Below are 72089 nucleotides of genomic sequence, written 5' to 3' on the forward strand. Positions count from 1 at the left end.
ATAATTTGGCTTCAACTTCAATGATATCCAATATTAAACTCCCTTTTCATGAAACCAATTAATTCCTTTTCTTTTTTTCCAAACGGTTTCGAACCCTTTTTTCTCCTTTCTCCTTCGCAATCTAAACCCAAAAGTCTGCGGTTTTCAACCATTTCTTCCCTCTTTTTCCTATGACATGTCTTGTAAAATGAAAATGTAGGTGACCTTATAGGCTTATATGGTTGAATCACTTGATATGTTTCTCATACTAACTTTATACAGTAACTTTTTTCCTTTGATGTGTAGTTTGAACTATTTAACTAGCTCATTGTTTAAATTTTGCTCATTGTTTAGATTTTGTATGATGAGTTCCAACTTTGGTGCATTTTATTCATTGTAGTCTTTATTGAAATGTTATACATAATATATTTAAACATGTCGACAACTAATAATATAATCAACCTGATGCTTATATATGAAAATCGAAACAAACCTGTGCATTGCACGGGTTAGGGTCTAGTTCTTTCAAACATGTGTTAAACATTGGCTAGAGATAAAGATGATGACAATGCCCTAATTTTTGTCTTGATGAGCAACCAAAAAAAAAGCATAAATCAACATGACTTGGTGACCAAGTATGCAAAAATAATTAACTAATAATGTCTTGGAGACAAGCAATGCAAGGTCAATGATAATAATGCATCTTTGAGTACAAGTAAGAAAAAAGTGGTAAAAAGAAAAGACATTTGTACTGTTCATGTACTTTTTACCGTTCATGTACGTTTTTGTAAAAAGACACGCTCAAGCTGTTAGTTATAAAGTTGAGGTCGAGGTTGACAAGCTCAAGTTCAGCATACAAAAGAATGAGAAAATGACAATTTTGCAATTCCTATCAAACAACAAGGGTGTTTATACAAGAATGAACATATGCAAGATATTTAAGGATAAAAGTTGGCTATAAATAGAAGTTTTCTCTCAACAAAGAAAACATGAATTTTACAAACGATCACAAGCCTACAACCAAGTGAATAATTCATCAATCAATCTCAATATCAAATACTCTTACAATGATAGTGGTAAGGGGGATAGAACTCTTTCATCAAATAAACTATAATCTCATTTTTTTTTTACTTTTGGATCATAAGTGCTTTTGTGTGAATTATGATTTTGATGATTTTAAATGCTAATTTCGTACTCATATACTTGAATGATGATTTTGGAAAGGAAAGATGAGATTGTTTCTAATATCTCAAGACAATTATATGTGGCCAGTCATTGAAGTGGAAACTTTGTTCCAATGACAACGAGTACATCAACCGCACCCTTAGTGGTAAAACCACAAGCAGAATGGTCAAAAGAAGAAAACTAAAAGGTATTTCTAAACTCTAAAGCTTAATTATTTCTAACATGTACTTTAAGCAGGGGAAGAGTATGATAGAGTATAGAAAACTAAGTCAAGACCCAATTGAACAAATATTACAGATAATTTTTTTTGATAGACCAAGTGATAGGTTAGACATCAAGGGTAAGAAGATACATCCAATTAGGTTGGGATCTGACTGATTCTCCCATCCTCTACCGTCTATTCAATATATATTATTAAAAAAGGAAAAATAAATACAAGAGGGAGGACTAGGCCAAAACTCTTCAAAAGAATAAAACAAGCCAAGGGAAACAATAATTAGGCAAAGAAATAAAACCCGATGAAAACATAAAAACTAAGTTGTTGAAAATCTTACCATAAAAACTTAGTGGGATAAGATGAAGAAATAAAAGCATAAAAATACAATTAAGTTATAAACCCAAAGAAATATAAATTAAATTTTTAAGTAAATTATTATAAAAGTACAAACATAGTGACGTACACATAATATTATCTACTTAGAGATAACCAAGTTATTTTTTTAACTTTTTTTTCCACCACAAAAAGTAGTTACAGTAATTCTTTCAAAAATAAAAGTAGTTACAATATTTGTTTCCTAACGAAAAAGTAATGACAAAATTTTCCAGTACACATCATAACTACAGGTTTTGTCACCTTTGGACAATCATCGACAGTAGCGCAACGAATATCAACTGCATCGTGAAATAAGAAAATATGTCACTAAAAGTTTGTAAATATTGTGTAAAAGAGAAAACTATAGAGAAATTAAAAATGTTGTAAAAAGTGTCATACGCTTTTCCGATTCAACAAGAAATAGAGAAAGAAAGATCATTAAAACATAAATAAAGAAGATAAATTGAGTCATATTTGTCTTCCTTTGCATGTAATAAAGAATATTCTTGGATCGTTTTATAAGTAAAAAATCAATGCTCCCTCAGCTTTAATTAAATGAATTTAGCACTTAGGAATTACAAGAAGCCATTTATAAAACTTTAATTAATTAATATTGAACACATCTAACCCATATGTTGCGTGTTTTCTTTTACCACATTAAATTTTTATTGAACTTGATTATATTTTAGCCTTTAGTAAAAGATAGTAATGAATGAATAAACAAATATGTGCATCGAATAGGTGATTGATTATTAGTCTATATGGCTAATTAGTTTTCAAGCTAGAGATGGGGTGAATAACTTTTTGAAAAGTTTTTCAGGAGTTTTAATAAAAACCAATTTTAACGTAATCGATTATTGTAATCGTTCTCGAACAATCACAACAATGTACAAAAAAATAAATATATGTGCAATAAGATTTAATCTTAGAATTGAGAGATTCACGATACAAATCTTATTATATACTCAAACTTTAATTAACCTTGAGCAATGTACAAAGCTTTTAGACAATTTCAAACCAAACCTATATGAACAAAATTACTAAGCTATCAAATCAAAACACAATACATGTGAAATTAAAGAGTTGAATAGATTTTGCAATCAATTGATCTAAGCAAATTATTTGAAACCTAATTCAATCAATTAGATTATTTTTCAATGAAAAATAACTTAGATCAACACTAGCAATTGTCTTAACAATTATTCAATTAATCACATGCAATAGTAAAAAGTAAAGAGGATAGGGAATAGAGATAACACCGATATTTTTATAGTAGTTCGCTCTTTCTCGTCATCGCTAGAGCTACGTCTACTCTTCTTGATGAAGTACACCTTCACCAAGGTCATCCACTAAGTAACAAATGTTGATTATAATGTGTTTACAAGAGTTTCTTGAAATTAAACTTAATTCTTCAACTTCTATGCAAACACTCCCCCAAACTCCAAGTAGCCCTTGAATTTGGTGCTCCTTGAATCTTGAAATCCTTGATTACCCGTGCACCCCTTCGAACTCTTCACTAAAGCCTTCAATGCTACGTCCGGTAAACGAATCCCCTTCGACTTCAAGAACGGTTAGAAAGACCTCCAAGACCTTTGGAGGTTGAATGAGATTATTCACTTCACTTTGAAGCCTTGATTAAGCCCAATCAATCTTCTTGAGAGAACCAACTTACAATCCGTACTAGCACCCTACCAAATCAATGTGACTCAATGTACAAAGTGATTCTAAGAAAAAGTGTTTAATCTTGAAGAATTTATGAACAATGAGTTTTTGAGACCTAGAGAGAATAGTTGCAAATGATTTAATGAATTTAGGGTTGTGAGGAGGAGACTATATATAGTGAGGGGTGATAAGACTGAAATTTCGCACAAAAACACCTTGGTGAATCGATTCACTGAATGAGTGAATCGATTCAGACAACAAAAGACAACTTAAGAATGCATGAAGGATGAAACGATTCAGTGTACAAGTGAATCGATTCAAGTGAGCCTAGGATGAAGAATGATATGATTCATCCTTCAGATGAATCGATTCAGTGCAAAATCAGAGAGTTTTATGAGACGATTCAAACATAAATGAGTCGATTCAAAAGATTGTGAATCGATTCATATGTAGTTAGAGACTTAGATGAATCGATTCAGTGTATGATGAGTCAATTCACTATGCTAAAAGATGAACAATGACACTTTTTCACAAGACTCAAGTGAAACCTAGACCAAGACATATAAATGTTGGGTGCTTTTACATGCTAATCATAAGACAACTATTAAAACAATAAATTAAACTAAATAACATCATCAAAAACATAAAAAGTAAATGTGGAGGCTTGAATCTCCCCCTTTTTGATGATGTCAAATAGTTGATGATAGCTCCCCCCGACATATAACACAAAAAAAATGGCAAAACAACAAAAAGAAGAAGAAGAAGGATAAAGGTAAAAAGAAACATCAACATGGAACATCAACATTTCTTTCCCTTTGAAAACGTCAAAAAGAATTATAGCAAAAGTAAGAAAATGAAACAACACAAGTGACACTCGCAATTGAACACAAGTGCAACATGCAAAAGAAGGCACAAAAAGATAATATGCATGTGAAAGACAAGTAACACAATTATTAAATTAAGAAGAAGCTCTTGCTTATTTAAGGCAAGAGGTATCCAAGATACCTAGTTCCCTACAGATCTTGAGAAAAGACTCGGATGGTAGGGGTTTTGTAAAAATATCAGCAAGTTGATTTTGAATCGATTCAAACATAAATGAGTCGATTCAAAAGATTGTGAATCGATTCATATGTAGTTAGAGACTTAGATGAATCGATTCAGTGTACGATGAGTCAATTCACTATGCTAAAAGATGAACAATGACACTTTTTCACAAGACTCAAGTGAAACCTAGACCAAGACATATAAATGTTGGGTGCTTTTACATGCTAATCATAAGGCAACTATTAAAACAATAAATTAAGCTAAATAACATCATCAAAAACATAAAAAGTAAATGTGGAGGCTTGAATCTCCCCCTTTTTGATGATGTCAAATAGTTGATGATAGCTCCCCCCGACATATAACACAAAAAAAATGGCAAAACAACAAAAAGAAGAAGAAGAAGGATAAAGGTAAAAAGAAACATCAACATGGAACATCAACATTTCTTCCCCTTTGAAAACGTCAAAAAGAATTATAGCAAAAGTAAGAAAATGAAACAACACAAGTGACACTCGCAATTGAACACAAGTGCAACATGCAAAAGAAGGCACAAAAAGATAATATGCATGTGAAAGACAAGTAACACAATTATTAAATTAAGAAGAAGCTCTTGCTTATTTAAGGCAAGAGGTATCCAAGATACCTAGTTCCCTACAGATCTTGAGAAAAGACTCGGATGGTAGGAGTTTTGTAAAAATATCAGCAAGTTGATTTTGAATCGATTCAAACATAAATGAGTCGATTCAAAAGATTGTGAATCGATTCATATGTAGTTAGAGACTTAGATGAATCGATTCAGTGTATGATGAGTCAATTCACTATGCTAAAAGATGAACAATGACACTTTTTCACAAGACTCAAGTGAAACCTAGACCAAGACATATAAATGTTGGGTGCTTTTACATGCTAATCATAAGGCAACTATTAAAACAATAAATTAAGCTAAATAACATCATCAAAAACATAAAAAGTAAATGTGGAGGCTTGAATCTCCCCCTTTTTGATGATGTCAAATAGTTGATGATAGCTCCCCCCGACATATAACACAAAAAAAATGGTAAAACAACAAAAAGAAGAAGAAGAAGGATAAAGGTAAAAAGAAACATCAACATGGAACATCAACATTTCTTCCCCTTTGAAAACGTCAAAAAGAATTATAGCAAAAGTAAGAAAATGAAACAACACAAGTGACACTCGCAATTGAACACAAGTGCAACATGCAAAAGAAGGCACAAAAAGATAATATGCATGTGAAAGACAAGTAACACAATTATTAAATTAAGAAGAAGCACTTGCTTATTTAAGGCAAGAGGTATCCAAGATACCTAGTTCCCTACAGATCTTGAGAAAAGACTCGGATGGTAGGGGTTTTGTAAAAATATCAGCAAGTTGATTTTGAATCGATTCAAACATAAATGAGTCGATTCAAAAGATTGTGAATCGATTCATATGTATTTAGAGACTTAGATGAATCGATTCAGTGTATGATGAGTCAATTCACTACGCTAAAAGATGAACAATGACACTTTTTCGATTGCGCCGTATCGGATGTCTGCATCGGAGTTGGGTGAATTGAAGAATCAGTTGGAAGAGTTGCTTGAGAAGCAGTTTATTAGACCGAGTGTTTCACCGTGGGGTGCTCCAGTGTTGTTGGTTAAGAAGAAAGATGGAAGCATGAGGTTGTGTATGGATTATCGGCAGTTGAACAAGGTGACGATTAAGAATCGGTATCCACTTCCAAGGATTGATGATTTGATGGATCAGCTAGTGGGTGCAGAGGTGTTTAGCAAGATTGATTTGAGATCAGGATATCATCAGATTAGAGTAAAGGCGGAAGATATATCCAAAACTGCGTTCCGAACGAGGTATGGACACTATGAGTATTCTGTGATGCCATTTGGAGTATCTAATGCGCCAGGTGTCTTTATGGAATACATGAATAGAATATTTCATCCTTATCTGGACCGTTTTGTGGTGGTGTTCATAGATGATATTTTGGTGTATTGAAAGTCCGAGGAAGAGCATGCTGAACATTTGAGGATTGTGTTGTAAGTCTTGAAAGAGAACCAGTTATGTGCCAAGTTGTCTAAGTGTGAGTTTTGGTTGGAGGAAGTGAGTTTCCTTGGTCATGTGATTTCTAAGGGTGGTATTTCTGTAGATCCTTCCAAGGTTGATGCAGTGTTACAGTGGGAGTCTCCTAAGTCTGTTTTTGAGATTAGAAGCTTTCTTGGTTTGGCCGGTTACTATCGGAGGTTCATTGAGGGATTCTCTAAGTTGGCGTTGCCATTGACGCAGTTGACTCGGAAAGGACAAGCTTATGTTTGGGATGCCAAGTGTGAGAAGAGTTTCCAAGAGTTGAAGAAGAGGTTGACTTCAGCTCCGGTGTTGATTTTGCCAAATCCGAAGGAATCGTTTGTTGTGTATTGTGATGCTTCTAAGATGGATCTTGGTGGTGTGCTTATGCAGAATCGTCAGGTTGTAGCTTATGCTTCAAGGCAGTTGAAAGTGCACGAGAAGAATTATCCGACTCATGATTTGGAATTGGCAGCCGTTGTGTATACATTGAAGATTTGAAGGCATTATCTGTATGGTTCTAAGTTTGAGGTGTTCAGTGACCACAAGAGTTTGAAGTATCTGTTTGATCAGAAAGAGTTGAATATGAGGCAGAGGAGATGGTTGGAATATCTTACGGATTTTGATTTTCAGTTGAGTTATCATCCCGGAAAGGCTAATGTTGTTGCGGATGCTTTGAGTAGAAAGACTTTGCATATGTCTGCTTTGATGGTTAAAGAGTTGGAATTGATTGAGCAATTTCGAGACTTGAGTTTGGTTAGTGAGTTGACACCTGATGGTGTGAGGTTGGGTATGTTGAAGTTGACAAGCAATATTTTGGAAGAGATCAAGAAGGGTCAGAAGGAAGATTTGGAACTCGTGGACCGAGTGACGTTGGTTAATCAAGGTAAAGGTGGAGACTTTAGATTGGATGAGAATGGTGTTTTGATGTTTCGTAATCGAGTTTGTGTGCCGAATGTGTTTGAGCTCAAGAGGCAAATTTTGGACGAAGGTCATAGAAGTAGTTTGAGTATTCATCCAGGAGCAACTAAGATGTATCAAGATTTTAAAAGGTTGTTTTGGTGGCCTGGAATGAAGAAGGAGATTGCTGAGTTTGTTTATGCTTGTTTGGTTTGTCAGAAATCGAAGATTGAACATCAGAGACCGTCGGGTTTGATGCAACCATTGTTTGTGCCAGAGTGGAAATGGGATAGCATTTCTATGGATTTCGTTGGAGCGTTGCCTAAGACTAGTAAGGGTTTTGATTCGATTTGGGTGATTGTTGACCGGTTGACGAAGTCATCGCATTTTGTTCCTATCAAGACTGGTATGTCGGTAGCGAAGTTGGTTGAGATCTACATTGAGCAGATTGTTAGATTGCATGGTATTCCTTCTAGTATTGTGTCAGATCGGGATCTGAGGTTTACTTCTAAGTTTTGGGAAGGTTTGCAAGCTGCTTTGGGAACTAAGTTGAGATTGAGTTCTGCTTACCATCCTCAGACCGATGGGCAGATGGAGAGGACTATTCAGAGTTTGGAGGATTTGTTGAGAGCTTGTGTGTTAGAGCAAGGTGTTGGTTGAGACGAATGTTTACCGTTGATTGAGTTTACTTACAACAACAGTTTTCATGCTAGTATCGGAATGGCACTGTTTGAGGCCTTGTATGGTCGGAGGTGTAGGACACCGTTGTGTTGGTTTGAGTCCGGAGAGAGTGCTTTGTTAGGACCGGAAGTTGTGCAAGAAACTACGGAAAAGGTTAAGATGATTCAGGAGAAGATGAAGGCGTCTCAGAGTAGACAGAAGAGTTATCATGATAAGAGGAGGAAGGATATTGAGTTTCAAGTTGGTGATCACGTGTTTTTAAGGGTGAATCCTATGACCGGAGTTGGTCGTGCTTTGAAGTGTAGGAAGTTGACTCCTCGTTTTGTTGGACCGTTTGATGTCATTGAGAAGGTTGGGGTTGTAGCGTATCGGATTGCGTTACCACCGTCTTTGTCGAATCTTCATAATGTGTTTCATGTGTCTCAGTTGAGGAAGTATGTGCATGATGCGTCTCATATGATTCAAGTGGATGAATTGGAAGTAAGGGATAATTTGACGGTTGAGACTTTGCCGGTTAGGATTGAGGATCGTGAGTTGAAGCGTTTGCGTGGCAAATAGATTGTTTTGGTCAAAGTGATTTGGGTTGGACCAACGGGTGAGAGTGCCACTTGGGAGCCGGAGAGTAGGATGAGGGTTTCGTATCCGGAGTTGTTTCCTTCAGGTAATTTTCGAGGGCGAAAATTCTTTTTAGGGGGGGAGAGTTGTAAGAGCCCGATTTTTAGCTAGATTTATTTTAATTACTTTTATTATGTGTTTGTGTGTGATTATTTGTGCTTGTGTGTATTTAATTGTCGTCGGGTGCATTTACGTGGATTACCGTATTAGAAGGGTATTTTAGTCATTTGACGGGTAAGGGTAAAATGGTAATTTTGGTGAGAATTATTTTAATAATTAGTGAGAACCCTTATTTTACTAAGTTACTAAGGTAGTGATTAGATTTTACCGTTGGTGACATTTTACCGTTATTAATTGAAATATCGTTTGGAGTGTAGTAATATTTTTGGTTTGAATAGAAATGGGTTAAGCCCACTAGAAACTAAATTAAGCCCATTAGTGGAGATAACACTAGGGTTGTGTTAGAAGAACCAATTCATTCATTTCACAAACATTTCTAGAGAGAGGTAGAGAGAGAAAGAGGTGAAGAGAAGAGCAAAAGGGTTTTGGAGAGAAGAGCTTGAGGAATCAAGATTGGGTGAGCTTAGGAGCTAAAGTGAAGCCTAAGTTGGGATTAATCTTTATCTAAGGTAAGGGGGTTAGTCTTTATCATAATCATTTGGTTAATTCTTTTTCTCTTGATTCTATGCATAATTGATTATGAGAATAAGTGATTATCATGAACCCAATATTTGGAATTCGTGCTTATGTTGTAGAGATATGTTTGGATATGTTAATTTGATGTTAAATGAATGGTTGATGATGAAATTGCAAGTTCATGATGTATGAAAATGGGTAGTTTGTAAATTATGCTCAATTGGTGAATTATGCATGGTTGTTGATGAATTGTGATATGTTTCATGATCAATAGATGTTGTTGTTGTTAAGTGATGTTATGAATGCTAATTCATGGCTTGGGTATGCATGATTCATAATTTTGTTGTTGTGAAATAAGTTGTTGTTGTTAGTTTGGTGAAAATGGATAATTATGTGTTTTGCTCAATTGTTGGATTGGGATATTGTGTTGTTGAATTATGGTTGAATTCATGTCTAAATGAAGTGTTGTTGAAGTAGATATGTTGTTGTCCTTGAATGATATCATGAGTATTCCATTTTATGAAATAAGTTGTTTGTATTGGTGAAGTTGTGCTAGATGTTCAAGTGAAGAACCCAAAGTGAAATTTGATATACAAAGTTGTTGACTGAGTTGTCTATGTGATTGGATGAGTTAAACTTGGTGGAATTTATGTTTTTATGTTATGGTTACGTTAGTCGAGTCGTTTTGGAAGAAAACGGGAGTTTCGTTTGAAAATTCAATTGTTAACCGTTTTGGAAAGTGAGTGTTTGTGTGAGGTTTGTAAAATGAATTTGAGGTTGTTAAAACTGGGATTTTTCTGTGCATTATGATAGTGCTAAGTGTTAGGAGCATGTAGGCGAAAACGGCATCGAAAACGGATTAACAGTTTGATTTTTATGCGCGAAAACGTAGAAGTTGAAAATCTGATGTTGTCTGTCAAACCACAATCGTGCCACGATTCGGGGCCAACGTGCCACGATTTTGACCAGGTTTTCAGCCTGTCTGATTCTGGAAAAATCGTGCCACGATGGGAAACCAATGTGCCACGATGCTGTTTGACCAAAAACCTTAAAAATGCAATTTTCTTCGCTCCAATTGGTTCCAAACTTTTTCCTAAGTGTAGGGACTTTATCCAAATCATCTAGGGGTGTTTTTATGAAAGAATTAACCTTGTGAAAAGGTGGTCTAGTGAATCTTTATGTCGTATTGTCTTATGAATTGTTGTGACCATTCTTGTACGACTAAGTGGAATTGTGTGAATGATATTGTTGATTGTTGATAATCAAGTTGTTGTGTGATGATGAATACTATGATTTAATTGTGTGTGGGCATGTTTTCTTGGTAATGCAATGTTGTGGAGATAATCAATATAATTGGGTGTTGTCCTATATATTGAGTTGAGATTGAGAATTGTTGTCGCATTATCGAGTCATTACACATGTCCATGCATCATAGTCGTTGTTGCTGTAAAAGGGATGACTCTTTTACTTTGAAATTATTGTAAGGCAGGTGTGAGCCCTTACAATCGATGTGCAAGTGGCATCGAAAGGTGACGACCTTGTTGAGATTTGGTACCGCATGCATTTATGTGTCCATAAGTGCATATCATAGCATGAGTCCTATGTGAATTATGTGATTGGTGATGTAACGCCCTCTTTGAAATATTTGATTTATTTGATTGTTTTAATAAGTTTAGAATATATTTATATGATTATGTGATTTATTAAGTGACTTATTTTATTATTTAATGAAATAGGATTTGAAAATAAAATAAGATTAAAGTTGTGGGGGCTGTTTTGGAAATTAGATGAGTAATATTTTGTTATGTTATATGTTGGTATTTATTAGTACAATATATATGTTATTTGGTTTAGAAATATATATGTTATTTGTTATAGAAATATATTTGTTATAGAGATATATTTGTTATTTCTTATAGAAATATTTTATATTATATATATATATATATATATATATATATATATATATATATATATATATATATTAGAATAGAATATTGAGACTTGTAGGGCATATTTGGAATTAAGAGAAAATAAGCAGGTTAAGGATTTAAATAAAAGAAGAGAGTTAGAATTAGAAAATAAGGATTACGTGCAAACTGCTTTTGGGAGAAAGTGAGAAACTAAGAGAAGTGAGAAGTTAGAGAAAAACAAGAGAAGAGAAGAACCAAGAGGAAAGGCTGCCGATCGTTAATCTTAAGGTAAGGGTGGGACTAACATTCAATAATCTTGAGTCTATAATTCTGAAAATTGTATTTAACATGTTGTAGGTTTAGTTTTTGAGAATTTGAGAATTAGGGTTAAGAGTGATGATTGTGATGATTTTGAATGAAAGTGAAGTTGAATAGTATAGGTTGCTTTTTCTGATTTTTCTTTTCATCTCTGCCCCGAATTTGAAATGAAATCCGGTATTGATAGGTCCAGAATTGGTCTTAGGTGTAAACACGAAAGTTGTAGGTATGGATGTCAGCTTTCTAATGTTGTTGGTCTGACGTCAAAACGATTTATAGAACTTGAGTTATGGTCAATTTACTGCACGTAGGTCACAATGAATAATTGAATATGATTGATGAATTAGTATATGTATGTATATGTTGTGAATACGATATTGTCCATGATTGATGAAGTGTTATATGTATATATGATGATGTTTTAAGATGTTGATGATTGAATAAGATGTGATACATTGTTTATGTGCATTACTTGAGATATTATTGAATATTTAAGATGTTGAATTGCAATTGATATTTTTATGTCTTGCTGTTGATGTAATCTGCCTATGCTGCTATTGTTATTTAGCTAAGTTGCATGAGTCAGTCTAAGTTGATTAAGATGTTGATAATGATGTTCCAAATTATTGGACTATTTAAGCGGTCGTTGTATTAAGATGTTTAAGAGGTCGAGTCCATGCATTAGCATTCAGCGATTGGGGCTTGATGCTCCGGAAGTATAATAATACTCAAATAGCGATTGGGGCTTGATGCTTCGGAAGTATAATAATACTCAAATAGTGATTGGGACTTGATGCCCCGTATTGGTACCACATGCATATAAGAGGTCTAAGTTGCATAGTCGAGTTGAAGTTGCATTGTCGATTCAAAGTCGTTGTTGATGAATTATCATCCATGAGTTGTTAAGTTGTTGTTGAGTTGTCTTCTATCCATGTGTAGTTAATGAAGTACTTATGAATAATTATGATTATGACATTGTTATGTTGTTTGTGATATTGATTATGATGATGTTATGATATTGTTATATGTGATGAATATGATGTTTATGTTGTTATAAAATGATGTTTATGATGTGATGATTATGTTGTTATATATGATGAATATGATGTTAATGATGATTAGAAGTTGATTGATGATTTAATGAAGTATTACATGAAGTATTATTATTACTAAGTGATGAAGTTTAAGTTGTTAAATGTAATTGATGAATTATATGCTTAATATTATTATTTGTGAAATCTCACCCCTTCTATGTTGCCCACCATGGGTAACTTGCAGGTAACCAAAAATAGTTGATGTCGTGTGAGGTTTCTCCCTCGTGTGTCTTAGGTGCTCTGATACGTAACGGGATGGGAATTTTGTTGTTGCTTTCTATTCCTTACGTATTGCTTAATGAAGTTTATGACTATGTTTTTAGATTGGATTTTTATGTGACATTTACAAAGAGGCCTTCGTGCCAAAGACTATCTATGTTAATGAATTTAATCCGCTGCAAAGTTTGAAATAATATGTTGATGATTTTTGGAAGGATGATTAGTTAATTATCTCATTTATTATATTTTAGAAGTGTTGTAACGCCCTCTCTAATTATTTGATTATTTTAAATGAGTTTAGAATATACTTATATGATTTGTGTGATTTATATGATTTATTTTGATGAGTGATATTTTGTTATGATATATGTTATATATGTTATTTGATTTAGAAATATATATGTTATTTGATTTAGAAATATATATATGCTATTTGATTTAAAAATATAATATATGTTATTTGGTTTAGAAATGTATATATGTCATTTGTTATAGAAATATATACACGATTTGTTGCAGAAATAAATGTGATTTGTTATAGAAATAAATGTTATTTATTGTAGAAATATGTATGATTTGTTGTAGAAATATATGTCATTTGCTATGGAAATATAAATGATTGTTATGGAAATATATATATATATATATATATATATATATATGTTATAGAGATATAATTGTTATTTATTATTGTTATAGAAATATTTTATATATATATATATATATATGTATATATTAGAATAGAATATTAATATTTGGATTTAAGAGAAAAATAAGTAGGTTAAAGATTTATATAAATAGGAGAGACCTAGTTTAGAAAAACATAACGTACGTACGACCAGTTTTGGAAAAAGGGAGAAAAGCCAAGAGAAGAGGGAGAGACCTAGAGGGGCTGCGATTTCTTGATTATAAGGTAAGGGTGAGACTAACTTTGCAATTCTATTAAGTATGTGAATCAATGGTTAAGTTTAACATGAATTAGGATGAGTTTAAGAAGAATCGGAAATTAGGTCAAATTGATAGAATTGATGATTAAACGGTGGAAACTTGTTAAAAAGATGTAGAAACTGTCCTTAGACCTTAGATAATGATTTAGATGAATTCTGGAATTGAAATTAGGCTTAGAACCTTGTTAGATGATGATTTTCGTGTAGAAAGTGCATCATGTCCGAGCCTAGATTCATCGCTCGCCACGGCGAGCTATGATCCTCGCCTCGCGAGCGATGATCTTCATCGCTCGCCACGCGAGCCTTCCCCTTCGCCTCGCGAGTGTTTTGGTATTGCTCGCCATTGCGAGCAACCTTACTCGCCATAGCGAGCTTAGGCAGAGAGCATGTTAGATTTTGTGTTTCGACCTTTTGAGTTGAACCTTAGATGCCTTTGAGTACCTTTAGGTGCCTACTATTGATTAGAGAATGATTTAGAACGAGATTGAACCTAGAACAACCTTAGTTGGAAAGTTGGCTTGTACTCGCCACGACGAGCAGATGCTCTCGCCTCGCGAGCACTTCCAGAATTGAGTGTTTTTAGTGCATTGTGAGACTTGAGTTGCTTGGATTGGTTAGAAATGAACTTTAGGTACATAGTGTGACCTATTAAAGATAATGATTGTGAATTGTGAAGCTATATTGAAATGCTAAGTGTTTATAATGTGATTTATTGATTGATTGCATTACTTGAATTATTATTGAATGATCAGGAAGTTGTTGAAAATGAATTGGTAATAAGCTGTTGATATAATCTGATTATGCTGCTATTGTTATTTAACTAAGTTACATGAGTTGTTGTTGATTATCATTTGATATTGTTATATCCTGAGATGTTTATGTGTCGCCTATGTTGCTGTTGTTGGTTAGGTGAAATATTTATATGCCTTATGTGGAAGATGTTTGATGTTTAAGTTGTTGATGCTTCACATTAATATTGTTATGTTGTGAATTGCAATTGATATATTGATATCTCTCTATTGTTGTGTGATTTGACTGTGCTACTGCTGTTATTTAACTAAGTGCATGATGTCTATATATATATTATGAAATGATGACGTTTAGCTCCAAATTATTGGATGCATGATGATATGTTGATTACGATGATTACGGTGGTTTGTTGTTAAGAGTCCATGCATAGCATTTCATTGAGCTTTGTCCTCACCACGATTAGGAGCTTTGTCCTCCGCACGTTTTAGGAGCTTTGTCCTCCGCACGATAAAAGTATATTAATACTTATGATGACGATTGGTACCACATGCATATAAGTGTCTAAGTTGCATTGTCGCATATGTCGAGTCAAGGTCGTTGTTGATGAATTATCATCCATGAGTTGTTAAGTTGTCGATGAATTATCATCCATGAGTTTGTCGAGTTGTGTTCTACCCATGTGTTGTTAAAGAAGTACCTGCGAAGATTATACGATGTGAATTATATGATGTTGACTAAAATATTGCTATGTTGTTTAACATGTTGATTATGATATTGTTATGTTGCTATGTTGTTTAACATGTTGATTATGATACTGTTATGTTGCTACGTTGTTTAAGATATTGATTATGATATTGTTACGTTGCTATGTTGTTTAAGATAATGATTATGATATTGTTAAGTTGTTATGATGTTGTGTATAATTGTTACTATTAAGTGATGAATATGTTGTTCAATATATGATTAATATTATTAAGTGAATATTATGTTATGTTATTGATGATGATCGAATGTTGTGATTACTTGGTAATTGTTTATCAAAGATGCTATGATGTTTAAGATGATATTGTTTAAGATGTTTATGTTTAAGATTTATGATGTTGATTTTGGTGTTAGTATGTGTTGATTATATTTTCATAAGATGATGAATACGTTGTTGTTATATTAATACAAGAAGATGAATATGTTGTTGTTATATTATTATATTATGAAGAGATGATGTATATATAATTATTATTATTATTAAGTGAATATCATGCTATGTTGTTGTTATATTATTATATTATGTTGAGATGATGTATATATAATTATTATTATTATTAAGTGAATATCATGCTATGTTGTTGTTATATTATTATATTATGAAGAGATGGTGTATATATAATTATTATTATTATTAAGTGAATATCATGCTATGTTGTTGTTATATTATTATATTATGACGAGATGATGTATATATAATTATTATTATTATTAAGTGAATATCATGTTATGTTGTTGTTATATTATTATATTATGACGAGATGATGTATATATAATTATTATTATTATTATAAGAAGATGTTTATGTTATGATGTAGATAATTATTACTATTAATAAGAGATGATTATATTGTGTTGTTTTAAAGTTATTAGTGATGATGATTACATGATGATATCTATGAGTTGTTAAGTGTACTTGATGATGTTTATATTAAATTGATAAGTTGTCTTTTATTAATGAATTGATAATGAAATGTTTGATGAATAATTATTATTATGAATTAATGATGTTGTTATGTTGTATATGAATTAGGATTAAGATGTTGTTATGCTATATATGAACTATGACTATGATGTGATGATCTATGTTTGTTACGATTTGGTTAATATGTGTTAAATGATAATTAGAAGTTGGTTGAGTTATTAAGAATTATTACATGAAGAATTATTATTACTAATAGATGAAGTTATTTGTGTTGTTAAATATAATTATTGAATTATATGCTTGATATTATTGTTTTGTGAAATCTCACCCCTTCTGCTTGAAAATGTTGCTCTTCGTATGAGTAACTTGCAGGTATTAATGATTAGTAGGAGTGGTGGCTCAAGTGTCTTTAGGTGCTCTGATACGTAACGGGATGGGAATTTGTTATTGCTTTCTATTCCTTACGTATTGTTTCTGAAGAGTTATGACTATGTTTTTAGAATGGATTTTTATGACATAATTGTAAAGAGGCTTTAGTGTCAAAGACTGTTTTGATTATTGAATAATTTCCGCTGCGAAGTATTAAAGACTTTTTAGTTATTGAATTTTAAAGGATAAATAGTTATTTATACAGTTTATGATTTTAAGAAAAGAATGTGACATTCCGTTTAGGTGAATTACTCTGATTAAATAAATGAAATTTTCACGTTGGGAAAACGGGGTGTTACAAGTGTAGCATTCCGTTATATGTTGTTTACTCTAATAAATATTTATGAAATTTTTAAGTTGGGAAAACGGGGTGTTACAGGTGATGAATTGAGATGAATGAATGTTGCTAATGATTGTCTATGAATGATGTTGTGAATGAATATTTATGATTGGATAATTATTCATGTGATTGATATATGTGGATATGAACTATCAAGTTGTGATATAAGTACTTATGCATGACTATTATTATTCAAGTACATGATATTATTTGTTTTGATTATTATCTGGATTATGATAATGTAATGCTTACCCCTAGTGGTTTTAACCGCCTACTTGCCTGTATGGGTGAGTAGACGTTGTGCAGGAGTAGTGCTCGGTGAGTCTTTGCGTGGGATATCGGGAGCTTTCTCCAATATCGGGTCGTGTCGGCTCTGATCTAGGCTTGTCGTGTCGGTCTAGATTAGGTTGTTTGTATCTTCCGTTGGATTATGATTTTGTTGATGACTACCCGTATGTTTGGGTTTTGAGATTTACCTTTGAGACATGATTTATTTGCTCATGGCATGTATATATTTGATCACTCTGATTTGTATTCCGCTGTAACTGTTGAGGTTTACATACATGTCTATCAGTTTTTGAATTTTGAATAAGACGTAATCTCTATTTCTTGAATAAATGTATTATTCGCATGTTTAATTGCTTTAATAGAAATAGGAGCGTTACACCCGACATATAACACAAAAAAATGGCAAAACAACAAAAAGAAGAAGAAGAAGGATAAAGGTAAAAAGAAACATCAACATGGAACATCAACATTTCTTCCCCTTTGAAAACGTCAAAAAGAATTATAGCAAAAGTAAGAAAATGACACAACACAAGTGACACTCGCAATTGAACACAAGTGCAACATGCAAAAGAAGGCACAAAAAGATAATATGCATGTGAAAGACAAGTAACACAATTATTAAATTAAGAAGAAGCTCTTGCTTATTTAAGGCAAGAGGTATCCAAGATACCTAGTTCCCTACAGATCTTGAGAAAAGACTCGGATGGTAGGGGTTTTGTAAAAATATCAGTAATACCTAAGGCTGACGAGGGCGGGGAGTGGTCGTCGGTGCACAAGGCATGACAATGAGCGGCTCCCGACAGCTTCTAGAGGAACCGAATCACATCGGAATGAGAGGGATCCGGAGGCCGTGTAGGTATGGGACTACATGGTTGAAGGTAGGCTTATAAGAATTGTTTGGTACTACCTATATGAACAAGATGCATCTTCTTTTCGGTAGCTCAAACCATAAGAACTTCACAGTTAAGTGTGCTTGACTTGGAGCAATTTTGGGATGGGTGACCTTCTGGGAAGTTTCACGGAAAGCGTGCGAGTGAGGAGAAGACACGCTGAAAAGACTTGTGTTGGTTTGTGGGGTCAGTCGGCAATTCTGAAAGCAGTATGGGATGTTACAGAATCTCAATATGTTTAGTCCTTGAATGTAAAACAGGGTTTTTGGTGAGATTAATAGCACTAGTGTTATCATAAGGCTGAGACACACAAGTAAAATACGTTTTTGCCCCCTTGGCAGTTAACTGCCGAGAAATTCAAAAACCGGTTGCAGTTAACTGCCATGAAATATGTTTCATCAGATGAAACAGTCACCTGCTCCCCCTACACACCATTTCATCATCAACTTCCATTCCACTTTCATCCAATCCCCAAATCCAATATTTTTTTCATCAAATCTTGCTTCAAAATCATTCAAGCATCAAGCATAGGAGCTATTAGCACACTTTTGGCGTAAAAAAAAAATCAGGTATTGAGTATTTTAATCCGTTTATTTTTAGCATTTGTTATGGGTTTCAACGTCAGTTACGTAGAACCCTGTCCATGTTGAAGCTTCTAAATATGTTGACTCCGGTGTTGATGGAGATTCCGTCCATGTTGAAGCTTCTAAATATGTTGACTCTGGTGTCCTCCCACATCAAGCCACCGAAGTTGACACGGCTAGGTTTTTTTTTCAAACGACGTTAAGTCGAAAGATAGAGAAGAATTGCTTGAGTGGGCACGTCATCAAGCAAAAAAGGCGGGATTTACAATTGTTACACAAAGATCAAGCTTGATCAATCCAATTTTCCGCCTAGTGTGTGAAAGGAGTGGTGCTCACAAAGTGCCGGAAAAAAAAAAAAAACCAAAGCATGCGACAACGGGCTCAAGAAAATGTGGGTGCTTGTTCATGGTTAGTGGATATCAAAGTAGGCAAACAAAAGAATGGTGTCATACCCCAAATTTGATCCGTTTGAAATCTTTTATCCGTTTCTTTTACCATTTAAAACTCGTTTTTGTGTCGTCTTTAATTATTAAAAAAAAACTGTCATCTTGCATTTAAGTCTCTGCTTGCTTTTTACAACAGTTAAAATCACTTCATCTGTTTTTTTTTTTTTTTATAACTTTTAGACGCATTTTATATTTAAAAGTTTTAGTCATAACAGTCAAGTCATTTTAAAAGGTCTAATTGTATTTTAAAAGTCGCGTTTTTTTTAATCATTTCAGACAAAATTTCGGCAGGGAGGATACTTTGAAGTACCTCATGTCAGATTTCGAAGGGACTTTTTTTTTTTTTTATTATTAATTAATATTTTTTTTTATTTTATTTGTTATTTTTTATTTGTTATTTTTTTTGTTTATTATTATTTTATTTTACTAATTTTTTAAAAAAAAAAAACAAAGAAAGGAAAGTCACTCACGTAACTTTCTTTCTTCTTTCCTCTTTTCTTTTTTTTTCTTATTATTTTTATTTGTTAAGTCTTTATCCCCAAGTCTCCAACAGGGGTATTTTGGTCTTTGATATGTACCGGAGCCAACCCTATTTGGTCACTATAAATACACTGTCCAATCATTGGGAAGAGGGTCTGAAAATTCACTGTAGCCGCGTCAGAATCGGAGTCAAATCAGTCCCTCAAATCAATACAAACACTTTCCCATTTCTCTCTCATTCCAAATACGAATCAAATACCAAAAATCACAAAAAATATGAACATCACCAACAACACTCATGAATATTCATGAATAGTCCTCATAACTTTTTTTTTTCTTCCAGAAATCAACATAAACACCACAAATCCACAAAACCAACTCAAATCAACACATAACACAAACAAATCGAAACCGAACTGGAAGAGAAGAAGAACGCATCTGTTCCTCATATCAACAACAACTCGGATCGAGCAAGATCAAGGAGAGGTAAAAGAAACGAACCGAACCGGAGCAAAAAGGGAAGCAAATCGGACCGGATTCGAGCTAGATCGGAGGAATTTAGCAAGAAGGAAGTGAATCCGAGCTTAAAGTAGTAGATCCGGTCTTCTCCGTTTTGAAACCGAAGGTAATTTCACTCAAACTTTCTTTGCTAGATCTAGCTCAAATCTCTCTACCCTTTTTAAAAATAACACCGGATTTGTATAGAGGAGAAGGAGAAGAAGCTTTTGATGTAAAAAAATTTCAAAAAAAAATAAAAAAAAAAGCTCCGACGCGGCGGCGCTATGGCCGACCACCGCGCCGGAGCAGCTCCGGCCACCCCTCCTCATCTTCTCCGGTGACGTTTTTTAGAGAGAAGGGAGAGCTTCTCTCTCTAAGTTTAACTTAGAGAGAGAAGGATTGTTTGATTTATGTTGTTTTTTTAGTGAAACCACTTTATATAGCCTCGTCATTTTATTTTAATTCCATGTGTGTTGTTCCATCATATTGTCGTGTATGACTATAGCTAGGCCGTCAGATCGTAGATCTAACGGCCGATGATGCATTTCGTATGTGGTTGAGTGTTTGTTTCTTTTGTGTGGAATACTGCGTGCCTGCTGTTGAACCGTCAGATTGTTGATCTGACGGTCATTGTGCTTCCAGTATATCCTTCCTTTTTTCTGTTTATTTTTAAAACCGTTGGATCTTAGATCCTATGGCTGTGATGAGATCTTGGGATTCAGATCTGGACCTCTGGATTCATCCAACGGTCCAGATTAGATCCTGCTGAGCCAATATTTTTTTATTTCTTATTTTTAATTGTCTTTATTTTTAAATACTGTTTTTTACACTTTTTTGACATTTTTGTGTTTAGAAAAAATTCCAAAAATATTGTTCTCACCATTTTAATTTTCTCTAATTTTTAAAAATCTATCCTATTTGTTTTCTTTTAAATTTTTTTGTTTATTTCTTATATGATGATCTTAATTGTTGCTTGTCTTAATTCCTTGCTTTTTATTACTTATGTCTCATTCACCATTATATTTCTTATTTTACTAACGATTTAATTTTTGTCTTGAATCATAGCATGTACATTTAATTTTCTCATTATTTTGTTTTGTCATTGATTTAGTGTGTATAAATAGGGAATTGATGTAATTTTATTTCTTCCATTTTTATTTTGGCATAAAGGCCTTAGGGTTGTATTTAGGAATTGATGTAATAATGTAGGTAACATAAGCACCGACACTTGCACCGACACTACCACAATTTATTTATCGCTTTACGTTCGCTTTTACGACGTTACGTTAGTTTTCACCGTTGGTTAGAAAAATCATTTTTCTCAAAAAAAACAAATATGCAAAACTTCAAAATCATTTTCTTAATAACTTTTTTCCTTTATTTCTTAATCAAACTTTCAATTAACCTCACTCATTTCTTTTATCTCATGCCTTGAGGCCTCTTTCTCTTCTTAAAACCATTTTCAAAAATCTTAAAATCAACCTAACCCACCAAAGAAATTTTTTAGTGGAACTACGTCGGTTTTGATCCCTTTCCCAAAAAAGGGTACGTAGGCAGAGGACTTGTCCTTCCAAATCAAATAAAAATAACCAAAAACATACTTCTTCTCCCTCCATTCTTTCACTTAGATTTTAGGTAATAATTTTTCAAGTAAGCCAAATGAATTTAGCACAAGATAATCTAGGTAAGCGGTTCCTTCGGAGTACCGAAGTCGTTTAGGGTGCTTAACACCTTCCCTATTTGAAACCAACCCCCGAATCCAAAGTCTCGATAAGGGTTTTTACTCATTTTTTCCCTTCCCACGAATAAAGAATTGAGAGTTCAAAGATTGACGATTCAAATCAATCAATGGTTTGATATCCGAAAATCGGGGAGCACAGAATGGCGACTTCACTGGGGACTTAGTCTTACGCGGGTTAAACCCACCTTACTTGTTTTTTACTTGTGCTTTATTGTTTCTTATGCCTTGTAAATACATGCCTAAATGCTATTGCTTTCACGTGAGTGGTGAGATAAAGCTCTACACCCGAGCTTGAGGGAAATATAAGATAGGAGTGGTAGACTCATAGTGGCATACCGAGAGTATACTCGTGTCTTGTCACACGTGAGATAACCACACTTAGCAAAGGAGCTTGAAGTAATATATGTCGGCGTGTGTTTTCACGTTTAGACTTTATTACTCTTAAGTTTCCAATGAAGCTAAGAACCTTTTAGTAACCCTTAACCCATCTTGGCCTTTTAGGATGTAGTGCGGTGGCTAACCGGGTGTTTTCTCGGAATTAGTCGGCACGCGATACTACACTCAAATGAGACTTTCCTACGAACGTTGTTGGACCGGGTGTTTTCTCGGTATCCGATAATATTCGGAAGTGGTCAATGACTTTGGGAACCTTGGTAGAACCTTTGTTACAAGTGCAATTTAAACCATAGTCCTTACCAAATGACGTTGTTACTCTTGACTCCAACATTGTGGAACTTACCCTCACCATGTATTCTATGTACTTGAGCATTATCATACATACATGCATTCATTCATAAACATATTTTCTCATCCATTGAAATATTGAAGGACTTATATAGGTTTTTTTATAAACATCATAGGTTATGGAGTTTGTTGGAAGGAGTACCCACGGGTATAAATTCAAGGCACCGGATGCAGAGAGTTTAGAGGGTTTGAGGGGTTTGACGAAGATGTTGAAAAATCCGGGTCATTTTCAGGAGCAGTATGGTAATTTACTCGACATTCTCAAGACAAAAGTGGATGTAATGCTTCTCAATACTTTGGTCCAGTTCTATGATCCGATTTATCATGGCTTCACATTCCCAGACTTTCAGCTTTTCCCAACTCTAGAGGAGTACTCCCATTGGGTTGGTTTACCGGTGCTCGATGAAGTACCCTTTCATGCCTTTGGGCCCATTCCTAAAATCCCTACCATCGCAAAAGCCCTTCACCTTGAAGTAGCCGACATAAAAGACAAGTTCACAACCAAAGACGGTCTCCCATGCTTACCTTACAACTTCCTTCACCAAAAGGCCACCACTTGTTTCGAGAAATCCAAAACCGATGATTTTGAGTCTATCCTTGCCCTGCTTATCTATGGTATAGTCCTCTTCCCGAGAGTTGACAAGTTTGTTGACATGAATGCCATACGGGTCTTCTTAACCCAAAACCCGGTTCCTGTTTTACTCGCTGACACGTATGTTGCTATTCATGATCGCACTAGTCATCGAAAAGGGACCATCGTCTGTTGTACACCTTTACTCCACCGCTGGATTACTTCACACTTGCCCCGTCCCAGTATTAGACCGGAACCTATCCCTTGGTCCCAGAAGCTCATGACTTGGACCCCAAAGGACATAATCTGGTTTAACCCATCTTGTGACCCAGAGTTTGTCATTGACAGTTGTGGTGATTTCAACAACGTACCTCTTCTTGGTACGCAGGGAGGAATTAGCTACATCCCAATTCTTGCGAGACGACAGTTTGGGTATTATATGGAGATGAAGCCTGTGTACCTCATCCTAGATAGGGATTTCTTCCTCTACAAGAAAGATGATGCGAATCAAAACGTGCAGTTCGAGAAAGCTTGGTATTCCATTGTCAAGAAAAGCAGGAGTCAGTTAGGAAAGAGAGCGGTCATCGCACATGAAGTTTATGTTCAATGGGTTATTGATCGAGCCAACAAATTGAGGATGCCATACCCACGACAAAGGTTTGCAACCTCAACCGTCCCACCTATACCTTTACCTCTACCTCCTGAGTCTTTAGAAGGGTACCAGAAGCAGTTGGATGTCGAAAGGCGTGAGAAGTCCAAATGGGAAATGAAGTACCACAAGAAGGAGCAAGAATGTGATACTTTGAGGTGCCTTTTGGATCAACAAATTCGGGCTAATCGCCAGGAAAAGGAGGAAAACATTAAACTGAGTGCCGCCCTCCAAAAGAAGGAAGATTTTCTTGACAAAGTTTGTCTTGGGAGGAAGAAGAGGCGTATGGATCTTTTTGATGGTCCACATTCTGATTTTGAGGACTAGTCCGCTTCAGGAGCTCGAGGGTCTTTCAGTTTGTTTTACATGCTTTTACTAGTTTTTCCTTTATGTACTTTGGAGTCTATCCCTTGGCTCAGTCTGTTAAAAGGGAATTATCTTGTTTTACTTTGAAAGTCTATCTCTTGGCTTTGTTGTTAGAAAGGGAATTATCTTGTAATCAACTTTGTTTTTTTTATGATTTGTTTAGGTTAGTATGTTTACAAAATTGCTTCTATAGGTCCTTCAATAAAATATATATATATATATATATATATATATATATATATATATATAAATTGCATATTTTGGCATATAGCATATCATGCATCATATTGCATTCATAAAAAGTGTCAAAATCAAGTCTCATACTCTCCTCATTTCTGCCTCAGAGAAGCAAAGTGGCCCGGCGTATTCAGTACAAACCCACTCACATTCACAACACTCGAGCTCATATCAAGAAGAGGATGTTAGCAGCAGAACAGGAAAACGCTCAGCTCAGAGAGGAACTGGTTAACCTCAAGGGAGAGATGGAAAGAATGGCACTTATGATGGAAACTATGATGGCTGAGAGAGAGCAAGCAGCAATCTCCAATTCAACTCCTGTTGTGGTCGTCACAGCTGCACCTGAGGGTCCCCCGCAACCATCTCCGACTACTACTACAACTATCGGCCTCACCCAGCCTCTGATGACTGATTTTTCTTCTGGTAATATGGCAACTATGGGTAACTCAGGCTTCCGTCCTCTTGGCCCCCAGGGTCTCTTTTCTACTCCTCAATATTCCATGTCTCCAAGCTACCCTTGGGGCATGCCGCTTGCAGCTAATGGGGTTTTTCGTCCAAGTGCTACTGAAATGCCATTCGCACATGGTCAACAGACTTCACCTTTTTTCAGATGGGCCAGCTATTTCCTCAGGCTGCTATGACTCAAGCAGGACCCACTGTGCATGTTGAGCCACAGCAGGAAGAGCAGATTTATCATTTTGACAGTGTGATGGGGGGCGACAAAGCAGTTAACTGGGAAGAGAGGTTCGGGGCTTTGGAAAAAGAGATGAGTAACATGCGTGGTAAAGAAGTAGTCGTCCAGAGTATATACGATCTTTGCTTGGTACCAGATGTGGATATACCCCCAAAATTCAAGATGCCTGTGTTTGAGAAATACCAAGGGGACTCGTGTCCACAAAATCATCTAACCATGTATATTACGAAGATGATAGCTTACAGGAACAACGTACCTTTGCTCATTCATTGCTTCCAGGACAGTTTGACCGGTCCTGCACATACTTGGTTTATGGGATTGAAAGGCATTACTACGTTTGAACAATTGGCTGACGCTTTCATGCAACAATACAAATACAACACGTATCTGGCGCCTAGTCGCAAAGAGTTGCAGTCCTTGACCTAGAAGGACAAAGAATCATTCAAAGAGTATGCACAACGCTTCATCCAGAAGGCCTCCCAGATTCGTCCGCCCTTGGATGAAAGGGAATTATCCGAGATGTTCTATGAGACTCTGAGCCCTTGCTATTCAGAGAAAATGATTGTTTGTGCGTCACAGAAATTCACCGACCTGGTAGAGACGGGGATACGTATTGAGGATTGGGCTCGTAAGGGAGCTGGTTCTTCAGGTGGTTCCGCAGGAAGTTCGTCTAATGGTAACAAGAAGTTTGGTAATGGTTACTCAAAAAGGAATGCTCAAGAAGTCGGCATGGTGTGTAACAGCCCGATTTTTAGCTAGATTTATTTTAATTACTTTTAATTATGTTTGTGTGTGATTATTTATGCTTGTGTGTATTAATTGTCGTCGGGTGCATTTACGTGGATTACCATATTAGAAGGGTATTTTAGTCATTTGACGGGTAAGGGTAAAATGGTAATTTTGGTGAGAATTATTTTAATAGTTAGTGAGAACCTTTATTTTACTAAGTTACTAGTGTAGTGATTAGATTTTACCGTTAGTGACATTTTACCGTTATTAATTAAAATATCGTTTGGAGTGTAGTAATATTTTTGGTTTGAATAGAAATGGGTTAAGCCCACTAGAAACTAAGTTAAGCCCATTAGTAGAGATAACACTAGGGTTGTGTTAGGAGAACCAATTCATTCATTTCACAAACATTTCTAGAGAGAGGTAGAAAGAGAAAGAGGAGAAGAGAAGAGAAAAAGGGTTTTGGAGAGAAGAACTTGAAGAATCCAATTGGGTAAGCTTAGGAGCTAAATTGAAGCAAGAGTTTGGGTTAATCTTCTTCTAAGGTAAGGGCGTTAGTTATTATCATAATCATGTACAATTTTTGCATTTTCTCATGTTGTATGAAAATGGGTTGATGAACAATTGTGGCTAAATTCGTGCTCTTGTTGTAATGTTATTTTCTTGTGCATGAATTGATGATTATGGTATGTTTGTGGGTGAAATTACATGTTTCAAAGTATGTATAAATGTTAAGTTATGAAATTATACTTAATTGATGAAATTTGATATGTTTTGGTTGAAATGAGATGTAAATCATATGTAATTGATGTTGTTGTTGCTGAGATATGTTGTTGAGTATGATTTGAGGCTTGGGTGTTCATATACCATAATTGTTGATGAGAAATAAGATGTTATTGGTGGTTTTGTGAAATTGGTGAAGTTGAGTTAAGTGTTCATGTGAAGGACCAAATTGAACTTTGATATTTATGGTTGTTGACTGAAATTTTGTTATTGTTGGATGGATTGAACCTAGGAGAATTTCTGTTTTCATGTTGTGGTTATGTTAGTTGAGTTGTTTGGGAGAAAGCGGGTTTTTCGTGTAAAATGTCGATGTTTATGCGTTTTCGCCAATAAGTGATTATGTGAGGTTTTGGAAAATGACTTTTGGGATGGTTGAAACATGAAATTTTTGTAAATTATGATAGTGCCAAGTGTTAGGAGCATGTAGGCGGAAACGGCATCGAAAACGGATTAACGGTTTGATTTTTATGCGCGAAAACGTAGAAGTTGAATTTTGCATAGTCTGCTACTGTCAAAATCATGAAGCGATCTTACAAATCGTGAGGTGATTTTGACAGAAACAATAAATTTTCTGCATAGCCTGATGTTGTCGAATCATGAAGCGATTTCGCAAATCATGAGGTGATTTTGACAGCAACATCAAATTTTTCTACTCAGTCTGATGCTGTCAAAATCATGAAGCGATCTTACGAGTCATGAAGCGATTTGGCAGCCTAGAAACCTTAAAAATGCAATTTTCTTTGATCCAATTACTTCCAAACTTCTTCCTAAGTGTAGGGACTTTATCCTAATTATCTAGGGATGTTTTTATGGAAGAAATAGCTTTGTATTAAGGGCTTAGTGAGTCCTTGTGTTTTCTTGACTTTAATGAGACAATTATGATATGATCTTTGCAAAACTTGAATTTAAGTGAGTTGGCCTATGAAACGTTGATGTATACACTACTGCACTCATATGTGATTTGTGTATATACTGGTTGAGGTCCTAGAGTTGATTTATTTGGTTTTAGTTCATTTGTTCTAATCATGTAAAAGGTGATATTTCGGGTGGGAATGTGAAAAGTTGTGAAATGGGGTTTTCATACGAACTTATGTTGTTCTTGGATTAATGTTTAATGGTACGGAGGCAACTTAAATTCATGAATACATGATTGGTTAAGGTTGTTTGAGAACTCTCAACTTGTCTATGTTGTTTCGTCTTGGGAATTGCCAATGTTGGTCGTTTGCCACTTGACACGGTCTTTGGTCAAAAACATTTATTGAACTAATTGTCTTATGAATTGTGGTGACTATTCTTATATGGCTAAGTGAAGTTATATGAATGAATGATTGTATTGGATATGATATTTGTCATGAGATGTTGTATGTTCTCTTACTTGGAATATGAGAATTGTTTGGAATGGTGAAACTATATCATATAGTTGATGTTGAATGACATTGTTGATTATTGATAATCATGTTGATGTGTGATGCTGAATACTATGATTTATTTGTGTGGGCATGTTTGCTTGATAATGCAATGTTGTGGAGATAATCAATATAATTGGGTGTTGTCCTATATATTGAGGTTGAGATTGTGAATTGTTGCCGCATTATCGAGTCCTTATACATGTCCATGCATCATAGTCGTTGTTGCTGTAAAAGGGATGACTCTTTTACTTCGAGATTATTGTAAGGCAGGTGTGAGCCCTTACATTCGATGTGCAAGTGGCATCGAAAGGTGACGACCTTGTTGAGATTTGGTACCACATGCATTTATGTGTCAATAAGTGCATATCATAACATGAGTCTTATGTGAAATATGTGATTGGTGATGAAATGAGATGAATGATTATTGATGATGTTGTGATTGATGATTGTGAATGAATATTTGTGAATTGATATTTGTTCCTGATACATGTGATTGGTGATTGTTCATGAAATATGATTAATGATTGTTCATGGCTTAAGATTGGTGAGTGTTCATGATGTATATGATTGGTGATTGTGTATGAATAACTGTGAATTGATATTTGTTCATGACACATGTGATTGGTGATTATTGATGTGAGATATTGGGGTTTGATGTAAGTATTGATGTGGGAAATTTTATTATTGATCAAATGCATGATGTTTATATTGAAATATTCATGTTATCTGTTATTTGGATTATGATAATGTAATACTTACCCCCAGTGGATCTGTTATGGACCGCCTGCCTATCTGTATGGATGGGTAGACGTTGTGCAGGTTTAGTTGCTTGGTGAATTCTTGTACTTGGTGGATATCGAGAGCTTTCTCCGATATCGGTGTTTAGATGTTTAGTCGGCTCTGATCTAGGCTTAGTTGTGTCGGTCTAGATTATCTTTTATTTTGGATTATTGTTTTGTTTGGAGATTACCCGTTTGTTGGGATTTTTGAAATGCATCTATGTTGATGTAATTTATTTATTCATAACATGTATAATTGAATTTACTCTGGTTTATATTCCGCTGCGACTGTTGAGGTTTATATACATGTTTATTAATTGGGTTTTGAATTTTGAATGTGGCGTAGCCTCTATTTCTTGAATAAATGTATTATTCGCATGTTTAATTGCTTTAATAGAAGTAGGGTGTTACATGGTGGCCCATGGCGGATCTCAGCCTGTGTACCCTAATCATCCTTATGTTGCTAACATTACCCCACAAATGACCGCTCCCCAGAACCCAAATTATCAACCACCAAGACCTCAAGGACCTTCACCATACTATCCACCACTATATCAACTACCATACAACCCACAACAATTCCCTCAACAACCATATTACCCCCAACAACCATACCAACAAAGGCCACAATACCCACCACAACAACAACCCCGTCCTCAAGCTCCCTACAATCAACAGAATCAAAAACAACAATTTGATCCCATACCAATGACTTATGGAGCATTACTGCCTTCCTTGCTCGTGCAAAACCTGGTTCACACACTACAACCCCCTCGCATTCCAGATCCTCTCCCACGCTGGTACCGTCCTGAACTTCATTGTGTTTATCATCAAGGGGCAGCAGGTCACGATGTGGAACGTTGTTATGCCCTCAAGAAAGAGGTCCAAAAACTGCTCAATAGCAAAGAGTTAACTTTCGCCGACCCTGATCATGTTGCACAGAACAATCCTCTGCCTCCCCATGGGCCTGTTGTTAATATGATTCAAGATTGTCATGAAGATGCTTGCATTCTCTACGCATGTGACATCAAGACTCCTTTGGTACCGATACATGTGAAAATGTGTGAAGTAGCTCTCTTCAGTCATGATCACGAGGCTTGTGAGGTGTGTTCGGTGGATCCTCGTGGTTGCATGCAAGTACAAAATGATGTGCAAGGTCTCCTAGATAAAAAGGAACTTATGGTTACAAAGGAAATCAAGAGCAAAAGTGTTTGTGTTGTCACCCCAATATTCAGAGCTAGGAGGCCGCTTGTGATAAACCCTAACAGTGCAAAGCCCGCTGGCACTCCTCTGGTAATCTGTGTCCCTAGGCATGTACCTCCTTCCTCTCAGAAAGCCGTACCTTACAAATATGAAGGCACAATTCTAGAACCCGGAAGTGAAACGACCTCATCCTCTGCTGTGGACAATATTGCTAAGAGTAGTCAGATTTTGAGAAGCGGCCGCATTCTTCCTGCTGTGGTTCAGAAAAACACTAGTATTCCGGTCGAAGAAACAGTAAAGGAGCGGAACACAGGTAAAGGTAGAGTTGGAGGGCATCCCAAAGAGGTTGACTATGAGGATGCTGATGAAATCTTAAAGCTGATCAAGAGGAGCGAATACAGGGTTGTGGACCAGTTGTTACAAACCCCTGCAAAGATTTCCATTATGTCTCTGTTATCAAGCTCTGGTGCTCATCGAGATGCCCTGAAGAAAGTACTAGACCAGGCTTTTGTGGATTATGATGTGACTTTGGGCCAGTTTGAAAGTATTGTGGGGAATGTGACCGCATGTAACAGTCTGAGTTTTAGTGATGAAGACCTCCCAGCGGAGGGGAAGAAGCACAATCAGGCGTTACTCATCTCTGTACTTTGCAGAACAGACTCCTTATCCAATGTTCTGATAGACACCGGCTCTGCTCTTAATGTAATGCCCAAATCAACCCTTGACCAATTGACATATTCCGAGGCTCTCTTGAGGCCCAGTAAGGTGACGGTGAGGGCATTTGATGGGACCAGAAGATCAGTATATGGTGAGATAGATTTGCCCATCTCAGTAGGCCCACATGAGTTTCAGGTTACTTTTCAAGTCATGGAGATCCAAGCTTCTTTCAGTTGTTTGCTTGGCAGACCATGGATTCATGACGCTGGGGCAGTGACATCCACTCTCCACCAGAAGCTGAAATTTGTAAGCCATGGAAAGCTCATTACTGTGAGTGGCGAGTCAGCCTTTTTGATCAGCAATTTGTCTGCTTTCTCTGTTATTGGTGGTAGTAGTTCAGACGGGTCATCATTCCAAGGGTTCTCTGCTGAAGGAAGTGTAGGTAAGATTGAGACTTGTATGGCTTCGTTGAAAGACGCCCAGAGGGTAATCCAGGAAGGTAAAACTGAAGGTTGGGGTCAGCTAGTGGAGTTACCAGAGAACAAGCGCAAGGAAGGGATTGGTTTTCTTAACAGTAGGTCTAGGATGTTTGACCCTACCGAAGGCTCTTTCCGCAGTGCTGGATTCATCCACGATTCGCCAGAGATCAATGCAATTACCGATGATGCGCCTGGAGGAGTGGCACCTGTCTTTGTAACACCTGGAGGAGCATGCTGCAACTGGATTGCTGTGGACATTCCTTCTGTGATACCCCGATCTAAGTAATATGTTTGTATTGTCTTTTGTTTCTTTTACTTTTAAGAAAACTCCTTTCGTTCTGCCCAAGACGAAAGTGAAATCATGTAGGGCTTTGTCTTTGCTTACAGTACTTTTATTATGAATGAAAATCGCCGTTTCTGTCACGGCCTTTATTTTTATTTATTCTTTGCATTTTCTGGAAAAAATGGTAATAGAAAAATCAAAAAAATTGTTCTCTTTTTCTTTTAAATTTCAAAATCAAAGGTCTGCGTTTACTCATTAAAATCAATCATGAATCATGTGCAGACTGAACATAAGCGAGCCCGTTGAACACAGTAACCCCATGCTTCCTCCCAACTTTGAGGTTCCGGTTTACGAGGCTATAGTAGAGGAGGATGAGGAGATTCCTGATGAGATCAGATGGATGTTGGAACAAGAAAGAAAGACAATTCAACCTCATCAAGAAGAGATAGAAATCATCAATCTGGGTACTGAGGAAGATAAAAAAGAGATCAAGATTGGGGCATTGTTAGAGGTATCTGTCAAGAAGAGGATAATTGAGCTTCTCAGAGAGTATAATGAGATATTTGCATGGTCATACAAGGACATGCTGGGTCTAGATCCTGATGTTGTGGAACACAGACTGCCTTTGAAGTCTGAGTGTCCTCCAGTAAAGCAGAAATTGAGAAGATCTCATCCCGATATGACCCTCAAAATCAAAGAGGAAGTGCGAAAGCAGATTGATGCAGGTTTCCTAGTCACATCAGAGTATCCTCAATGGTTGGCCAACATAGTGCCCGTTCCAAAGAAAGATGGCAAAGTCAGAATGTGTGTTGATTATCGGGACTTGAACAAGGCTAGTCCGAAGGATAATTTCCCTTTACCTCACATTGATGTATTGGTTGATAACACCGCTAAGTGCAAGGTTTTCTCCTTCATGGACGGTTTCTCCGGCTACAATCAGATCAGGATGGCTCCTGAGGATAGAGAAAAGACGTCTTTCATCACGCCCTGGGGTGCTTTCTGCTATGTGGTGATGCCATTTGGGTTGATAAATGCTGGTGCCACTTACCAAAGGGGCATGACCAAAAATTTTCATGATATGATTCACAAAGAAATCGAGGTCTACGTAGATGATATGATTGTTAATTCTGGCACAGAAGAAGAACATGTTGAGTATTTGTTGAAGATGTTTCAGCGGTTGAGAAAGTACAAGCTCCGGTTGAATCCTAACAAATGTACTTTCGGTGTCAGATCTGGTAAACTCCTAGGCTTTATCGTCAGTCAAAAGGGTATTGAAGTTGATCCCGACAAGGTCAAAGCCATCAGAGAAATGCCTGTTCCAAAGACAGAGAAGCAAGTCAGAGGTTTTCTTGGTAGACTGAATTATATCTCCAGATTTATCTCTCACATGACTGCCACATGTGGACCAATTTTCAAGTTACTCCGCAAGGATCAAGGGGTGAAGTGGAATGTTGATTATCAGAGGGCTTTTGACCAAATCAAAGAATATCTGTTAGAACCTCCAATTCTGGTTCCTCCAGTTGACGGAAGACCTTTGATCATGTACTTAACAGTACTGGAAGATTCCATGGGCTGTGTGTTGGGTCAACAAGATGAAACCGGAAAGAAAGAGCATGATATCTACTATTTGAGTAAGAAGTTCACTGATTGTGAGTCCCGATATTCTGTACTTGAGAAAACTTGTTGTGCTTTAGCCTGGGCTGCCAAGCGTCTCCGTCATTATATGATTAATCATACAACTTGGTTGATATCCAAGATGGATCCAATCAAGTACATATTTGAGAAGCCAGCTTTAACTGGAAGGATTGCTTGATGGCAGATGTTATTGTCCGAGTATGATATTGTGTATCGCACCCAGAAAGCAATCAAAGGTAGCATCTTGGTAGACCATTTGGCCCATCAACCAATTGAAGACTATCAACCAATCAAGTTTGACTTCCCAGATGAAGAGGTCATGTATCTAAAAGCGAAAGATTGTGATGAACCGGTGTTCGGTGAAGGTCCTGATCCTGAATCCGAATGGGGTTTGATTTTTGACGGGGCCGTTAATGTCTATGGTAGTGGAATTGGTGCAGTCCTCATTACCCCTAAGGGTACTCACATCCCTTTTACTGCAAGGATACGATTTGATTGTACAAACAACATCGCTGAATATGAAGCTTGCATCATGGGTATCGAAGAAGCCATCGATTTGAGGATTAAGAAGATTGTCATCTATGGAGATTCAGCTCTCGTGATTAACCAGATCAAAGGTGAATGGGAAACTCGTCATCCTGGATTGATTCCCTACAGAGATTATGCAAGACGATTGCTAACTTTCTTCAACAAAGTAGAGCTACACCATGTGCCCCGTGATGAGAATCAAATGGCGGATGCTTTAGCTACTCTATCCTCAATGATCAAAGTGAATGGTCACAATATTGTGCCAGTAATCAATGTTCAGTTCCTCGACCGGCCTGCTTATGTGTTTGCGGCCGAAGCAGTTGATGATGACAAGCCATGGTATCATGATATCCAAGTCTTCCTTCAAACTCAAAAATACCCGCCTGGGGCATCCAACAAAGACAAGAAGACCTTGAGAAAGTTGTCAAGCCGATTCTTCCTCAACGAAGATGTATTGTATAAGAGGAACTTTGATGGGGTCCTACTCAGATGCGTGAATAAGTATGAAGCAGGAGAGTTGATGCATGAGATACATGAAGGCTCTTTCGGAACTCACTCATGTGGGCACGCCATGGCGAAGAAGATATTGAGAGCTGGGTACTAGTGAATAACGATGCACGCTGATTGCTACAATCATGCCAACTGTAACACCCCGTTTCCCAAAATTACTTAAATAGTAGTAATACAACAATAATCAGAGTAATCATAACAGGCATGCTACATTTCTTCATTTAAAAATTGTTAAATAGAGGATATATAAAATCTATTTAATCAAACGTCGTTCATAAAATTATCATTAAACTCGCAGCGGATTGTTTTCATCATCATTCAGTCTACAATAATTATTCTTGGCATAAAGGCCGTTTCAACATAAAAGTCAACCACCAAATAACTACATCAGTTATAATTCAAAATCGATACATAGGAAAGAATTCAAATAATAAAACCCCATCCCATGTATCAGAGCCCTAGACTTTGTGAGCCACCACCTACTACTCAGGATCACCTGCAAGTTACCCATAGGAAGGGCAACATTTTCAAGCAGAAGGGGTGAGATTCTCCAACAATAATAATAATATATAATAACATAATGAATCTAACACCCTATCATCATAATCATTCAACAATCATAATATAACATTTATTATCAACTTCATCATCCCACAACAATGTCAACAGTAACAATACTCATGCGACTACTCGACTTCACTTCTAAGACTCATGCAAGACATGACAACCCTTCTAAGACTCCTCAACAAATGCAATTATGCATGTGGTACCATATCAGAGCCGAAGCTCTCATCGTTATAGAATGGTTAAAGCATTCTTTTATCAGGACATGAGTCCTCATCGTTAACATCGTTTTGAACAACATCGTGTTCCATCGTTTTGAACGACAAAGCGTTCCAGAACCGAAGTTCTCATCGTTTTTATGCTTATGCAACTGACTCCACTTGTGTATATCTGCATACAACTCAACAACAAATGCATATGTACTCATACGACTCCGCACCTTTTCAATGCAACATGTTCATCCAATTGATTCAAGCATTCCAACATTCAAATTCATAAAATTAACCAACTAATTATCATCATGATTTTAAGTAGGACTTTAAGTCTATACAAAAGTTATACAAGCTGTAAGGAACATCTAGAAATACTCAAAAGGATCCCTCAGTATGTAGCAAGGTTCAGAAAAAGCTAACTAACACTCAGTTCGCTTAAGCGACGGCTAGCTCGCTTAAGCGACCAACTTACAGTAGGTCTGGGTTCAGTTCGCTTACGGGTCGCTCACGGTTCGCTTGAGCGAACTTTGGACAGAATCAAAATGGTTTTTCGCTCACAAGGTCGCTTACCATTCGCTTAAGCGAATTCTTGGCAGAATCAAACTTAATTTTCGCTTACCAGTTCGCTCACTGTTCGCTTAGGCGAACGGGTAAAATCACATTCTGGGTAGTTCACATGAATGTTCGCTTAAGCGACGGATACTTCGCTTAAGCGACCAATCGTCTGGGCAGGGTAAAAGCTACGATTTTCAGACTTCTCCTCACTCCAAAAACCCAATTTTAATCCCCAATTCACCCAAAACGTTTTCCTGAAATGTTTACAAGTCCTATGTACAACCAGCTATCAAAAGAACGGCAATTCAACATCAACAACAACAATTCATTCAAATCAAACATTCATTCAGAACTTTCAAAACTTCATCCATTATATTCTACCTTCATCCAATTATGATCAACATCAACAATACAGAGTAGGAAATCATATTAATCATCAAATACAACATTATAAACCTAAGTCTTACATATTTTCTTCAAAAATGCCATTAACCCTAATTTCCCAATTTTACCATAAAACAGTTAAATTGCTTAATTTTCAGAAATCATATATTATCATTACTGAAGGATAATCCCACCCTTACCTTTGAATTGCAAAGACAAAAGCACAGCAAAACAATTCCTAGGTTCTTCTCTCTTGGTCTTCTCCTTTGCCTAGCTTTTTCTTCTCCCACTTGTTTTCACGTTAAAACAGTTTTCTCACTTTTTCCTTTCTTTTCTTTCTTAAAGTGTAACTCCTCTTATTACATTAAACCTCCCCTAAATTCTATTAATTTCCAATTAATCCCTAACCTCCTAAATAACTCTATTATTCATTTTATTCTATTTAAATTAAATTAAATCATATAAATAAAATAACACACCAAATAAGTCACACATAATTTCATAAAATGCATAAAAGACTCTAAATAACTCTAAAATAAATAAATGACGACTAGGGCGTTACACCAAGAGATGCCACAAATGTCAAATTTATGCTGACAAGATTCATATACCACCATCTATGCTCAATGTCATCTCTTCCCCGTGGCCCTTCTCTATGTGGGGCATTGACATGATTGGTCGGATTGAACCAAAAGCTTCCAATGGGCATCGCTTCATATTAGTGGCTATCGATTATTTCACTAAGTGGGTTGAAGCAGCATCTTACGCCAATGTGACCAAGCAGGTAGTGGTCAGATTTATCAAGAACAACATCATCAGCCGCTACGGTGTTCCCAACAGAATCATCACAGACAATGGCACAAATCTGAATAACAACATGATGAAAGAGTTGTGTGATGACTTCAAGATTCAACATCACAATTCTTCTCCTTATAGACCACAGATGAATGGGGCAGTTGAAGCTGCAAACAAGAACATCAAGAAGATCATACAGAAGATGGTAGTTACTTACAAGGACTGGCATGAAATGTTACCCTACGCTTTGTATGGATATCGTACCTCAGTGCGAACCTCGACAGGGGCAACCCCTTTCTCTTTGGTTTATGGTATGGAGGCTGTACTACCTGTAGAGGTTGAGATTCCTTCTTTAAGAGTCTTGATGGAAGCTGAATTGTCTGAAGCTGAATGGTGCCAGAGCAGGTACGACCAGTTGAATTTGATTGAGGAAAAACGTATGGCTGCTTTGTGTTATGGACAGCTATATCAGTCAAGGATGAAACAAGCATTCGATAAAGGAGTCCATCCCCGTGAATTCAAGGAAGGAGATCTTGTGGTCAAATGTATCAAATCCTTTCAACCAGATCCTAGGGGAAAATGGACGCCAAACTATGAAGGTCCCTACGTGGTGTAGAGAGCTTTCTCTGGTGGTGCTTTAATTCTTACAAATATGGATGGAGAGGAGTTACCTCGTCCTGTGAATTCTGATGCAGTCAAGAAATACTTTGTCTAAATATATAAAAGAACAGCTCGGTAGGTCGAAAACCTGAAAGGGCGGCTTAAACCAAAAATGAGCGTCTCGGTGGATCGAAAACCCGAAAGGGCGGTCCAGGCAAAAATTAGAGACAAAAAAAAAAAAATAATATCCTGATAGATCGAAAACCCGCAAGGGCGATCTATGCAAAAATTAAGGATCGAGACAAGTAACTGCATCAGATGAAACATCACTCGCCCGAGACACCTTGACTGTCAGAAGTTCTCTAATATTGAAGCATCCAAACTGTGGAATTCAAAGTGGTTAAGAAGTATAGCGGCTATTGTGTTCAATGTACCTGTCCCATATAATTACCATATTCCAACTCTTTGTAATCTGTGGTGCCATGCCTTTGGCCGGTTACCATTTCTATTAAATCAATTTGAGCTTGTGCCTCTTTGTTGGAATTCTTGTTTATTCTATGTGCAAAAAAATCTTTCTTTCGTTTTTAGTATTAGTACTTGAAGCGAAAACTTTGAAAACCTTTCTAAGGATTTTATGTTTTCTTTCAAAAAAAAAAAAACAAAAATGACAAACATATTATCTTTAAAAACATGTATCACATAAGTATGTGTCAACAGTTGGTCCGAAACAAGCAGGTTCAACAAAGAAGAAATAGTCATTGCAAAAAAAAAAAAAAAAAAAAAAGCGCCCTGGTGGATCGAAAACCCGAAAGGGCGATCCAGGTAAAAATTAGGGGGCATACAAAAAGAAAAATGTCTCCCCGGTGGATCGAAAATCCGAAAGGACGATCCAGGCAAAAGTTAGGGATTTCAAATATATATACAAAAGGCAATGACTATTCAAGCTTGAAAATACGGTGTTGCATTGATGAAATGGCGACTTCTACCCCAGTTTGTGAGGACTTACCCCAGCAGTATGTTTAAGGGTTGTACCCTAACAATAGTTGATTCATCCCCCGTGACTTTATCCCCAATGAAGGCTTTGAGTGTTCGTACAGTGATGCCGGGCCATTCTCCTTGTAGACCTGCCCAGTCCTGTCTCAACAATCTTACCATTATACCGTTATATGAGTCTCATACATATTCATTCATTCATGCATACATAACACGCATATAAATATCATCCATACATAGTTGCATTTTTACCCAATGGCTTATTTCAATATCCTCAGATATCACCCCTAGTGTGTCTAACTCCAAAATGTCAGCAAATCAAACGTGTTCCAAAATGGCAGGTCTCACCAGTAATCAGTCTATATAATTCCCCATTGTCTTCAGACAAATTCCCTGTTCCCCTCAACTTTATCTTTATCAAGTCACTCCCCTGATACCAAGCTTTACAATGTCTTCACTTTTACCGTATGTTTGCTATCCCACAATGTTAGCAAACCCTGTCGGTCCGTCTTGTCTTTACTTTCGCCACTCGTCGGCAAATCATGTCTTTATTTTCGCCACTCGTCGGCAAATCATGTCTTTACTTTCGCCACTCGTCGGCCAATCATGTCTTTACTTTCGCCACTCGTCGGCAAATCATGTCTTTACTTTCGCCACTCGTCGGCTAATCATGTCTTTACTTTCGCCACTCGTCGGCTAATCATGTCCTTACCTTTACCTTGAAGCAATATTAACAAACATTATCATTTATACTCCAGTCGTTTCAAGCTATCTCACAGCAATCATAAGCATTATCTATCATTTCCTTCCCTAGTGATACCTATCCTTTTGTTCCCTAGTCAGTCTTTAGGCATCAACTGTACATTCATGCTTGCATCATGTTCGGTCATATCATCACCTTCATTAGCATCGCATCTCTGGTATTTCAAACGGTCCAAAATTGGCGTTTTGTTTATATTTAAGTCTCCTCGACCCTGTGGTTTAAAAGTTTTCCCTTTTAAAACCTTCGTGACGAAGAAACTTAAATAGGGGCATCTGTCATACCCCAAATTTGGCCCGTTTGAAATCTTTTATCCGTTTCTTTTACCATTTAAAACTCGTTTTTGTGTCGTCTTTAATTATTAAAAAAAAAACTGTCATCTTGCATTTAAGTCTCTGCTCGCTTTTTACAACAGTTAAAATCACTTCATCTGTTTTTTTTTTATAACTTTTAGACGCATTTTATATTTAAAAGTTTTAGTCATAACAGTCAAGTCATTTTAAAAGGTCTAACTGTATTTTAAAAGTCGCGTTTTTTTTAATCATTTCAGACAAAATTTCAGCAGGGAGGATACTTTGAAGTACCTCATGTGAGATTTCGAAGGGACTTTTTTTTTATTATTAATTAATATTTTATTTTTATTTTATTTGTTATTTTTTATTTTTCTTTTTTTGTTTAATATTATTTTATTTTATTAATTTTTTTTTTAAAAAAAAACAAAGAAAGGAAAGTCACTCACGTAACTTTCTTTCTTCTTTCCTCTTTTCTTTTTTTTTCTTATTATTTTTATTTGTTAAGTCTTTATCCCCAAGTCTCCAACAGGGGTATTTTGGTCTTTGATATGTACCGGAGCCAACCCTATTTTGTCACTATAAATACACTGTCCAATCATTGGGAAGAGGGTCTGAAAATTCACTATAGCCGCGTCAGAATCGGAGTCAAATCAGTCCCTCAAATCAATACAAACACTTTCCCATTTCTCTCTCATTCCAAATACGGATCAAATACCAAAAATCACAAAAAATATGAACATCACCAACAACACTCATGAATATTCATGAATAGTCCTCATAAATTTTTTTTTTCCAGAAATCAACATAAACACCACAAATCCACAAAACCAACTCAAATCGACACATAACACAAACAAATCGAAACCGAACTGGAAGAGAAGAAGAACGAATCTGTTCCTCATATCAACAACAACTCGGATCGAGCAAGATCAAGGAGAGGTAAAAGAAACGAACCGAACCGGAGCAAAAAGGGAAGCAAATCGGATCGGATTCGAGCTAGATCGGAGGAATTTAGCAAGAAGGAAGTGAATTCGAGCTTAAAGTAGTAGATCCGGTCTTCTCCGTTTTGAAACCGAAGGTAATTTCACTCAAACTTTCTTTGCTAGATCTAGCTCAAATCTCTCTAGCCTTTTTAAAAATAACACCGGATTTGTATAGAGGAGAAGGAGAAGAAGCTTTTGATGTAAAAAAATTTCAAAAAAATAATAAAAAAAAAAGCTCTGACGCGGCGGCGCTATGGCCGACCACCGCGCCGGAGCAGCTCCGGCCACCCCTCCTCATCTTCTCCGGTGACGTTTTTTAGAGAGAAGGGAGAGCTTCTCTCTCTAAGTTTAACTTAGAGAGAGAAGGATTGTTTGATTTATGTTGTTTTTTTGGTGAAACCACTTTATATAGCCTCATCATTTTATTTTAATTCCATGTGTGTTGTTCCATCATATTATCGTGTATGATTATAGCTAGGCCGTCATATCGTAGATCTAACGGCCGATGATGCATCTCGTATGTGGTTGAGTGTTTGTTTCTTTTGTGTGGAATACTGCGTGCCTGCTGTTGAACCGTCAGATCGTTGATCTGACGGTCACTGTGCTTCCAGTATATCCTTCCTTTTTTTCTGTTTATTTTTAAAACCGTTGGATCTTAGATCCTATGGCTGTGATGAGATCTTGGGATTCATATCTGGACCTCTGGATTCATCCAACAGTCCATATTAGATCCTGCTGAGCCAATATTTTTTTATTTCTTATTTTTAATTGTCTTTATTTTTAAATACTGTTTTTTACACTTTTTTGACATTTTTGTGTTTAGAAAAAATTCCAAAAATATTGTTCTCACCATTTTAATTTTCTCTAATTTTTAAAAATCTATCCTATTTGTTTTCTTTTAAATTTTTTTGTTTATTTCTTATATGATGATCTTAATTGTTGCTTGGCTTAATTCCTTGCTTTTTATTACTTATGTCTCATTCACCATGATATTTCTTATGTTACTAACGATTTAATTTTTGTCTTGAATCATAGCATGTACATTTAATTTTCTCATCATTTTGTTTTGTCATTGATTTAGTGTGTATAAATAGGGAATTGATGTAATTTTATTTCTTGCATTTTTATTTTGGCATAAAGGCCTTAGGGTTGTATTTAGGAATTGATGTAATAATGTAGGTAACACAAGCACCGACACTTGCACCGACACTACCACAATTTATTTACCGCTTTCCGTTCGCTTTTACGACGTTACGTTAGTTTTCACCGTTGGTTTAGAAAAATCATTTTTCTCAAAAAAATCAAATATGCAAAACTTCAAAATCATTTTCTTAATAACTTTTTTCCTTTATTTCTTAATCAAACTTTCAATTAACCTCACTCATTTCTTTTATCTCATGCCTTGAGGTCTCTTTCTCTTCTTAAAACCATTTTCAAAAATCTTAAAATCAACCTAACCCACCAAAGAAATTTTTTAGTGGAACTACGTCGGTTTTGATCCCTTTCCCAAAAAAGGGTACGTAGGCAGAGGACTTGTCCTTCCAAATCAAATAAAAATAACCAAAAACATACTTCTTCTCCCTCCATTCTTTCACTTAGATTTTAGGTAATAATTTTTCAAGTAAGCCAAATGAATTTAGCACAAGATAATCTAGGTAAGCGGTTCCTTCGGAGTACCGAAGTCGTTTAGGGTGCTTAACACCTTCCCTATTCGAAACCAACACCCGAATCCAAAGTCTCGATAAGGGTTTTTACTCATTTTTTCCCTTCCCACGAATAAAGAATTGAGAGTTCAAAGATTGACGATTCAAATCAATCAATGGTTTGATATCCGAAAATCGGGGAGCACAAATGGGGATTGAACATTCTCAATGAAGTTCACAACCAGGCGATGAAGTTGGCTTTAGAAGGACACATTCTTGCCGATAGATTAAAGGAGGACGACAAGAAGATTGTACATGACTTGACCAAGAGCAAGATGCTTCCAAGAAATATTTTGATACATTTGAAGAACAAAAGACCACATTGCATGACAAAGGTCAAGCAAGCGTAAAATGATAGACAAATATGGAAGGCAAATAGAGGTGACAAGAAGCCGTTGCAATATCTAATCTCGAAGTTCGAGGAGCACAACTATACTTATTTGTCAAGAACACAAAGTGAAAGTACTACAATCGAAGATATATTTTGGGCTCATCCAACATCCGTTAAGTTGTTTAACAATTTTCCAACGGTTTTGGTTATGGACTCCACCTACAAAACCAACATGTACAAGATGCCAATGTTTGAGGTAGTTCGGGTCACTTCGACCGATTTGACATATTCGGTTGGGTTTGGATTTGTGACAAATGAGAAAGAGGAAAACTTTGTTTGGGTTTTAAAAATGTTGCGTAGACTTCTTACGTCAAGGATGAATATGCCTAGGGTGACTGTGACTGACAAAGATATGTCTTTGATGAAAGCGGTCGCAAATGTTTTCCCCGAAAGTTATGCAATGAATTGTTGCTTTCATGTGCAAGAAAATGTTAAACAAAGGTGCATCTTAGATTGTAAATATCCTTCGGGAAAAAAGGATGGGAAAGAGGTGAAACCTCGCGATGTTGTGAAGAAGATAATGAGGGCATGGAAAGCTATGGTTGAATCGCACACTCAAGAGTTATATGCAAATGCATTAGTGGAGTTCCAAGATGCATGTAGTGATTTCCCACTTTTCCTAAATTATGCCATGACCACCTTGAAAGAAGTGAAAGAGAAAATAGTGAGGGCATGGACATACCATGTGTTGCATCTTGGCTGCAGAACCACCAACAGGGTAGAATCGGCTCATGCTTTAGGAAAGAAATATTTGGACAATAATGTGGGTGATTTGGGTACTTGTTGGGAGAAAATACATGACATGTTGGTGCTTCAGTTCAATGCGATACAAACAACCTTTGGTCAGAGCGTTACCGTATTGGAACATAGGTTCAAAGATGTCACTTTGTACTCCGGGTTAGGTGGTCATGTGTCCAGATATGCTTTGGACAACATTTCTTTGGAAGAGTCACGTTGTAGGGGAACATTGTGGATGGACAAGGAAATTTGTGGTTGTTTTCAAAGGACATCTTACGGGCTACCATGTTCATGTGAAATTGCTACTAAAATCCTGGAAGATAAGCCAATTTTATTGGATGAGATATACCACCATTGGCATAGGTTACGTATGGCAAAGAAAGTAATGCCCATGGTTTTTCTGTCGATGAAGAATGGAACGGTATTCAACAACGTCTCAAGAACCTCCCTTACGAAATGAAGCTTGAAGTCAAAGAGGTTTTGCGGCAATTTCCATTTCCTCAAACCACGATGATGTCTCCACCACCACGAAAAGTACCAACCAAGGGAGTCAAGAAAAAAGTGGACATTGCGAGGTCTAAAGAAAAAATTACATCGACTAGTCGGATCCCTTCTTCGTGGGAGGTTGTTGATTCCCAAAATCCGGATGTCAACCGTCACCATCACCAACAAAATCATCATATAAAATAAAAAAAGGTGCTCGTCTTGGTAAAACATCATTTTCCCCACTTCCACCACCTTCTCAGTATCGAAAGCCTAAGGTTATCCCGGTTATGAGACCTATTGATTATATGACACACTTCATGCTTCCATTTATTGAAAAAATGATGGATGTTTTAGGCGATGGACATTGTGGATTCCGGACTATAGCCGAGTTCACGGGCTTGAACGAACAAAATCATATCATGATTCGTACACATCTTATTCAAGAGTTGAAAGATCATAGAGATGATTATGTTGAAGTATTTGCGGGTGAGAATCGTTATAACTACATTTTAAATGGTTTACATCCTCCCGCAAACATGAAAGGTTGTGCACATCTTGTCGATAAGTGGTTGACTTTTTCGGACATGGGACACATTGTTGCTAATTACTACAAAAGGTGTGTGGTCATGTTGACAAATCTTGAAGATGGAAACTCGGAATCTTTTTTCCCACTAAGAGGGCCACCACCACCGGGTAAGTAAAAAACTCCCATCATGTGCCTTGGGGTAATTCCGAATCATTTCGTGCTTATTTATTTGAAGAATGGTTGTCCACTACCTCCATCATCTACGGAGTGGCACAACCACAAGAAAGAAGATGCGGTGACTTGGGAAGATGAGTATTTAGATCAATATGAGTCGTTTCGAAAGCTCATGGCTATTGAAAGTGGAAACAAACCGCCGAAACCACAAAAAGAGTCAAACAAAACGGCGCCTATTTTGTTGGACACTCTCGAAAAACCAAAGCAACAATTTAAAGTTATTGCGGAAGATGAGGAAGATTCTAATTCACTTGATCTTCTCCAATCACTTGGTCTTTAATGAGTGATGATTTTTTTGTCGGTGTTAGTCCTTTTTTTTGGTAGAAATTACACCGACGTGTATTTTGGGGTCGAAATTGTAACTCCAATTTTTTGTGGCCAATATATAAGTAACATTTTGTAATTTATATTGATATATATGATAATATGACTTTTATGTGGTGAAACTAGTGCAATACTTATTTATAGCTTATTAATGTTTACGCATTTGATTTATTCGTTATTACATTTCATTTAATTTTACTCTAATGTATGATTTTTTTCCTTAAAGCTTTTGTCAAGTGAAACATGTCCGAGGTTGCAAATATCGAAGGTCGTGTTAGGTACTCCGCTTTTAAAAAGACAATTAAGGTTATGATAACGTCGACCAACTCTCTTGATGATTTGAATGCACAACTTAACACTTATTTTGAGCATCTTGGTGAAAATCAATATACACATCACTTGTTTGGTCCAATGTCATGCATCATAGACCTAGGAGAAGCTAGAGATGAATACGCATGGAAAACGGCAAGCTATATGCCTTGGCTTATTCACGACGATAGCGACGTTGGATTTATGTTTCGGAATATGGTGTAAGATAATATATTATATATGTATGTTCGTTCTATATGCAATTGCGTTGAATGTAAGTAGGGATTTAATTTAATGATGTGTAATGTGTTGTTTAATTATGGACACTATGTAACATTTTGATGAATTTCAAACTTTTGTGTATTTTGAACCAAATGTCGGTTTGATTTAATTATGAACAATTGTAAAAAATATTGTATTTTACTTGTTTATGACTGAGTTTAAATGTTGTATAAGTTATATTGCCTTTGGAAATGCTCTGGTTTAATTACAGGTAAAATCTGGTCGAAAAATGGCTTGGAAATGCTTTAGAATTATGCAGAATCCACTGTCTGCATAACCAGTTTTTCTCGGCAGTTAACTACCGAGGTTTTCCTCGGCATTTAACTGCAGCCGGTTTTGGAATTTCTCGGCAGTTAACTGCCGAGGGGACAAAAACGTATTTTAGTTGGGTGTCTCAGCCTTATCATATGTGTCAACAACAATTTTCTAATATTATTATAGAAAAATTTGTTTAAAGGTGTAATTGAAATAATGAAAAATCCAACTCAAAATCTCCTATTTATTTTATATATTTTTAAGATAATATTATTCCTATTGCAGTAAAATATTATAATAAAATTTATCTATTTTTTTAATTAATAACTACCATTCAGATGGACATGATCCACTTTATCTAGTAAAATATTGTAGTAAAATAAATAATAAAATTTATCTATTCTTTTTTTTGAAGGAATAAAATTTATCTATTCATTGTCAATCTCATTATTATTTTCTTTTACCAATTTATTCTCTGAAATAAGAATGGCAAAACGGGCCGCCCAGCCCCGCCTAAGCCCTCTTAAAATTGGACGAGATGAACTGAGTCAAATTAAGTGATCGAGTCTAATATCTCATCCCATCTCATTTAGAGGCGGACACGTGAGTTGGCGGGCGGCCCGCCAAACAAAAAACTTATCTTTTTTAGAGGAAAAAAACAAGTTTTTTTAATGCATTTTTTCTACAACATACTTGTTACAAAAAAAATAAAAATAAAAATAACTATGTTGTTTTTATCCTAAAAAAATATAAAAGAATAACATCAAATAAATTTGTGGTAAAAACTAAGATAATTCAAAAATAAATTGTCAAATTAAACGTTATACTTAATAGCAAAATAAGAAAAATCCACCAACATAATATAAATTTGCAACATAAAACAAATCTTAAAATAAATTCAACAACCAAAATATATCCAAAAGGATAAAATAAGTCTACAAAAGAAAGAAAAACGAGTTAAGAGGACCGGCCCGTCCCACCCCGACCCGCCCCGTTTTTCCGACAAGTTAAACGGAGCGAGCCAACTATAGGAAGCGAGTTCAAAACCTCGACTCAGCCCACCAAAAATAACGGACTAAATGGGCCGGCCCAACAGGTTGGATCCGTCTTGCCACCCCTACTCTCAAACATATACACAATTAATCTCATGCAACGGACTCCAATTATTCATTTGAATCTCTTGTACCAACAAATCTATTTTGAAACATAAATTAAACATCTCACTTTCAAGTATGTTTGTTGAATGTTTCTCCATTTCTAAAAGACCAAGAAGAATTAGCAGTAGAATTATTTTATGATCATCAAATATCTTCACTCATCACCATATGTAGCAGTTACCTCTCTTTCAATTTTGACAAACCATGCATTATTCCTTTTTTTTTTTACAGACCATGCACTAATCCTATCAAAGAGAAAGAACATAAACATTAGTACATAAATAAACAATCAAGAAGATGGGTTGCCCTTTTCCGTAATGAAGAAGAAAAAAAAGAACGATAATGATTAACCTTACTCTTTTTTAAACAAGAGGTTGTAAATTTAAACAAACCTGCTAAATTGTCTATTTTGACTGGAAGTTACTTTTAGTTGTGTCATATGGGTGAATGGTAGTTTTGAAATGGAAAAAGGCTACACCAAAATCAATTTTTTATCTGTATTAATAGTTAGGCTTAAGTGCAATTTTAGTCTCCCTCTTTTAACAAATCGGCTATTTTGGTCCCCCTTGTAACGCCCCAATTTTATTTAATTATTATTGGTTGATTTAAAGTCTTTTTATATATATGATTTTATATAATTATGTTGATTATGCGGTGTGTTATATTTTATTAAATGAGTTATTTTACTATTTAATAGAATAAGTGGGAATTTAGAATAATGTGAGAAATAGAATTAATTGGAGTCTTGGGGGTTTTATTTTAATTAATAGAAATTAAGTGGGAGGTTATGTTTTACTGAATTATTAGAAAATGGAAACTATCAGTCAGAGAAACAGTTTTCACGTACAACAGAGTTTTGGGAGAAAAACCAAGAGAAGAGCCAAGTGGGGAGAATCAGATTCTGTAGAGCTTTGTTCATCGATCTAAGGTAGGGGTAAACCTAACATTCAGTAATCATAGTGTATAAATTCTGAATTTGTGATTTAACATTTTGTTGTTCTTAGGTTGGATAATTGGGATTAGGTTTTGATTATTGATTTTTGAATTGAAAAGTGTAGAAACCATCGAAATTGTGTTAAGAATTGATGTTCAGGTTGTAGAATAATCATAGGTTAAGTTTCCTATCAAATTTGGGGTTTGGGTGGATGAAAAATTGGGTTTTTGGCTGGAAACTGGTCTGTTCCCGTAGAGTTGTCTGTCGCAACTCGCCACAGCGAGTAAACTTACTCGCCTCGCGATCTGCACTTTGACAGCATCCCCTATTTCGCGTTCTTGCGTCTTTTTCACACGTTTCTGTTTTGAATTAGCCTTTAGTGTAAACATGAAAGTTGTAGATAATTTTGTTAGCTTTCCAATGACTCTGGTTTGGCGTGAAAATGATTTTTGATTTAGGAGTTATGATGAAAATACTCCAAGGAGGTCTTAGTGAAATTTTATGAAAATTTAGCAAAACCGTTTCTAAGTTAATCCAAAACTTAGGGAATAATTCCAAACCTCAAAACTAGAAGTACTAGGGGTTCAATTAAGGTGTTTAAGAGTATTTAACCTAAGTTGTGAGTTGGTCCTTGGGATAGAAACGAAGTTGTTTATAATTTTAATGTTCTTCAGAGAGTCTAAAATTAAGATGATTAATGTTGTTGGTTATGTGAAATAACTATATGCCTTATGTGGAAAATGTATGATGTTTAAGTAGTGTTGATTATCATTTGGTATTGTCATATTTTGGGATGTCTATGTGCTACTAGTGTTGTTGTTGGATCTTAATTAAGATGTGAATGTTGGTTTAAATTGTAAGCGTGTTGGGTTGTACGTTGCCGAATGAGTCATAAGTAAATTATACAAATTGTCGATGTTGTTATCATCGTTGGTGTTGTTGTTGAAGTTGTAGTTGTATCCGTTGTTGGTGATTGATCAGGTTAGATGTTTCTATAAGAGGTGGTGTACTCTTACTTGTCGCTTTTATAAGAGGTGGTGTACTCTTACTTGTCGTCTTTATAAGAGGTGGTGTACTCTTACTCGTTGTCTTTATAAGAGGTGGTGTACTCTTACTTGTCGTTGTTATAAGAGGTGGTGTACTCTTACTTTATTGTCTTTCTAAGAGGTGGTGTACTCTTACTTGTCGTTTTTCTAAGAGGTGGTGTACTCTTACTTTGATTGTCTGTTATAAGAGGTGGTGTACTCTTACGTTGTTTATGTTGATGAGTATGACGAGGTTATGATGATCTTTTATGATGTTGAATGTGGGGTTGTTATGATATTACATGAGGTTACCTATGAGTTGTTAAATGTACTTGATGAGGGTTATGTTAAGTTGATAAGTTGTCTTTTATTCATGAATTGCTAATGGAATGTTTGATGAATAATTATTATTATGAAATGATGATGTTACGTATAGTTGCTAAGTTGTCCTCTATTCATGAGTTGTTAATGAGGTGCTTGGTGGAGAATGTTAATACGAATTAATGATACTGTTATGATGTTGTTTATGATATCGAGTTATGACTGTTGATATGATGGAGTTTAAGTTGTTAGATGCATTTGATGAATTATATGCTTATTATTATTGTTTGTGAAATCTCACCCCTTCTGCTTGAAAATGTTGCCCTTCGTATGGGTAACTTGCAAGTAATAAAGATTAGTAGGAGTGGTGGCTCAAGTGTCTTAGGGCTCTGATACGTACGGGATGAGATTTTCTCATTGTTTTTCATTCCTATATATCAATTTTTGAATATTGCTGACGTAGTCCTATGGTTGTTGAATTTATGTTGATAAGGTTTTTATGCCAAGATTTAATTATGGAGATTTAAACAGTTGCTGTTGTTGTTTTGATGCAAATTTTCCGCTGTAAAATTAATGATGACTTTGAAGGATGTTTATTAAATAGATTTTATATTCTATTTAAGAAATCTTGAAAATGTTGATAAGGTTTTTTTTTTTTACCAAAACATTAAGGCTTTGTTTGGATCTAAAGAAAAACTAAGGAAAGATAGAAGAAGGTAAGAAAGTGTGTGGAAAGATTGATTTTCCACCCTTTGGCAACACTTCAAAAAGATGTGGAAAGAAAGTTTTGAGGTGGGACCCACACCCAAAACCTTTCCTCACTATTTTGGACGGAAAGTTGAAGAAGCATCAACTTTTAGAGGAAAAAGTCAATAATACCCTTGCTATAATAATTGTATTACTATGTTGAACAAGCATGCTTCTAAATTGTTTAGCACTCAGCGTGATGTTATTTTTTTTATCAATCCTGGTGTGATGTTTTGAACAAAAAATTTAACAAATGATAGGTAAATTAAAAATTATTGATTAAATATATTTAAATGTGTGGATAGCATAATTAATTTCAATTTAAAATAAACACATTTAGCTAGAACATTTTAAGGTTATAATAGTCATTTTGCAAATATATATTTTTCTTTCCTCTCACAATCTATTCACTTTCTTTTATACCAAACAACTAAAATAATCATCTCACTTTCTTCAACCATTCTTTCCTTCTACTATCTATCCTTTCACTTTCTTTCCTTTAACTTTCTTTGATAAACCAAACAGAGCCTAAAGACGAAGATAGTTTAAGTTCCCATTATTTCTCAAAAGCCATAACATCTGAATCGTCAACAGGCATATGCTTAGTTTGGTAAAAATAGTAGATAGATGATAAATCAGCTTATAGCGGATGGCTGATAGTTGATAAGCTAATTGAACTGTTTGCTAAAATTAGCGGTTTAACTAGCTGATAAATGGAAAATGACATAAAAGAACAGTTTTAATTCACACTAAATTTTTTCTCAATTGATATTTAAATATTTAAAATTTAGCAATTTAATTTTATTAATTTGATATATCTTGTATATTATTATTACTAATAAATTAATTGTAGTTCATTTGACTCTTTTAAATTTTAATATCACCGATTTTTTTCCCTTCAAAAGATAATTATTCAAAAATAATAATTAAACTAATATAACCATTTATTAATAAATTTTAAATTATTTTTGTATTAAAAAAAGTTCACTATTATTTATTTTTAAAAACTATATGTCAAAGATTATTATTATGTGTTGAGTATATTTTATTGCTACGTTTAATTATTTATAAAATATGGATACAGAAAATTGAAAATAAAAGTAAAATAACTTTTTAGGTAATACAATTAATTTAATAATAATAATAATAATAATAATAATAATAATAATAATAATAATAATAATAATAATAATAATAATAATAATAATAATAATAATAATAATATACAAGATATATCAAATCAATAAAATTAAATTGCTAAATTTTTAATTATTAGTTGAAATTTTTTTTAGTGAGTTAAGAATATCTTTTTATGTCATTTTACGTTTATCAACTAGTTAAACCACTAATTTTACCAAACAGTCAATTAGCTTATCAGCTATCAGTCATCCGCTATAAGCTATATGCCTAGCTTAAAAACTATATGCTATTTTTATCAAACAGAACATATGTCGGTTAATGATTCAGATGCTATGGCTTTTGAGAAATAATGGGAACTTAAACTATATTAAACTCCTACCGATCGAGTCGCCAACCATTGGCAAACATGTCAAATGATGAAGAAAATTAAATTGATTGGACATGTGGCATTAGGAAAATTTTGAAGCTGGTCTAGAAATACCTTGATTCATCTTTCTATACACAATTGATGTAAAATTCCCTTTGCTGTAAGTGATTTATGGGATTGAAAACATTATGCCCATTTCTATGCCCAAGTAACACATGAAAGCAATGGATTATAAAGAACCTCAAGGTGAAAATGTGTACAAAAGTTATATTATTTTTTAAGAAAGTAAATTAGGCCACCCAAATTAACACACTAGAGATGATCGAACCTATACCTTGAGGAGAAATAAACTCCAAAGTCTCAAACTAACATGCAAACTTCTTCAATTAAAATAAGTTTATGAATTCATTACTTATTATCATTTTCACTGACCCATAAAAATCTTATAATTTCAACATGATATAGCATTCAATATGTGTTAAAATAATTTAAACAAAATCGTCTAAATCCATGCATGGATACGAAAGTCCTATTACATGAATTTCACCATAACATAATTTGTTCAAATAATAAATGGATCCTAAATCACAGACCTATGGCTCTGATACCACATGTAGGAAATAAATGAAATATGCTAATGTCATATATTAGAATAAATTGCACATTATCTACCAAAAAAAAAAAAAAGAATAAATTGCACATCATGGCAAGAGCGAAAAATCATAATCATATAGTGCATTTTGTCATGAATACATCTTGTTGATACTCTTGAATACATTATATATAATTTAAAGATAAAAAAAAGGGTGAGAAAACTTATCTCTTGAATACATCTTCTTGATCTCTATTTGATACTCTTGAATGTCTTTCTTGAATAATAATAGGATAAGATCTTCCTCTCCTTATTTCTCAAGTCTCAAGGGATAGGCATACAATGACATAAATAAAAATGAAAAAAAAAATATAATAACAATAATAGTAATAATAATAATAATAAAAATAATAATAATAATAATAATAATAATAATAATAATAATAATAATAATAATAATAATAATAATAATAATAAGAATAATAATAATAATAAAAGTTAAAGTACATAAAATATATTTTAATTTTATGTTAAAGTGTTCATCAAGTATGTATGAACTCATGTTTTCATATGGCTTTCATAGGGTGGGCTATTTTTTTAAAACTCGATATTGATTTGAATAAGCTCAAGATGTAGTACAAAGCTCAATTGTTTTCTTTGCCTGCATCAATTTAAAGGCACGTCTAGAAGAATCTAAACATATAACAAATAAATAATATTGAGTAAGGGATAAAAATATATTCTTAGTTAATTCTTATCCTTAGTAATGAATAACTTTGCAGACAAATTGTTTCTATTAGACCATGATTGTGTCAACAAAATGAAAAAAGTGGTGGAAGACCCATTCGTCTTCATGGTCGATGTTGGTGATCCGTTCTCATCTTTTGGAGAGAATAGCTACGGAGAAAGCAAGTTTGGTTGGGAGAAAAGAGAGAATATGAGACAACACCTCATCAGGTAACATGCTAATAATATTAAAAGGTGATTGATAATCCATAATCGATGATGAGTTGATATATAAATGAATTAGATTTTGATTTTGTTTGCGTGGAATTGTTTTGGCCAATGACAAAAAAAAATATTTTGGATTGGCGGCTAGATAAAGTACATTTTTTTGTTTCGGACAATTTGTATTTCTGTGAAGTTTGTAGCTAAACTTAATTAGTTGTTAGAGTATAAGTAAATTTTTTTATGACGTGTAGATTATATCTTTTTTTTAAAAAAGATATAATCTAAAAAAAAATAATATAATATACACGTCGTCAAAATAAAAATGTTACTTATACTCTAGTAGCTAGTTTAATTGCAAACATGCCCAAATTATAGATTTTCCGAAATTAAAAGTTGTAATTTATCTAGCTAGTAGTCAGTCCAAAACAATTTTTTTGATTGTCCAAAACAATTCTGCTTAGACCAAAATAAAATATAATTCATTTACATAGCAAATAATCACCGATAATGGAGACTTCAACAACCATTAATATTATCATCACCTTACCTGATGAGATATTGTCTCATATACTCTCCTTTCTCCAAACAAAACTTGCTTTCTCCACAACTATTCTCTCCAAAAGATGGGAACCACTCCACATATCCCTCACATCGCTCCACTTCGATCCACGAATATCTGTTCACGACGAACGGGCCTCCCTCTGTTTTTGTCGTTTCGCCAACATGGTCATGCTCTTGTAGAAACAATGGCAGCAAAATTATTCATTAATAAGGATAATAACGAGTATGAATAAAAAAATATATTATTCTAACATAAATGATCCATACTAAGGATAAATTAAGATATTCATATTGGTATGTATGATAAATAAAAATAAAAATCAGGTCGTGGATTCGTATTGACGTACCTTAAGTACTTCGTTGATTTTATTTTTTGATATATATGATTATGATTATAAGTACATCTTCGTTGCAATCATCACATTCACCTATATTCAATGTTATAAAACCTAGACCAGATCGATTATTCAAACCAATTTGACCACACAATGAACATATGCAAATTGATCATGCTATCAGATCGAGAATTCTATTAGACAAGAGTTGACATCATTAGATCAAATTAAAACTAGATTGAATTTACACAATTTAGTTATTTGGAGGAATCACATAAGCAAAATCATTGATTGACCTAAAGAGGTATTATGACTATACAAAAATAATTAGTAAATAGTGAATCCATGGAAACAGGAAAAAAAACTGTGACAGTGTGAGAAAAAACAAATAAAATGGAGAAAACATGGAGAAATAAAGAACAAATACTCTATATAAATATAAGAAAAGATGAAGGAGAAATGAGGAGGCGCCGATGTTTATATAGAATGAGAGACAAGAGACAATATATGAATTTAGGGTTACAATGGGTTGGGCCTATATAATTTGGATACAATGGGTTTACGTGATCACAAGCCTCATTTGACTTATGTATAAGTACATATAAACAAAATAGGATTGCTTTTTAGGCTCCTCCAATATCTCTTTAGGCCCCCTAAAAATACAAAATTAACCTTTATAATTAAAAACTAGAACCTTCGGTACATAAAATCCGGTAGTGCAATTTAATTTTCCACATTTTGCACCTCCGGAATGTAACTACCAGATGCACATTTTGGAATTTCCACATTTAACACATACAGTAGTTAAAATTATAAGCCACTGAATAATTGCTCAATCAACATTTACCTTTCTAACTTTCAGTTAAAAATTAACAAACACAAGATTGGATTGTCGTATCTAAATCTCTTAAATTCGTAAATTATACTATAGTTTAAATATACAGTTTAGATAAGTAGGTTACTGAATTTATCTAGTACGATGTGACATATTCTACATGCAATTGAAGGTCTGTTTGCACGCACCCTATGAAATATAAATGATCTTGTATGTTACAGTAATTCATTTTGGAATTGTCATAATTGTGTTTAGGTAATCCATTATAGTTTACTCGGAAGTCTGGAAGAGTATGTACAAGTATTTGATTTCTTCTAAATTCTAATAGTAGCACTGCCATATGTTCTTTCAATTGTTTTCTTATTAAATAGAATGGGCATTGTAGGAGATAGGACCTGCTGGAAGGGATGGGAGGTTGTCTTATTGTCACCTATTTTATGATGACGAAGGTTTTAAATAACAGCCACAGTCATGTATAGGATTTCACGATTTCGACTGTTACAAATGTTGCGTGACAGATTGTGGTTGTCGCGGTGTGTTAAATGTGGAAATTATTCAGTGGCTTATATTTTTAACTACCGTATGTGTTAAATGTGGAAATTCCAAAATGTGTATCCGGTAGTTATATTCCGGAGGTGCAAAATGTGAAAAATTAAATTGAACTACTGGATTTTATGCACCGAAGGCTCTGATTTTTAATTATAAAGGTTAATTTTGTATTTTTAAGGGGCTAAAGAGATATTGGGGGGGGGGGGGGGGGGCAAAAAAGCAATCCTCTATAAACATAGTTATTAAAATATATCATTGTTGTAGTTCAATAAGTGAAAGGAAAACAACTGATAATATGATTTTAGAAAATGCAAAATGAATGAATATTTTTAGGTAAAAATATCATTGAAGATTTGATAAAATAATGAAAGGAAATAATTTACATTAAAATTAATCCATAGGATTAATGATTTAAAGTGAAAAATATATTTTATCATTTGAGTTCCACAAGGATTGAGGTATTGGTCTTCCTAGTTGTACACGAAGGATACTAGGTTTAAACAAAAATAAATAGTTGGTTACAATAATAAAATTTTGATATTTTTTTGGATTAAATTGATTGACATGTATATTTAACAAATATTCAATAGTTACAGAATAAGGAACTATTCGGTTTTTACATCCTTTGCATGCGCCTGTAGATTGGGCCGCTTCGATTTTGATTTGTCTCATTGTTTTGTGTTTTGGAGGCTATGCATGGCAAAATGCCTACGACGAGAATTTACGTTTTATAGGTTACATTGTGGTCTCCTTTTGAGTTCTTTGCATGGACGATGTGGAGACTTCAGATATCATATTCCTCATTGCCAATTTGCTTTGGATCTTTGGAAGTGGTTGGGCGACAAGATTAAGCGCATCATTGATTCATTTTCTATTGTTAGTCTCCTTTCTCTATCCCTTAGTGGTGTTGCTTGTAGATTTCGGATATATTTATTTAAGATCTCCTTTTTTTATCATATTGAACTTAAATAGAAAAGTTCATATTCACCTTTTGGTGATCAAGTTGAACTTAGAGAAAAAGATCAATGTGAGATCAAATTGATCATTGTTAGATCAAGATCAGAAAACAATTGTGCAATCAGTGTAAAGCTCCACTAATTCACTTTAGAGTATAAAAGTGGATTTAGTGGTAGCTAGAGTCTGAAGAAGTTGTCCAAACTTGTAAAGTCATGTAGAAAAGAAAAGAATAGAAAGTGTGTCGAATTTGACAAGGCATCTCAGGCACTATATTAGGAAATCTCACAGATTGTGGGGACTGGACTAGCTGGCTTAGGTTGAAGCAATATAACTTCATTGTGTCATCTTCTCTATCCCTGAACTTCTTTATTTGATAATTCAAAAGCAAGTTCAATCATCCAATTTGTTCTTGTATCAAATTCATTTTGATACATACTTCATGTCATCAGTTCTGAACATCTTCTCAAGGTTGAGAAGCAGCCAAAATTTTTAAGGGTCACGATTCAAAGCCTCATTTCTTGTGATTATATTATTTCTATATTCTTGTGATTATTAAGATTGATAAGAAGACAAAAATTTAAAGGGTTACAATGCAGACCAACTTTTACTTTATGATTATCTTCTTGAAGTTTTTGTCCCACTTGAGAGAAAGTGGTAAGTTGGACAAATTAAAGTAAAAAATGGAACGAATAATAATATGAGAATTCATTCCAGAAAGTTATGTCATTTAAAAATTTGAGCAAATACTAACTTCTTGCCGATTAAAGTATTTGTCTTTTTTTTTTTCTTTCTCTTCTCCTCCCTATCCAACAAGCCGACCCTAGTTTTCTCTCTCTAGGTTTTTTCTTCTAGTTTCTTCATTGAGGGGTGGTTTTGGGTCAATTCTTGACCTGAAATCACCCATCTTCATCGTTTTCTCTCTATTTCAATCTAAATAAGTGATTTTCACATAGATCTAGGTTTTTTCTTTTTGATTTCATCATCTAAGTGTGGTGGTTTGTTGTTCGTCGTCTTGTGCGGCGTTGTTTGATTTCCCATCTTTTTGCGGTGTTCATTTGATTCATATTGAAAGATCGATAATCCAATCAACGATTTGGGCGTCAATGTTGCAGATCCGGAGGCCATGGATATTCTGGTCACTTTAAATTTTATCATATATTTTTGTAGGCATTATGCCGTTATATGCTATTAACTTGGATGTTGTGAGTTTGTTCGTAGATTCATCCTTTACGTTTTTAGCGGCGTTGAATGATGTAATCTCTCGATTTGAATGAATGAATATCATTTTGTTTTTGTCAAAAAAAAAAAAAAAAAACTTCTTGCCATTTTGTTACCTGAGGACAAGCAACAATTTAAGTGTGTGGTTGACAACTCATCTGATGATATTTTAGCTATGTTTTCCAAATATTTATTTAGTAGCTAAAGTTATTTTAGAGATTTTTTAGAGGAGTTTCTCATGTTTAAAGAGACATTTTGTATTGTTTTCATTTGAGTCTTTGTAATTCTATTTCTTCACAAAACCGACAACTTCATAAGTGTTTTGAGTCTTTTTATTGATAAATCATGTAACTAAAAAAATCATGACATCTCATGGAGTTATGGAAGCAAGATAATAAAGAACAATGGAGCTTGAGAATATTTTGAAGACATTGAAAGGCGGTAAAATTATGTCCCAACTCCTAAGAACATAACATGGAAGGAAAACACACAAAGAACGAAGATAGACGACATTTTCGGCACATCTGACGAGGCCATGCGCCCAGGTGCATGACACTGTCATAAAGAAGTATTTCCCTTCCCCATGCACCCAAGCAGGCGCCTGTCATACGTCCCAGTGCATCACTCTGGATAAAATCTGCCTTTTACTTATTTTTCAAGTTGGATCAGTGGAAACAACCCATAATTTTTATGCGAACCCATATTGAATTATTCCTATAAATATAGAGCTTTTCACACACTATTATTCATTCATAAATCTAGCAGTGTAAAGTGAATGCAAGCATCAAGGAGAAGCAAGACGAGTCCCATCCTTTCTTTGTTTCAAGTATGTTTTGTATTTCTTCTTTGCTTTTGTATTCAGCTGCCATGATTTACTAAGCACTCTATGATTAGGGTTCTAAGATGAACAATTATTTATTTTTTGGATCAAATTACTGCAATTTCTATATTCAGTTATAATCTAAGTCTTATTTAACTTTCAATTGTTTCGATCATTATAATGCTTTTAAACCTTAGGTCTAACAACCCTAGATATCTATGTATGCGCTCTAGGTTAAGTTGTAAGAATGACAGCCTTGCCTTAACCCGAAGAAGAGCAATATGAACTTTTCATATTCGTATTTAATTAATTAGGGATTTAAAGTATGATAGTTAGATTACTATTCATCCTTTTCAAACTTGCTTAAGTCCACCTCGTTTAGGCACGATTACTATATGAAACTCTATAGGTACATGACGAATTGATAATAAAAGCCATCGATTATACAGTTCTTAGGTCATAATCAATATTGAACTTGTGGTAATCCAAGAAAAAACATAGAAAGGATTCGAATTGCCTCGAAACATTTAAATGAACCTTTGTTATTTTCCTACAATCAAATAACTACTCATATCGTGCAATTAAAATAGAGGGATCAAAAGTGCATTCAAGCTTTTTAATATTAAAAAAAGTATTCAGTGCACTTTTGACCCCTTAACTTTTAAAAAATTGTGATTTTATCCCCCCGGACAATTTACAAAATGTCACAAGACTACTAAGAATACACCACGTGTTTCAAAACAGGGGACAAAATTACTTTTTTATTTTTATTTTTATAAAACTAGGGGCCAAAAGTGTTTTTTATTTTTTATAAGATAGAGAGTTAAATTACTATTTTTTGCATTTTGCAACGTTTGTAAAGTTAAGGGGTCAAAACAACTATTTTTCTGGGAGGGGTAAATTGTAATTTTTCAAAGTTAAAGGGCTAAAGGTGCATTTGACATTTTAAAAAGTAAATTATCCTACGTGGATTGACACCTCATCAATTTTTTTTTAAATAAAAATTGTAAGAAAAAAATTAATTCGTGTGCTTTTATGTTGTTTAAAAAAAAACTTGTGTGCTTTTATAAAGATAAAGGACCTATGTTAAAAAAAGAAGATAAAAGATGGATATGATACAATTAAATAAGATAGGAAATCATTGGAGTAATCTTGCCTAAATGAACATATCACATGATAAAAATGACCCAAAATGATACAAGGGACCAAAACAAAAAAAAAAGGTTACATTGGAGGATCAAATGTCAGTTTTTAAAATGGAGGACCAACTTAAATAAGATAGGAAATCATTGGAGTAATCTTGCCTAAATGAACATATCACATGATAAAAATGACTCAAAATGATACAAGGGACCAAAACAAAAAAAAAAAGGTTACATTGGGGGATCAAATGTCAGTTTTTAAAATGGAGGACCAACTTAAATAAGATAGGAAATCATTGGAGTAATTTTGCCTAAATGAACATATCACATGATAAAAATGACCCAAAATGATACAAGGGACCAAAACAAAAAAAAAGGTTACATTGGGGGATCAAATGTCAGTTTTTAAAATGGAGGACCAACTTAAATAAGTTAGGAAATCATTGGAGTAATTTTGCCTAAATGAACATATCACATGATAAAAATGACCCAAAATGATACAAGGGACCAAAACAAAAAAAAAAAGGTTACATTGGGGGATCAAATGTCAGTTTTTAAAAAGGAGGACCAACTTAAATAAGATAGGAAATCATTAGAGTAATATTGTCTAAATGAACATATCACATGATAAAAATGACCCAAAATGATACAAGGGACCAAAACAAAAAAAAAAGGTTACATTGGGGATCAAATGTCAGTTTTTAAAATGAAGGACCAACTTAAATAAGATAGGAAATCATTGGAGTAATTTTGCCTAAATGAACATATCACATGATAAAAATGATCCAAAATGATACAAGGGACCAAAACAAAAAAAAAGGTTACATTGGAGGATCAAATGTCAGTTAAAATGAAGGACCAACTTAAATAAGATAGGAAATCATTGGAGTAATTTTGCCTAAATGAACATATCACATGATAAAAATGACCCAAAATGATACAAGGGACCAAAACAAAAAAAAAAAGGTTACATTGGGGATCAAATGTCAGTTTTTAAAATGGAGGACCAACTTAAATAAGATAGGAAATCATTGGAGTAATCTTGCCTAAATGAACATATCACATGATAAAAATGACCCAAAATGATACAAGGGACCAAAACAAAAAAAAAAAAGGTTACATTGGGGGATCAAATGTCAGTTTTTAAAATGGAGGACCAACTTAAATAAGATAGGAAATCATTGGAGTAATCTTGCCTAAATGAACATATCACATGATAAAAATGATCCAAAATGATACAAGGGATCAAAACAAAAAAAAAAAAGGTTACATTGGGGGATCAAATGTCAGTTTTTAAAATGGAGGACCAACTTAAATAAGATAGGAAATCATTGGAGTAATCTTGCCTAAATGAACATATCACATGATAAAAATGACCCAAAATGATACAAGGGATCAAAACAAAAAAAAAAAAGGTTACATTGGGGGATCAAATGTCAGTTTTTAAAATGGAGGACCAACTTAAATAAGATAGGAAATCATTGGAGTAATCTTGCCTAAATGAACATATCACATGATAAAAATGACCCAAAATGATACAAGGGACCAAAAAAAAAAAAAAAAAAAGGTTACATTGGGGGATCAAATGTCAGTTTTTAAAATGGAGGACCAACTTAAATAAGATAGGAAATCATTGGAGTAATTTTGCCTAAATGAATTTATCACATGATAAAAATGATCCAAAATGATACAAGGGACCAAAACAAAAAAAAAGGTTACATTGGGGGATCAAATGTCTGTTTTTAAAATGGAGGACCAACTTAAATAAGTTAGGAAATCATTGGAGTAATTTTGCCTAAATGAACATATCACATGATAAAAATGACCCAAAATGATACAAGGGACCAAAACAAAAAAAAAAGGTTACATTGGGAGATCAAATGTCAGTTTTTAAAATGGAGGACCAACTTAAATAAGATAGGAAATCATTGGAGTAATTTTACCTAAATGAACATATCACACGATAAAAATGACCCAAAATGATACAAGGGACCAAAAAAAAAAAAAAAAGGGTAACATTGGGGGATCAAATGTCAGTTTTTAAAATGGCGGACCAACGTAAATAAGATAAGAAATCATTAGAGTAATGTTGCCTAAATAAATATATCACATGATAAAAATGACCCAAAATGATACAAGGGAGCAAAAAAAAAAAAAAAAAAGGTTACATGAGGGGATCAAATGTCAGTTTTTAAAATGGAGGACCAACTTAAATAAGATAGGAAATCATTGGAGTAATTTTGCCTAAATGAACATATCACATGATAAAAATGACCCAAAATGATACAAGGGACCAAAACAAAAAAAAAAGGTTACATTGGGGGATCAAATGTCAGTTTTTAAAATGGAGGACCAACTTAAATAAGATAGGAAATCATTGGAGTAATCTTGCCTAAATGAACATATCACATGATAAAAATGACCCAAAATGATACAAGGGACCAAAACAAAAAAAAAAAAGGTTACATTGGGGGATCAAATGTCAGTTTTTAAAATGGAGGACCAACTTAAATAAGATAGGAAATCATTGGAGTAATCTTGCCTAAATGAACATATCACATGATAAAAATGACCCAAAATGACACAAGGGACCAAAACAAAAAAAAAAAGGTTACATTGGGGGATCAAATGTCAGTTTTTAAAATCGAGGACCAACTTAATTAAGATAGGAAATCATTGGAGTAATCTTGCCTAAATAAACATATCACATGATAAAAATGGCTCAAAATGATACAAGGGACCAAAACAAAAAAAAAGTTTCATTGGGGATCAAATGTCAGTTTTTAAAATCGAGGACTAACTTAAATAAGATAGGAAATCATTAGAGTAATCTTGTCTAAATGAACATATCACATGATAAAATTGACCCAAAATGATACAAGGGACCAAAACAAAAAAAAAAGGTTACATTGGGGGATCAAATGTCAGTTTTTATGGAGGACCAACTTAAATAAGATAGGAAATCATTGGAGTAATTTTGCCTAAATGAACATATCACATGATAAAAATGATCCAAAATGATACAAGGGACCAAAACACAAAAAATTACATTGGGGGATCAAATGTCAGTTTTTAAAATTGAGGACCAACATATATGTTTTATAATGGAACAAAAGTGTACTTAAACTTATTTTTCATATTGCAACAATTATTTAGTCTAGTTGTATTTTATGGTATAAACACTTTAGTATTTAGGAAAATAGACCCCAGTAATTCAGAGTTCGGTTCGAAGATAGTTTAAATTTGACTAAAAACTATTTCAATGAACCCCAGTAATAACTTCACCCACACACTCTCTCACGTGCACATTTCTGCTGAGTGAAGAAAGAAGAATAAAGAATGTATAATTGAAGAGTGTGTCAGTGAGAGTTACTGTATAACAAATCTTGCTCCCTGCCACATGATGCATCATAAATTTCATTCAAATTCCTCATTGATACTTCTTAAAGTCTGTATACACATTCACTTTCTTGAAAGCTTAGTACACTGTCACGAGGTAGAGCTTTGCCGTCATTACAGTCTTGTCTGACTCGAGAGATTAGTATTTACGGTTGTGCTCAGTCAGTTACATATCTGACTCGAACATGAGTATTTGCATTTGATACTCATTTGACACTAAAAATGAAGACCCTTTCTAGTCAGAGCTTGTCAACATCTAGGTGGTTTATTTTATTTTATTTTCTTTTAAATATTATGTTAATTGATGAATTCATTGAATGACCCAAATTGGTTAAATATTTGTTTGAAAAAATTGTTTTTTCCTGGTGGGGTTTGAATCTTGAAGCTAAATTTTGTAACTTTCTCTCAAATTTTTTTTGTAACTTATGATCTGTGAATTTCTCTGATATATTTGAGATGTTGATATCATATAATTTAGGGTCATTTTCACTCACTTTTTGATTATTTGTTTTATCTGTTTTGGTAGATATAGCAGAACTGTATTTAGTGATTGATGGTAATATGATATGTTACAACTCAATTACTTTGTTTCAAGATATGAATCATTGATATGATAGGGATGCGACAAGGACACTGACACGTGTTGAATATGTCTTTGATCTGAAGTGTCAGGGTTACACAAGTTAATATTACTTTTTTTTTTCTTTTTTTCTTTCTTTCTGGGTATTTCGATTTTATTTGAAAAAAGTGTTTTTTCCTAATGGGGTTTTAACCTTGAAGCTAAATTTTGTTTCTTTATGATTTTTTAATTTTGTTTCCTTATGAGTTTTTAATTTTGTTTCAAAGTTCAAGTATGAGTCTTTTTGCTTTATTGTTCATATAGTTTATCCATCATATTCATTCACCCTTTGATTAATTGTTTTATCTATTTTGGTGGGTATTGCAGGTTTGTATATGGTGATTGATTGTAATTTGATATTGGTACAACTGAACTATTCATTGTTTCAAGCTTATCAAGCACACAAACACCAGATACGACAGGGACGCTGGCAATAATTTGAGAAATAAAAGTGATTGTAAGTATTCAGAACTCAGAAGATACTACATGTGATAGTATCGTGTTTGTGTCAGACACTGACAGAGTTGGACACACCTTCGATTTGAAGTGTCAGTGCTACATATGTTGCAAGCTTATATTGTATAAAGCTGTGGAGTGGATTGTTTCTATATTTTAGAAAGTTTTCATGTTCTTCAGGGTTTAGTTTAGTGTGAAATTTGAAACTAATAGGGTTAAATGAAAGGTGTGATTTGGAGGGTTGCATCTCCGAATGGTTCTTCAAATCTGAAACCACTTTCGCGGATTATATTTTCAATTGGAGTAGTAGCAGTATTCATAACTTTTGCTTCATGGTTTTTTCTATCATACCCTATTGGTTCAACTGTTCATGGTTATTTCAATGGTGTAGAGAGTTCACAAACTTCTGGTTTATCAGTCTCTCAGAAAATCAATACAACTTCTGTTGATCTTCACAAGAATTCAAGTTTAGATTTAGTAGATAATAAAACAGTCATTGATCTGCAACCTTCCATAGTTTCCAGTGGTGTGTTAAGTGATAATAGTAGCAAGATAGAACAAATTGATACCAATTCAAATTCACAACTACCCTTGAGTGAATCTGCTTCGCCAAAAATTGTTCCAGTAACTAAGGAGGCGAGTGCGTTAGAAACTTCTGATTCGGCTCCAAAAGAACCTATTCCAATGGCTAGTACCAATTCCTCAATTATGAAAGGTAATGTTAGTTTGATACTTTGATTTGCTTTGTTCTATTTTGGAAATACAATACAGCCGTAATCGTTAGTGTTTGTATCTGTTAAGTAAGAATTTCAACAATGGACAATTCTTTCCATTCATTTTCTTGTAATCACTCTCCAAGTTTTTATATCTTCTCAGTTTTATGAATGGTTGTTTTTATTGTCAAGTAGGTTGTGATCTGTACCATGGAAATTGGATATATGATTCATCGGGACCGTTATACACAAACAAGTCGTGCCCTGTATTGACACAGACGCAGAATTGTCAGGGTAATGGGAGGCCTGATAAGGATTATGAGAACTGGCGATGGAAGCCTTTTCAGTGTGACATCCCGCGATTTGATCCGAGGAAGTTTTTGGATCTTATGAGAGGCAAGACGTTGGCTTTCATTGGAGATTCTGTGGCTCGAAACCAGATGGAGTCCATGATGTGTATTCTTTGGCAGGTTATTTTTATTCCATACTAATTTTATTTGCATAAGTAATAGAATGGTCCCATACGTGTCGGTGTCAGTGTCGTGTCTAGTATCTGGTGTTCATGGCGGTGCTTCGTAGAAATTAAATACTTAATTGCTAACGATATTTCAGGTAGAGGAACCAAAAAATCAGGGAACTCGCAAGATGCAACGGTATTATTTTGAGTCAACATCTGTAACGATTGTTCGGATATGGTCATCATGGCTTGTCAAACACAATTCAGAACCATTCGACTTTGCTCCAGCTGGTGTGGAGAAAATCTATCTCGAATCCCCTGATGAGATGTTCATGGAATTTCTCCCAACATTTGATGTGGTTGTTCTTTCATCTGGTCATTGGTTTACTAAACAATCAGTATACATCTTGAACAATGAGATAGTTGGAGGACAATTGTGGTGGCCGGACAAGTCTCGGCGTGCGAAGATCAACAGCGTCGAAGCATTTGGTATATCTGTTGAAACAATTCTTACTGCTCTTGTTAAGCATCCAAATTATACCGGACTTACAATTTTGCGTTCCTATTCGCCCGATCATTATGAGGGTGGAGGATGGAATACCGGTGGATCATGCACTGGGAAAGTTAAACCTCTTGCACCCGGTGAATTGGTGGAAAATAAGTATCTCGCTTCGATGTATGAGCAACAGGTTACAGGTTTTAACCGTGCGGCAAAAAAGGAGACAGATAGATCGAAGATGGTATTGATGGATATTACTGAAGCGTTTCAATACCGGCATGATGGTCATCCTGGTCCATATAGGAGTACTGATCCTAACAAAATTACGAAACGAGGCCGAAATGGAAGGCCACCACCACAGGATTGCTTGCACTGGTGCATGCCGGGACCTGTAGATGCTTGGAATGAGATTGTATTTGAAATCATTAAGAGAGAATACGATAGTGATAACACATCATGAGATTTTTTTTCCTTAACAGCCAAGCTGCATTCATCTTCTAAGCTCAAGAGGGCGACTTATGCATCAACGCACCTGTCTGAGGAAGGGTAGACTAGTCAATTTACCTTCTGATAGAACCATATTATAGAGCATTTAATTAGTTTTAAAAGATTCGTATGATAAGTTGTCAGCTCCATGGTTCTAAATTGTGGTCCCCTGCTGAAAAATGCGGATGCAATTTTGGTTGTGATGCCGTTACAGACACCTCTAAAAAATAATTTATGTTGCAGCCTCAGTTATAGTTGTAGATCAGAATTTAGAACTATGGTTAGCACATTCCTCAATTTTCAAGATCTTCTGCATGCCTAATCAGGTGAAATCTGTTCATGATTCTGAAGATTTGTTTGTCCAATATAAACTCATATCAGTTTTTAAATATATATATATAGCCTTGAATTGTGTACTATTGAAAGAATATTAAAATAGCCATGACATTTTGAACAATAGCTTATCATATGAGTTGAAATTAACTTCTACATCTGAATTTTTTCGGAAACTTTTTCATTTAGCTTCTCCAAAAACATATCTAACCTTAAACGGACTTGTTCGAAATTGTAAGTACTTAAACGGACTTATTCGAAATTGTAAGTAAATAAGCATAAACATTTAATGAGAAACTCCCATAAGCTGGAATTTAATCCGATTAGGCTTAAGTCATTAAATCACCATGCATAGCATGTGATAAAAGTTTATCATTCTCAGAGATTTTTATTTTTATGATGATAAACATACTTTAATAGAAACTTGGTATTGTTATTTTTGGTGTTCAATTTTCTCCTCTGATTATAAGCATGGATTTTTCTGGTAGCTGATAATTTGTAAACATGCTTCTAACAGTTCTTGCAGTAATGAAGATGGAAGATTAATGGATTGTTGGTATGCAAGCATCTCTACACTCATATGTAAGATGCATTGAGATTTTGAAGCCTGTGTTTTGAAATTGGAATGCCAACATTCTAATCGATGGGAACGCAGAATCTCCAAAACTGTGGTGTGTGTTTGTTTGTTTTCTTAGAAAAAATTGTGCTAAAGAGATCGTAAATCATAATTACCGGATTATGTAGTACGCGAATATATCGCATCCTCCTGATATAGTTTAAGCCAAACTATTATTGTAACAGGAGCATTATGATGATGTTTTTCATAGTCTAGATTACAAGATTCAACTCTATATAGACATTTCGGCCGATCCTAAGTTCGATTCTTGTGGAATAATTTTTGGTTAAGTTGTAGTTACCTCATGGTTGAACTTTAGGTAATAAAAATCGTAATTTGTAATCGTCGTAATATTTATCATGGGTAATATATCTCACAAATTACAATTTTTAGTTTCAACAATGCCCAACAATCATAACATATAACTCTAAAAATCTTATGTCGTAGGTCTTGTGATGTTGATGCTCCATTCTTCATGTTAGGGGCCAAACATGTTTTTACAGTATTTGTGAAGGATCGAACATGTCTTTTTTTTTTCCTTCTTTTTTCAATGTTTGATAGGGACTAAAGTAGTTGCTTGAATGGACATGTTAGATTAAAACGTTACACATGTCAATAGAAGAACTAGTTTGTCCCTTTTTCTGTGAGGGATCATGTCACTTTTTTCTAATTGGCTGCCACATAAAAAAGAATAAAATTTAATTCAACACTTCAAAAAGAGAACATTTGCGAAATTATTATGTTGTTATAGACACATTTTTTTACATCTAAGTCAACATAAAAAAGATATTTTGTATTGAAGAGGAGGTAAGAACTAAAGTATATCCCACTTATTTTTCCTCTATAACTGCAATCATACTTTTTTGTGTTATTTTTACACAAAAAGGGAGAATAAGATTCAACAAATTTGGAAAACTAAAGTATATTTATTTGTTTTTATTCTATCTGATTTTGTCTCCATCTAAACGATGTTTCATATAGTTAAAAAAATAAAAATAAAAAAGTTTTAAATTAATCATATTCAAGGTCGTCTCAACCAATATTAAGGCCTGAAACAAACTCTAATAATGAGTCTTTTTAAAATTTTATTTTTTTATTTTTTTATGTAATTTATATTTTTCATGTTTTTGAGATGCAAAATTGTTTATAAAATTATCATAAGTGATTTCATTTAAAATTTTATTTTCAATAGAGAATAAAGATAAACCAATAAATAAGTGTGAATCACAAAGAAACTATAAACATTGATATTAGAAAATCTAAATGTATCGCAAATGAACACATACATTCTAACGCTAAAAAATTATATTTTAAACAATCTCTATAGGTTTATTTTGTGGAGTATTTTGATAATCTTTAAGGTTCGTTCATTTTCAACGAGAGTTCAATTAAATTTTTTTATGCTCATGCTTTTATGTGTTGTTAGTGGTTTTCATAATTGAAAGAGAATGGACTGAAAATAATTGTGTTGTGGATTCATCAAGTTGATGATAAAATACATGGACGTTTCAGTGGACATTATGCACTTGTTACACAACAACCCCTTAAAGGAAGGGTGAAACAAGGAGGACAACAGGTAGGCAAAATGGAGGTTTGGGCGCTCGAGGGGTTTGGTGTTGCTCATATTTTACAAGAGATGTTGACTTATAAATCTGATCATATTTTAAAGTGCGTCAAGAAGTACTCAGAACTACGATTATTGGAGGAACAATACCTAAACTTGTGGATGCTCCAGAATCTTTTTGATTGCTCGTTCGAGAACTACAATCTTTGAACTGAATCATTTCCTTGTATCTGAGAAAGACTTCCAAATTCAAAGGAAGGAAGTTTAATTGGACTGAATCAGAAATTTTATTCTATGATTGATCAGTATAAAGATCAACACCTTCGAGTTGGATCAATTTCTCCTGAATAAATAAGTGATTGGGCAAATAAATCCTCCCTAATGGAGAAATTGTTGGACAGGTGACAAAACCTTATACTCTTCGTTACAAAACCAATAAGATTGTTTCCAGGACTATAGATACTCCCTAAGAGATACTCCCTCTGTTTCAAAATGAGTGTCACTTTAGCAAAAAAAAACTGTTTCAAAATGAATGTTACTTTACATTTTCAATGCAACTTTCATTTTTTTCTTCCAACTTTACCCTCAATATATACTCCAACCTTTCTCTCACAATTTTCAATGCAACTTTAAATTTGTTTTTTTCTTATAAAGTAAAGGGCAATTCAGTAAAAATGTTATATCTAATGATTATTTCATTCCATTTCTTAATATGTGTCCCAACACCTAAAACGACACTCATTTTAAAACGGAGGGAGTATATTCATAACAAATTATTTATTAAAAAGTTATGTATTTAATATAAAATGTACAAGTTCCAAAAGAAAGTTACTATGTTAAACTTGTTAACATGTGCAAATTTGCACATGATAAAAAAGGGTTAGCATATTCCTCTCCATTTGATAAATTGAATGAAAGTACACAATTCGGAGAGAGAGATAGACACATAAGATGGATAGCGGATTCTACCATTAAGTGGGTCCCACCATCCTTGATTATTTTTGCTTTAATTATTTTATGTAGTATTAATTAATTTCCAAATTAACTGGTTTTTTTTATGTGTGATAAATATACCAACCGGTATTATCATGTTTATTAATTTTAACATGAAAACTTTTTAGATACAAGCCGGCAAAAAACACTTTAGAATCTTTAGATACATGTAATACCTTGAAATATTATCTAAAAAAATCAAAATAAAAATCCCCTAAATATAAAAAAACTATCCAAAAACCCATAGTGCTTTTCAAGAGTTCTTCAACGGTTTGCATTCCATTTCTTAAAACGTCTCCCTCTCTTCTCTCTTCCGTCCAAACAAAGAAACTTTCTCTCTCTCTCTCTCTCTCTCTCTCTCTCTCAAATTCACAAACCTGCATTTTCCTGGAAAACCCCATTTTCATTTTCTTGAGAAAAAAGAAAGCCATTCAATTCCTTTTTCATCACTAAACTTGGTAACATTCTCATCTTTTCTTCTTTTTTCGTTTATGACCAATGTAACCAAAAACTGTTACACAAAAGTTTCTATTTCAGGTTCAAAGCATTCGTTCATAGAAGAAAAAGAAAGAATATCGTCGTAAATTTAGCATATATATTCATAATGTAGTTTCTGTGTTCTTCATTTTGTTTGTGTTTAGGTTTCTTGTTGTTTATGTTCATATTCTGCATGCATTTGGCTACAGTTTTTTTTTTAATTTTCTTTTTACATTGTTTTGAAACGTGTGAAATTTTGATGATGCTTAGTTATGAATGAATGAATTTTTGGGTTTAATTTTAATTTTCTCTGAGTTTGGTTATTTTTATTAGTTTTTTCATTGGATTAGGAAAAATGGTCTTGCACCGGTTATTAGGTAGCACCGACACTTTTAGTGGAAGGCATGTCCAGACACCCCAACGCGACACATGTGATCACGTTCATTGAAATAATTAATTTTTTTTACCGGTGTTAGTATCATGTCAGGTGTCGATGTCTATGTCAGTGCTTCATAGATCATTACAAATTTCAAATTTCAACAAACAAAGGTTGGTCTTGTTGGAAAAGGTTTGGTTAATATCTCACAAGGATATGGGTTTTAATCTCAATTCCGTTTTGACTTGTGAGGACTTTGTTGCTGTGAAATATATAAATTCTTTTGTAAGTGTTCTTTGAATCTCGGAGCTTTTCTGTCACCCTGATGCGCTATCAGGACCAACTCACCTTAACTAGGAGTTATGTTGAATTTTGAATGAATTGTTTTTGTTGGAGTTGGTTTTTGCTTGTGAGTACTGTGTCTTTGTTTAGTCGAATGCTTTAATTCTATCGATTTTTTACTTCAACAAAAAATGGTCCTTTGATTGAGTTATTACTATATATGAGATGCATCAAGTTCTATTCACTTTCTTTGATTGTTTTAACGAGGAATGTTCTAAAAGAATTTTATTTTTAAGTTGATAAAGGTGCTCCAAAATGCATAAACCTCATAATGATCATCCTCTTCCGCAAGCTGAAACAACATGTGGATCACTTCTTCAAGAACTTCAGGTACAAACCAACTTTCTCTGCAATTTCAATGAATATCTGGTAAACTTCGGAGAAATTCTTATCGTTTGTCTTCGTTTATTTTTCAAAACTAGATAATATGGCATGAAGTTGGTGAGTCTGAGTCTGAAAAAGATAGGATGTTGTATGAGCTTGAACAAGAGTGTCTAGAAGTATACAGAAGAAAGGTAGATAAAGCAAATTGCTCTAGAGCTCAACTTAGGCAAGAAATTGCTGATTCCGAGGCAGAACTTACAGCTATCTGTTCAGAAATGGGAGAGCGACCTGTACATAGTAGACAGGTTCGACATTTTATGTATTACTAGTTTCTTGATTACTGTTTTACGGCATGTATGTATCTATATACTGCTCGACGGAGAAAATAGTTTAAGTTTAATACAACAGTGTTTAATGTCATATTTGTGTGACAATAATTTGGAATGATGATATAATATTCCTAGCATTATTAGAAGCTTATACACAAATTTGTCAAAGTTTATAGTTCTGTTCGTTGTTACTGTCGAATTATGCAATCGAGATTATTTGTTCATTCATGTCTCTCATTTTTATAGTCTGGTCAAAAGGCTAGAAGCTTGAAGGAAGAGCTAGCAATGATTCTCCCGGAGTTGGAGGAAATGCAAAAACGAAAGTATGAGCGTAGAAATCAATTCAAAGAAGTTCAAGAGCAGATTCACAGTATATCAAACGAGATTTCTGGTCCAAGTGAAAACGTCCCACTCGTTGTAGATGAAACCGATTTGTCATTGAGGAAACTTGAAGAATTGCACAGACAACTTCATACACTTCAAAAGGAGAAGGTTAATTCCTTGCCTCTCCCACTCTCTCTTCTTTTTTCTCTGTGCGTGTGTATTATTGTTCTATGAACCCAAAATATCATATTTATTGCTGTTTATTACCGAGTGATGATATTTTATTTTTAATAATGCAGAGTGATCGTCTCAAGAAGGTCCAAGACAATCTGCACACTTTAAGTTCTCTCTGTTCAGTACTTGGTTTAGACTTTAAGCAGACAGTTAGCGAAGTCCATCCTAGTTTAGGAAATTCGGAAGGATCCAGGAGTGTAAATAACGATACCATAAGCCAATTGGCTTTATCTATACAAGAACTGAGAGGAGTGAAATTGCAG

The 72089-nt window shown here is 34.5% G+C and overlaps 3 protein-coding genes and 1 long non-coding RNA gene across 12 annotated transcripts in view; all 4 read left to right on the forward strand.

Moving 5' to 3' along the window:
• The first annotated feature begins 941 nt into the window (after positions 1–941).
• On the forward strand, positions 942–12936 carry LOC112422591 (uncharacterized). Its single transcript, XR_003013044.2, has 3 exons — positions 942–1055; positions 1209–1351; positions 12877–12936. It is a non-coding gene; the product is annotated as an uncharacterized lncRNA (long non-coding RNA).
• Positions 12937–29363: 16427 nt separating this feature from the next.
• LOC112422830 (uncharacterized) lies at positions 29364–34341 on the forward strand. The gene is made up of 4 exons (XM_039827068.1): positions 29364–31573; positions 31857–32726; positions 32805–33240; positions 33394–34341. Exons 1-4 carry the CDS (start codon positions 29364–29366, stop codon positions 34339–34341), a joined length of 4464 nt encoding a protein of 1487 aa, XP_039683002.1.
• Positions 34342–62600: 28259 nt separating this feature from the next.
• Positions 62601–67163, forward strand: LOC11420278 (protein YLS7). 7 transcript variants are annotated; one of them, XR_005642084.1, is made up of 6 exons: positions 62601–62944; positions 63631–64474; positions 64668–64942; positions 65085–65899; positions 65931–65974; positions 66765–67163. XR_005642084.1 is itself a non-coding variant. In XM_039826644.1 (5 exons), exons 2-4 carry the CDS (start codon positions 63979–63981, stop codon positions 65886–65888), a joined length of 1575 nt encoding a protein of 524 aa, XP_039682578.1. In that variant the 5' UTR covers positions 62601–62944; positions 63631–63978; the 3' UTR covers positions 65889–65899; positions 65931–66371. The 7 variants fall into 7 exon arrangements, 4 of the variants coding, with proteins under 4 accessions (XP_039682578.1, XP_039682577.1, XP_024641807.1 ...); XR_003013171.2 differs by having other exon boundaries at positions 65085–65974; XM_039826644.1 differs by lacking the exon at positions 66765–67163 and having other exon boundaries at positions 65931–66371.
• Positions 67164–69741: 2578 nt separating this feature from the next.
• Positions 69742–72089, forward strand: part of LOC11420276 (65-kDa microtubule-associated protein 3) — a 5527-nt gene continuing 3179 nt past the window's right edge. For 2 of the 3 annotated variants that reach the window (XR_003013017.2, XM_003619637.4), the window contains exons 1-5: positions 69742–69878; positions 70852–70945; positions 71038–71244; positions 71515–71760; positions 71892–72089. The exon at positions 71892–72089 is cut by the window's right edge and continues 12 nt beyond it. Coding sequence is in view for 2 of the 3 variants with exons in the window: in XM_003619637.4 (XP_003619685.2) it covers positions 70871–70945; positions 71038–71244; positions 71515–71760; positions 71892–72089 (726 nt within the window). In the remaining variant the exon portion in view is untranslated. The remainder of the gene's footprint in view (positions 69879–70851; positions 70946–71037; positions 71245–71514; positions 71761–71891) is intronic. The other variant, XM_024785757.2, reaches the window with a different exon arrangement.

Source organism: Medicago truncatula, chromosome 6 (genome assembly GCF_003473485.1).
Source record: "Medicago truncatula cultivar Jemalong A17 chromosome 6, MtrunA17r5.0-ANR, whole genome shotgun sequence".
NCBI lineage: Eukaryota > Viridiplantae > Streptophyta > Magnoliopsida > Fabales > Fabaceae > Medicago > Medicago truncatula.

What these genes read in the sequence shown, in the direction of transcription:
- LOC11420278 (XM_039826644.1), top strand. Translation starts at nt 63,979, where the DNA reads ATGAAAGGTGTGATTTGGAGGGTTGCATCTCCGAATGGTTCTTCAAAT. An exon ending in CAATTCCTCAATTATGAAAG is followed by an intron (nt 64,475 to 64,667) that starts GTAATGTTAGTT and finishes ATTGTCAAGTAG; the next exon opens with GTTGTGATCTGTACCATGGA. An exon ending in TGATGTGTATTCTTTGGCAG is followed by an intron (nt 64,943 to 65,084) that starts GTTATTTTTATT and finishes ACGATATTTCAG; the next exon opens with GTAGAGGAACCAAAAAATCA.
- LOC112422830 (XM_039827068.1), top strand. Translation starts at nt 29,364, where the DNA reads ATGGTGGCCCATGGCGGATCTCAGCCTGTGTACCCTAATCATCCTTAT. An exon ending in TCTGTGATACCCCGATCTAA is followed by an intron (nt 31,574 to 31,856) that starts GTAATATGTTTG and finishes AATCATGTGCAG; the next exon opens with ACTGAACATAAGCGAGCCCG. An exon ending in ATTGTGAGTCCCGATATTCT is followed by an intron (nt 33,241 to 33,393) that starts GTACTTGAGAAA and finishes GCTTGATGGCAG; the next exon opens with ATGTTATTGTCCGAGTATGA.